The 72089-nt window shown below is 40.4% G+C and overlaps 2 protein-coding genes across 4 annotated transcripts; one reads left to right on the top strand and one right to left on the bottom strand.

The window, feature by feature from the left end:
- The first annotated feature begins 28119 nt into the window (after window positions 1-28119).
- LOC140772854 (uncharacterized) lies at window positions 28120-66040 on the top strand. Its single transcript, XM_073115074.1, has 2 exons — window positions 28120-28645; window positions 63500-66040. Exon 2 carries the CDS (start codon window positions 63551-63553, stop codon window positions 65840-65842), a length of 2292 nt encoding a protein of 763 aa, XP_072971175.1. The 5' UTR covers window positions 28120-28645; window positions 63500-63550; the 3' UTR covers window positions 65843-66040.
- Window positions 39052-45293, bottom strand: LOC140773873 (uncharacterized). Of its 3 annotated transcripts, none has more exons than XM_073116648.1 (6): window positions 44852-45289; window positions 43442-43559; window positions 43132-43346; window positions 43026-43053; window positions 41936-42044; window positions 39052-39410 (listed from the first exon to the last, which is right to left on the bottom strand). In XM_073116648.1, exons 1-6 carry the CDS (start codon window positions 45137-45139, stop codon window positions 39329-39331), a joined length of 840 nt encoding a protein of 279 aa, XP_072972749.1. In that variant the 5' UTR covers window positions 45140-45289; the 3' UTR covers window positions 39052-39328. The 3 variants fall into 3 exon arrangements, with proteins under 3 accessions (XP_072972749.1, XP_072972750.1, XP_072972751.1); XM_073116649.1 differs by having other exon boundaries at window positions 43132-43343; window positions 44852-45286; XM_073116650.1 differs by lacking the exon at window positions 39052-39410 and adding an exon at window positions 40533-40783 and having other exon boundaries at window positions 44852-45293.
- Window positions 66041-72089: the final 6049 nt, after the last annotated feature.

The raw sequence follows: 72089 nt of genomic DNA, 5'->3' as shown, positions 1-72089 counted from the left end.
AGGAAGGATCGTATCAAGCTGGTATCAGAGCCACCGTTCCTCGAACAAGCGCTTCCAATGACGATCACTCGATCTAATAGGAATACGGAAGAACCTAGCGTTCTATCCATGTTGGGGTCTATTTCCAAACAGATTGCCATCAACAAGCAAATAATGATGGAGATGATGCAGGAAATACGGGCATGGACGAAACCTTTTTCAACAAGCAAGGCAATCACAAGACAGCATTGGGAACCCTCCACAACATACCCAACATCCTCCATGGCCTCCCCGTTCATCACAAAAATAGGGGAAAGTTCGGCTATCCAGCAAGAGCGAGATTCTACACCTCGACCTATGGTCAGCCGCAACGAACTGCCACCAACTACAATGAGATCCGCAACCATTGTAGCAGCCCTCGGAACCTCCACATCTTCCCATGCACTGGAGACCTTGTCGACAAATCGCGAAGTGCTGGCTACGCCACACCTGGTCGCTGGATATCCCTCATCAGGAATCCTCATCAGTGGTGAAGGAGATGATCCGAAATCGCGAATTTCGACACTTGGGCCGCCTTTCACTAGCTCCCTTTGCAACCATAGTGAGTCGGCAACTAAGAAGAAATCGCATATGGCCTCCAGCGATCTTCTACCATTCTCCTCGGTCAATCGACAGTCGACCACGACAGCTTCATCACCAGCGATGACGTTGCAGCTCCCTGCCAAGCTACCACTCAAAGGAGAAGGCCACGATCTTCCACCCATGGCAGCTGAAAGTGCAGATGTGGCTGGACATCGAGGAGAAGAAGTTGAGGAGCAACATCACGCGGAGGACACGATGGCCAAAATCTCCCTCGACGCCTATTCGGGGACAGCCGCGCCAAAGACATTGCGGGTGAACGGTGTAGTCAAGAAGACCACAGTGAGAATCTTGATTGACACCGGGTCCACCCACAACTTCATTGACATGAGGCTCCTTAGGAAGATTGGGCTCGAGTCGGAACCCACGGAAGGGTTCGATGTGACGATTGGAGATGGCACCACCTTGCGAGCAGATTCTATTTGTGGAGGTGCAGAATTGATGGTGCAAGGCCAAACTTTCACATTGGATCTTTATCCATTGGCCTTGCAAGGTGCCGATATTGTATTAGGGACCCAATGGCTTCGGAGCTTGGGGCCCGTGACCTTTGATTTTATAAGCCTCACATTGACCTTTTGGAGAGATGGTCAGAGAGTGTTGTTGGATGGAAGTAAACCGCTGCTTGAACTTTCAAAAGAAAGGGAGCTCGCTTCTTTCTCGGCACCCACTTTTCCTTTCTTTTCAGATCTACGGAGAGCCAGTGCAGAGGATAGTGATCTGGTCCGACTCATGGAGGAGTTGAGAGAGAACCCCTCAAGCAACCCCGAGCACGAGGAGCGCAATGGGTTAGTACTAGAGCACGGGCGAATCAAGGTACCCCGAAACGAAGAGCTACGGAGGCTATTGATGGCACACTTCCATGATACTCCTATAGCAGGTCATGAAGGGGTATTACGTACTTACAAGCGGCTGGCCCAAAACTGTACTTGGACTGGGATGAAGACGGACGTGAAGAAGTATGTGCGTGAATGTCAAATCTGCCAACGAGTCAAATCGGAGGCACTCAAGCCTAGCGGGCTGCTGCAACCACTACCTATACCAGAGCGTATTTGGGAGGATATCTCCATGGACTTCATTGAGGGGCTGCCGGAGGTTCGAGGACAATCGGTGGTGTTTGTTGTGGTGGATAGACTGAGCAAGTACGCACATTTCATAACATTGTCTCACCCGTTTTCAGCAAAAAGGGTTGCTGAAATTTTTGTTCGGGAAGTGGCACGCTTGCATGGGATGCCTAGGACGATCGTGTCAGACCGGGATCGCATCTTCATAAGTGAGTTTTGGTCCGAGTTCTTCAGATTGCAAGGGACTCAAATCAATCTTAGTTCAGCTTATCACCCCGAGACGGATGGCCAAACCGAGGTGGTGAATCGTGGACTAGAGCAATACTTGCGATGCTTTGTGGCGGATCGACCAAAGGATTGGGTCAAATTTCTTCCCTGGGCTGAGTGGTCATACAATACCGCTCATCACTCAAGCATTGGCATGACCCCATTTGAGGCGGTTTATGGGCGCACTCCCCCTGTCTTGCGTGCCTACGATAGACTCGCGGCGACGGATAGGACTGAGCTTGACTTGGAGCTTGCTGATCGAGATGAAACATTGAGACGGCTCAAGACTCACCTAGCCACAGCACAAAACCGCATGAAGCAAACGCATGACAAAGGCCGACGTGAGCGAGAATTTGAGGTGGATCAATTGGTGTTCGTTCGAGCTCAACCGTATCGACAATCCACATTGAGACCCATTTTGAACCAAAAGTTGGGATACAAGTACTATGGTCCGTACCGAGTGCTACAACGAATTGGTCCAGTAGCTTACCGATTGGACCTACCTGAAGGAACCAGGATACATCCCGTCTTCCATGTCTCGGCATTGAAGGCCAAGATCGGGCCTAACCATGTAGTGGGTTCGACCTTACCCGAACCAATGGAGGAAGATGGCTCCACTGAGCCGGTTCGAGTCCTAAGTCGTAGGAGAAGACGCCAAGGATCCAGATTAGAGACAGACATCATGGATCGCTTCCCAAATTTCAAACCTTGAGGACAAGGTTGCGGAAGCGTGGTGGATTGATACGATTCGGACTTCACCGACATCGTCTCGAGTTTGGATTTACCTTAGGATAAGATTGAGTTTTAGGATAAGATTGAGTTTTAGGATAAGATTGAGTTGTTGGTTAGCCTATAAAAGTATGTGTAGGGCAATCAAAATTATTATTGATTATTGAATGATTGAGAATTGAGTTTGCCTTGCCTCCTTCATCTTCTTCGCTCCCGTTCCCTCAATCTCCCCGGCGACGCCGCTTCTAATCTCCCTCGACAGGCCAATCACCCTAGTCCCTTAGGAGTGGCCCTCTTCTCCCCCTTCTTCCAATTTATCCATCACTATCCCTAACCTTTCCATCATCCATAACCCTTCCACCATCACTTTTACACCGGTGCCACCCCATCAACACCGGCCCTCCACAATCCACCATTACCTAGGATTTCGTGCCTTCATCCACGGAATCCAAAACAGAGTATCCTGACGTTCGTCCACTAAACGAACGATATTTCGAGATCCCCATCTCCGATTCGCCTGAAACTAGATCCGTTGGAAAGCTCTTTTCCGGGCCTACAACATATCAAAATTTCACAGCGATCCAACGGCGGGATATTTCGGGATCTGATCTCAAAGTTCCGTGCAAGATCGTATAAATCTTGAATCAAAGCCATAGCACCAAAAGAGGGTTCGTATCAATCTGGTATCAGAGCCTATAGCCGAGGAAGGATCGTATCAATATTCGTTGAATTTATTGTGATCCTTTTGTATGTTATCAACTCTATGCAATAATGTTTGGAACATGCCCCTTAGTTCATCCATATTCGAACCCATAGACATTGGTTGACCCGGTCCTACCATGGTCGCTCCAAAGGAATCGGCCTCACAGTTAGGATCTTCGTGCATTGAGTCCTCCCTTGTCGGTGTGCTCTCCATAGGTCTTCCTATTGATGTCATCTTCCTTATTTCAACCATTAATGGAGGTCTGAGTTTCGCCTGCTCTAATACCAATTGATAGGCTCTAGTACCAATTGATAGGCTCTGATACTAAATTGATAGACTCTGATACCAAATTGATAGGATCTAGAACCAAAAGATCGGCTACGGAATAATTCCTTAATATCTGAATTTATTTTAGGAAGTAGTCCGTGTCACTGTGGGAAAATATTCCACAGATATTCTTCGGTAGTCATAAAATTATGAAACTAATTGAGTTGGATCCGTAACTTCCAAATCTATAACTTTCGTATTTACGCCCTTCACAGATTCGAACTGTAGCAGGGATGAAAACACGGAATAATGTGGGTGATGGTAGTGGTGACGGGTGAAATGGATGTTAGGGTTATAAATGGGTATGGAGATGAGGGTGGATTGTATAAGTGATTAAGGAAAGTAGATGAGGGGAACGAAGTGATCGAGATCCCAAAGAAGAAGGGTGACTCGACAGACGAGGGAGATTAGAAGCGAGGAGAAACCTTGCCAACGGTAAAGGTGGAAGGATGGTAAAGAGAGAGGAGTCTAGACTGAAAATAGGAGGCAAGAAATCAAGAATCCAATAGCATAATGAAGTTGGTTGCCATCCACATATTTATAGAGGCTAGCCAACAAGTCCTAAAACAATATGAAATCCTAATTCCAGAGAATTCCTATCAATCAGGTTCGAACGTGCTCGATCGCATTCGAACGCACTCAAAAAGCTCCTTCTCTAGATTTGCGAACGCAACACAGGCATTGACAAGGTGTTCGAACGTGGGCATTCACATATGTCGGCGTTCACAAGGCATTCACAAACGTTCACATGGCGCTCACAAGGGCGTTCGAACGTGACTTACAGGAATTTTATTTTAATGAAACTAAATATCTAATACAATAAGAAAATATCCTAACTAAATGTATCACATCCACTTGTATCTCATCCCATAGCCCTGAAATGAATGTGCTCATCAATGTCAGTTCGGGCCAAGGTGGCTTACAACGACTATTAACTCTTTCAAATTCAGCTTGGTACTCCAATACAGTCATCTTTTGAACCATCTTGCTTAATGTGGTAGCAAAATCTTCACATGCCGCTGTCCCAAATTTGCGTGTAATCCTCTTATAAAAGTCAACCCAACCGGTAAATCCTCCAGCACGAATAATCGATCTATACCAATACAATGTTGTTCATTGGAGATGAAAGCTTGCCATCTAGACCTTTGCATCCTCCACTATCGCTTGACAATCAAAATATTGATCAACTTGAAACACCCAATCCATTGGATCATCGCCTTGGAATTTTGGAAAGTCCAAGCATGTAGTTCTCTCCCGTATAGCATTATCGGGTTCGCAAAAGGTCCTTGGTTCAGGTTTGAACCTTTGTGCATGCTGATCTCCTTCTCTAAATCCTTGAGTATGTCTATCACCATTTCCGAAGAGATCAATCTCATTCTCAAAGTGCCAATCCTCCTCATCGACGAAGCGCACTAGTGCCGCACACCTTTCGGGTTCCACTACCACCGATCTTGGGTTTTGTATCGGAGGTGGGGGAGAATGTGTAGACATAGATAAGAGGGGATCATTGATACTCACATGTCGTACCTGGACCTGTGGGGTATTGGTTCGGTGTAGTCCCACCGCTGGTCCTTCTTGAGGCATTAATCATCGTCAAGGAGATGACGATGCCAATCGGTTCATAACATATTCTTTTAAATCATTGTGATCCTTTTGCATTACGTCAATTCTATGCAGCAATATTTGGAACATGCCCCTACCTTTATCCGCCTAGCCCATATTCACACCCATTGACGTTGGTTGACTTGGTCCTACCGTGGTCGCTCCAAAAGAATCGGTCTCACTGTTAGGGTTATCATAGGTTGAGTCTTCCCTTGTCAGTGTACTCTCCATTGGTCTCCTTGTCGATGTCATCTTCCTTATTTTAACACTAATGGAGGTTTGAGGTTCGCCTAGCTCTGATACCAAATTGATGGGTTAAGGTACCAAAAGATAGGCTACGGAATGATTCCTTCAAGATCTAGATTTATTATAGGAATCAATCCGCACAACTGTGGAAAAATATTCACTAAATATTGTTTTATAGTCAGCAAATTATGAAACCAACTGGATTAGATTCCTAATTCCCTGATCTACGTTTTTTATATTTTCGCCCTTCATAGATTCGAACTGCAACTGGGACGAAAACATGAAAGAAAGCACGTGATGGTGGTGGTGACGGGTGGAGTAGATGTTAGGGTTATGGATGATAATGAAGATGAAGGTGGATGGTGAATGTGGTTAAGGGATATAGACGAAGGAGAAGAAGTAGTCGAAATCCCAAAAAAGAGGGAGGACTCGATAGATGAGGGAGATTAGAAGTTAGGAGAGAGAGAATAGAGTTGGCTGCCATCAACACCTTTATAGAGAGAAGATAGGAGGTAAGAAATCAATAATCTAATAGCATAATGAATTTGGCTGCCATCAACACCTTTATAGAGGCTAGCCAACAAGTCCTAATAGTAATAATTAACCCTAATCCTAGTGGAATCCTGTCGATTACGTTCGAATGTGCCCGATCGCGTTCGAACGCACAAAAGACATTCTCTGTATGTGCGAACATGATGTAGGCGTTCGAACGCGCCCGACCGTGTGTGAACGCAATTTTCACGTCCTCTGTATTTGCGAACCTGATGTAGGTGTTCGCAAGGGCGTTCAAACGTGACCCTCCTACGTTCGAACGTGACCTATAGGAATTTTATTTTAATATAAATAAACAACTAATGCAATAAGAAAAGATCCTAACTATATGTATCGGGGTGGTGTGGCAAATGAGAGAGATTAGGGGCTAGATGCGACCTTACTAGCAGAAGATGGTGGCTAAGTTGGAGAGGAAGAGGTGGAAGATGGGCCGGCAACCAAGACATAGAGATAAAGAGAGGTAGGGGATAGCAAAGCAATCAAATAATGAGACAATACTGAAATTAGAATTTTCTTCACATATTTATAGAGGCTAACCCTAGACCAACCTAGATAAAGATTCGATCAACTAATACAACTCGACTAGCTCGAGTTAAACTCGGGTTCCCAATACAAATCATGATTCGTCTAATACATTTAATCGACTTGACTAGACTCAATTATTCAATTAACAAGTTAAGTCCACATTTAGCAGAAACATGAGTTCATGACTTAACAAGGTAGCTACCAAAAAGAAGGTAAATAAATAACTAGATAAATAGGCTTGAGCCCAATGTGTCGTGAATGGATTACTCTGCCATGCTTCTGTTCACCTTGACCTCAAGGTGTTAAATTTGGATAGTGGTCCATAGAGTCATATTCGGGCATTCAAGTCACCTCATCCATATTGCATCCATACCACTCCACCAATACCTCAATCACTAACCTGTCCTAGACTCAAGTGTGTCGCCTAGCTAAAATCTGTTAGGTTTTTTATTTGTTGGCAATTTTGTACAAAATATTTTAAGTGTATTTTTTCATGTATATGAGCTTTACACAAGTCTAGAATATCACTGGTGTGAAGAATTGCAAGATCATTGGAGAAAAGCTGTCGCATTCTCACCACGTTCACAAACGCATTCAAACGCGAAATCTGCGTTAACACAGACAGATAGCTGCGTTCACAAGCGCGTTCGAACACGGGCACTGTGTTCACACAGACAGAGAGTCGCGTTCACAAGCGCGTTCGAACGCGGGTACTGCGTTCACACAGACCGAGAGCTGTAACGCCCCCGCCCGGCACGAGCACGTGCACGCCCATGCGCCCACACGGCACGCGTGGCGCACACGACAGGTCGGGCGGGGCCCGTCACGCACAGATACAGTCCTATGCACATACGTTCATGACATCATCAAATAACACCTGCTAACATATCCATGATCACATAATCCATCACCAAATAAATCATACTCTTAACCAAATAAAACTGTTAACATATTAATATCAAAGTCCACAATAATATACACTAGACCGCTACATAATCTGGCAGGACCCACACAGGCCACAACAAACCATCAAGATACAACTAAACAACTGATACAAGAGTACACTATGATTCGACCTGTATTATACAAATCATCGTCTGATACAATAAGGTACAAATATAACAAACAACGATACAACTCAATGCCTGGTTAAACTATCTTCTATACCGTCTCGCATCAATAGCTCACCTCATCATAACTCTAAAATATATTCTCCAGATATCTCAGGTCGCTATCACGCACCACAGATCTGAGGGGTTAGAAAAGAAATAAAGAGAGTTATGAGCAAAAGGCTCAGTGAATAGACCTTACCCCGAATCAGTGATGTCAAACAGAGAGTAAATCATGTACTAGATAATATGAATCAGAAAGAGTATTATGCCATGAACGAGTATATGAATGTATCCTCAATAATATATAAATAAAAAGTAGTTAATATGTCATACTGATAAAAGTATACAATCCTCGATAATGAATAAACACATCTCCATGTTATATGATCATCATAACTCTCTGTCAAATATGACACATGATGCATGCCGACCATGACCATGCTATGATATCAATTGCAACTATATATGATGTATATTGACTACTCAATAATCAGGTATGTCAGATAAAAATGAAATCATATGCATTTCTCAACATCACGATCATCACCGACATCTCGGTATAATATCATCATACTAGACCACCGTGCACAGTCAACACCTGGTACCCGGTCTCAATATCATGCCCGAAGGCTCAGAGTATACTCTGCCATCCGCAAGAAGTATCTCAAATATAACCATACCCTGCCATCCACTAGGGTATCAACATCCATCCAGACCGGGTACCCTTCTAGCTGATAGAAATCTCGTGAGGATAACTCGCCACATATGCCCTAGCGAACGGCATGTGTCCGAATGTCTGCTGCGCACATAGACTAACGACCTCGGACGTAAGGCCAACAGGATCGCGACCATGTCGAGCGATCAATCATCCAGCAAGCGCGTCGTAACCCTCGCGCCCACTCGAGTATCTTCACGCTTTCTATCAACTATCCTATCAATCACATTTCATGCTTTCCTTCTAAATGATAGATCATATGCATATATCCAGTACAATAACAAGTCAATACATAACAGGAATTTAGGTGGAATAGGAATCAAGCGCAAAATGATGTAATGCAAACTCCAACCATGTATCTAACACATGCATACTCATGCTAATCTATCACATCCATACTCATGATAGAAATCATCTCGACATAAAACCATAACAGCATAATCATCTCCAATCATCTCTATATATCACCAATGTACTCATATCACAGATCAGTCTAATCAAGTGCATGATAAAATATGCTCGACTGAAATCATCTCTATATAAAGTCATATAATCATGCTGGAGGCCAAAACATGCATGTACATAATATACAATATATCCTAATTTGAGAAAGGGATCTAGGGGATAAGACTACTCACCGTCTGATCAGAAGATACAAACTACGCATCTCTCACGTCCGTCAGGTAACCAAGTGACACTCATCGCTAGCAAGGTCCGCGGGGTCTCAAATAAGGGGTTCGGGATCTGAAAATGTTTAAGTAACATAAAGTTAGTTGTTTATCCCATTATAATCCGTTCGAGTAAAATATGATGATTTATTAGATTTTAGAATTTCTACTTGTTTTTATGATTGGCTAGATTTTAATTATAAATAAAATATAGATAAAAATTTAATTATAATTAAATTATATCTTGATTAATTAGGGACTATGTAGTCATTATCTTATTTGCTACAAAATAATAATGTATAATAAATTAATAGAGTTACTTAAAAATGTATATCATAAGAATATTAGAATATAAATCTAATAATTATAATTTACAAATTTATCTATTAATCTAATATACATATAAGTAAGTAAATAAATAAATATAAGTATTACCTATATTTATCCCTAATTAATCATTAATAAAAATACATTGAAGGATATATAATATTATTAAAATAGTTAATGTCTAAATAATCTATTTGCATTAATTAAGACGCAAAATACTTAAATAAATAACATAAATAAACTAATTAATTAATAATTTAATTACAACTGCCATCAGTGCTGGGCTCGGCCCAGCACTGTCTGCTACAGTGCTGGACCGAGCCCAACACTGTGCAGAAAGAGAAAAGAGGAGCTGAGGAAGAAGGAGAAAAAGAAAGAAAGAAAGAAAGAAGAAAGAAGAAGAAGAAGAAGAAGAAGAGAAGAGGAAGAGAAGAAAGAGAGGAGGTGAGGGAGGAGGTTGCGGACCCGGGCCGGCGGGGAGGGCACCGGCCGCTGCTGGCCAGCCAGCGGCCGGTCTCTCGCCGGTGGCTCGACTCCGACGAGCCCACCCTCGGGCAAGAAAGAGATAGAGAGAGAGAGAGAGAGAGAGAGAGAGAGAGAGGGAGAGAGAGAGAGAGGAGCTCACCGGCGCTCGAGGAGGTGGCGACGGCGACGACCGGCCTCGGCGAGAGAGAGAGAGAGAGAGAGAGAGATTTAAAGAGAGAGAGGGAAGGCGGTGGGAGGTTGGCGGTGGCTGCGGCGGCGCTGGGGCCCGCCGCTGCCAGATGGCCGCAGCCGGTTGGCTGCGGCGACGTGAGGGGGGGGGGTGCGTGGCACCTCCCCCACGCAGCCCCACTGCATGGGCACGAGGCCGGTCACACTGTGGCCGGCCACGTCGTGCCCATGCATTTTTTTTTTTTTTTGTTCGGGGAATTGGGTTGTTACAAGAGCAGCGTTCACAAACGCGTTCGAACGGTACTACGTTCAAACAGACCGAGAGCAGCGTTTATAAACGCGTTCGAACGCAACTTGAAGAATTTAAGCTATCGCGTTCGAACGCACTTGGGCCCGTTCGAACGCACCTGAGATTAAGTTAGGCCGTTCAAACGCACTCGGGCCGCGTTCGAACGCACCTATGAAGTTTGCAATTTATTGGATTTTTGTGAGTACGAATATGACTTGGATTTGGCTCTATCTTGGAGATCATATATAAGGATAGTGTTGCCCTAACCTAGGGCAGTTGAAGAAGATTATTCAAGGAGACTTTTTGGAGGCTACATCGGTTCTTCAACAAACAAGGCCCTTCGTATCTACAAAGCTTAATCTTTCATCTTAAGGGCTATCTAGACGAAAGATCAATCTCAAGGGCTACTGAAATTGGACTTCTAATTTTTACCTAAACGAAAGAGCGATATCATTACCTAGAGGTTAGATACATATGTGTGTCTAGGGGTTTTTTCAATTGGTATCAGAGCAGGTTCTCTCACCCTTTGAGAGAGATCAAATAGGCATGGATTTTCATAGAGATGGACCCTCATCTATTAGACCTCCTATTTTAGATAGATCAAATTATGGATATTGGAAAGCTAGGATGAGAGCTTATTTGAAGTCTATAGATGAGCTAGTATGGATGGCCATTATGAACAGTTGGAGTCCACCAATGTACATTTTGAATGATAAGTTAGTTGAGAAACCGATTGAGTCATGGGATAAAACAGATTATGAAAAAGTTGGATGGAATAGCAAAGCAATAAATACAATTTTTAGTTGTGTTTCCTCGGAAGAATTTAGAAGAATATCTACTTGTGAAATAGCAAAAGAAGCCTGGATGATCTTAGAAACAACTCATGAAGGCACTATGGCTGTAAAACTTTCGAAACTTCAGAGGTTGACTACTAATTTTGAAACCCTACGTATGGAGGAGAATGAAACATTTGATGAGTTCGATGCAAAGTTGAGTGATATAGTCAACTCCAGTTTCAACCTAGGAGAGAAAATTCCTGAAAATAGAATTGTCCGTAAGATCCTTAGGTCTCTTCCAGAAAGGTTTCAGGCGAAAGTTACAGCTATTGAGGAAAGTAAGGACATCGACTCTATGAAAGTTGAACAATTGATAAGAAATCTACAAACATTTGACTCCAGTCTTTCAAAACCGAGGAAGTCCAAAGGGATAGCTCTATCCACTGTTGAACAAAATTTAGAGGAGTCTGAAGATGAAGGTGATTTAGATGTTGAGATGTTGGCTATGTTTGTCAAAAAGTTTAATAAATTCTTTCAGAAGCCAAATAAGTTCAATGCTGAAAAATTTGAAAAAAGCAAAGCTTTTGTGAAAAAGAAGAATACTGTGACTTCGAATACAGGTGGTAACAACAACAATGTCAAACAGAAAAATAAAAATTCTGAGAATAAAGTTCAATGTTTTGAATATTCTGGTTTTGGACACATCGCACAAGAATGCCCTAATCGTCTTAAGAGAAAGGGCAAAGCTATGAAAGTTACTTGGGATGATTTAGATGAATCTAATGATGATTCTGAAAAAAGACGAAGAAAACTTTGTAGCCTTTGCCTCTTCTTTGCTTAATACTGATTCTGTTGATGATACTGATAGTACAGATGATCTTGATATGCTACCAGCTGAGGAAGATGAATCTGAAATTCAAAAGGCATATAATGACTTGTACTTGGAGTCGTTTAAACTCAAGAAAAGCAATCTTAGACTACTTCAACGACTCAAGAAAATTGAACCAGACAATGCGAAGACCTTTCTAAACAACTTGACAATGCGAAAAATAAAATGAAGGCTGATGAAATTGAACTAGAGCGATTGCATAAGGAAGTTACATTTCTAAAAAGTAAGAACAAACTGGACGAGATTCTACAAGCTCAGATCTCTGAAAAAGACAGGTATGGTGTTGGATATATAGGTAATTCAAATAATAATAAAACTGTTTTTGTTTCTGCGGGTATACAAAAGGAAGAATACCTGAAGCCATCAATCACATTTTCAAAGCAATCCTGGATGAATCCTTCAAAATTGAAGTTGAATCTACAAACTGGTGAATCTTTAACGGCACCAAAGGTAAACTTTAGTCACACTCCTCGACAAAAGGTGAGTAGAAAAGGGTTTGTTCCGACATGCTATCATTGCGGCATTTTAGGGCATATTCGACCTCATTGCAAATTTTTGCAAAAACCTAGAACTGCTTTCATTTATGGGATGAAAACAAAGGCCATATAGGTCAAGAAAAGTGATTTGAAATGTTATGTTGTGCATACAGCCTTAAAAGCTTTAAATTCTGATTTGTGGTATTTAGACAGTGGCTGTTCAAGACATATGTCGGGTGACAAGTCGTTATTTTCTAATCTTGAAAAACATGAAGGGGGAGTTGTGACATTTGGAGATGGTAATTCATCAAAGGTAATAGGTAAAGGAAAGGTAAGTACTCTAGGGATTTCTAGTCTCAAAAATGTTCTTTATGTTAAGGGCTTGAAAACAAATCTACTAAGCATCAGTCAATTTTGTGATGAAGATTTTGAGGTAAAATTCTCCAAAACTGATTTGTACTATTCTAGATCATGATGGTAATGTTATATGTTATGGATCTAGAACATCTGATAATTGCTATGTCGTTGAAACTTCACATAAACTGAAATGTAACAGTGCCTCTTTCGATATTGCAGATCTTTGGCATCAACGTCCTAGACATGTGAATCAAAAGGAATTATTTACTTTGTCCAAACTTGAAGTGGTAAGAGGAATACCTAAGATGAAAGAAATGTCAAAAAGAGTGTGTGGTTCGTGTCAAATTGGAAAACAAATTCGTATCTCACACCAGAAGGTAAATGCAGCTACCACTGACTGTGTGCTACAATTAGTTCACATGGACTTGATGGGTCCAACAAAAACGGAAAGTCTTGGAGGTAAACGCTATATATTCTTAATGGTCGATGATTACTCCAGATATACCTGGGTTGCCTTTCTACGTGAGAAGTCTGAAACCTTTGATGTTTTTAAATCACTATGCTTAAAATTGTAGAATGAAAAATCTACAACCCTAGTTAGGATTCGTTTTGATCATGGTAGAGAATTTGAAAATGAAAATTTTTCTATATTTTGCCATTCTCTTGGTATTCAACATGAGTTTTCAGCTCCTATAACTCCACAACAGAATGGGATTGTTGAAAGAAAAAATCGAGTTGTGCAAGAAATGGCTAGGGTTATGCTTCATGCTAAAAAGGTTACTCAAAGGTTTTGGGCAGAGGCGGTCAATATAGCAGTACATGTGATAAATCGTGTTTATCTAAGACTAGGTACTAATATGACTGCTTATGAAATCTGGAAAGGTAAGAAACCTAGTGTTAAATATTTTCGAGTTTTTGGTAGTAAATGTTATATCTTGCGTGATCGAGAATATTTGACTAAATTTGATCTTGAAACTTCTACTGTTATGGAATCTGCTAATGTTATGATAGATGAATCCTCGACTGACTTAACTAAAGCTACTTCTATTTCTGTTTCTGCAGATACATATTACGAAGAAATAGGAAAGGAGCTTGATCTCGAAATTGAGAATCAGGACGAGGACAAAGTTGAAATGAACAAAAATGACTGCAACGTACCGGAACCATCTGCTAGAGTGAAATCAAATCATCCACTGTCCAAAGTGAGGTATCATTTACTTGTTATACATCTTCTTTTGAACCTAAAAATGTGAAGGAAGCATTGTTAGACGATTCTTGGGTTAATGCTATGCATGAGGAATTAGAGCAATTTTCTAGGAATGATGTTTGGTATTTAGTTCCTAGACCTAAGAATATGAACGTCATTGGAACAAAATGGATTTACAAGAATAAAAGTGATGAACATGGCAATATAGTTCGAAATAAAGCCAGACTAGTAACACAGAGATACACTCAAGTTGAGGGTATAGATTTTGATGAGACATTTGCTCCTGTTGCTATATTAGAGTCTATTCGTATACTGCTTGCTATTGCTTATCATTTAAAATTTAAATTGTTTCAAATGGATGTTAAAAGTGCTTTCTTGAATGGTATCCTGAATGAAGATGTTTATGTGGAACAACCTAAGGGTTTCGAAGATCAAAAATTTCCTTCTCATGTTTTTAAATTGAAAAAGGCTCTTTACGGGCTAAAACAAGCTCCAAAAGCTTGATATGAGAAGTTGACCACCTTTTTAGTGGATGCGGGGTTCACTCGAGGGGGAGTGGACAAGACATTGTTCATTAGACGTGAAAACAAAAGTTTAGTTGTGGCATAAATATATGTGGATGACATTGCTTTCGGGGCGACAAGTCAATTATTAGCTAAGGAGTTTGCTGATCTCATGCACAGTCATTTTGAGATGAGTATGATGGGTGAGTTGAAGTTCTTTTTAGGGCTTCAAATTACTCAATTGGAGAGAGGGATTTTTATCGCTCAAACCAAGTATGCTAAGGATCTTGTGACTAAATTTGGTTTAGAAAATGCAAAATATGCTAGAACTCATATGAGTACAACTACCAAACTAGGTAAGGACATGTCAAGAAAAAGTGTTGATCAGACAGTGTATAGGAGCATGATCGGTAGCCTTTTGTACTTAACAGCTAGTAGACCTGACATTGTATTTACTGTCGGTATGTGTGCTAGATTTCAGTCTGAACCTAAGGAGTCACATTTGTACGCTGTGAAACGTATCATAAAATATGTCAGTAGCACAATTGATTTAGGTATCTAGTTTACTTATGACTCGGGTGCTATCATATCGGCATACACGGATTCTGATTGGGCAGGTTCATGTGATGATAGAAAAAATACTTCACGTGGATATTTTTATGTTGGAAACAATCTGGTTGCTTGGCACAGTAAGAAACAAAACTCGATATCTTTATCTACTGCGGAGGCCGAGTACATTGCAGCAGGAAGTTGTTGTTCTCAGTTATTATGGATGAAACAGATGGTCAAGGATTATGGCATTGAACAAGATACTATGGTGCTTTATTGTGACAACATGAGTGCTATTAATATATCGAAAAATCCTGTTCAACACTCGCGTACAAAACATATTGATATCCGACATCATTTTATACGCGAGTTAGTTGAAGACAAAACAATAGCACTAGAACATGTTGAGACGGAGAAACGGTTGGGTGACTTGTTTACAAAACCTTTGGATTTACAGAGATTTGAGTATCTTCGTACTTCTTTAGGGATTTGTGCTTTGGACTGATTTTATTGGGATTTGTGTTCTTTTTAGTTTGCGAGTTTCTTTCGTTTTGTTTTTTTTAGGATTTCTTTTACTCTGAAATTTTCTTTGGTTTTAGTTTCAGTTTTGTCGAGAGTTTTTGTCATAAAAAAAAATAAAAAATAAATAAATAAATAAAATAAATTGATGCACTCGTAGATTCAATAATATACTCTTGACGTAAAAATATGATTTTTCTTTTGATTATGAGTTATTATTGTCAATTTTGTCATCTTGTAGTATATTGTTTCAATTTTGATTTTGTCACTCCCTCGACTTCTATAATAACAAATTTTTAATGCCTCATAACGTATGTGTATTCTTGTGTGAGCATGATATCATGAATATTTTTTTTAAAATAGCTCTCTATTAACTTTGATTTGCACAGTTTGACATCATGCTTAGTTATCAAATATATTTTTATAAAAGATCAATAAAAAGGGCTACAATGAGTTAGTGTGAAAGCCGTCTTGTTTCGAGTCCAGTTTGACTTAGTACATTATTTGCAAATTTAAAAAAAAATGATATATGTGAATTTCTTCTTGCACATCGTTTGATTTGTACTACAAGAAAAGGGCTACCTACTCATGTGTGAAAGCCATCATTGCACATATATGTTTCAGTAAAAATAAAATAAAATACAGGAAAAATTCCTGTTGTGTTATGGAGAATAAGTCGAAAAGTACAAAATTTCTATACTAAGTCGGTTTGACTACTGTGTTGCATCATTGTTTATATAGTAAAGTTTGTTTAAGAAGATTGGTTCATGTTATCTATGCTCATCTTGCATATGCGTATCGTTATGATCAATCAAGATTAATGTAATTTTGAGTGATGCATTCGAATTGATTATAATATGCTTTTGATGATTTGATTGATATTGTATGACCGAGTACATTCGAATTGATTATAATAGGCTTTTGATGATTTGATTGATTATAATCTACTGCGGAGGCCGAGTACATTGCAGCAGGAAGTTGTTGTTCTCAGTTATTATGGATGAAACAGATGGTCAAGGATTATGGCATTGAACAAAATACTATGGTGCTTTATTGTGACAACATGAGTGCTATTAATATATCAAAAATTCCTGTTCAACACTCGCGTACAAAACATATTGATATCCGACATCATTTTATACACGAGTTAGTTGAAGACAAAACAATAGCACTAGAACATGTTGAGACGGAGAAACAGTTGGGTGATTTGTTTACAAAACCTTTGGATTTATAGAGATTTGAGTATCTTCGTACTTCTTTAGGGATTTGTGCTTTGGACTGATTTTATTGGGATTTGAGTTCTTTTTAGTTTGCGAGTTTCTTTCGTTTCGTTTTTTTTAGGTTTTCTTTTACTCTGAAATTTTCTTTGGTTTTAGTTTCAGATTTGTCGAGAGTTTTTGTCATAAAATAAAATTGATGCACTCCTAGATTCAATAATATACTCTTGACATAAAAATATGATTTTTCTCTTGATTATGAGTTATTATAGTCAATCTTGTCATCTTGTAGTATATTGTATCAATTTTGATTTTGTCACTCCCTCGACTTCTATAATAATAAAATTTTAATGCACTCATAACGTATGTGTATTCTTGTGTGAGCATGATATCATGAATATTTTTTTAAATAGCTCACTATTAACTTTGATTTGCACAGTTTGACCTCATGCTTAGTTATCCAATATATTGTTCATAAAAGATCAATGAAAAGGGCTACAATGAGTTAGTGTGAAAGCCGTCTTGTTTAGAGTCCAGTTTGACTCAGTACATTATTTGCAAAATTAATAAAAAAAAATAACATATGTGAAATTCTTCTTGCACATTGTTTGATTTGTATTACAAGAAAAGGGCTACCTACTCATGTGTGATAGCCATCATTGCACATATATGTTTCAGCAAAAAAAAAAAAGAAATACAGGAAAAATTCCTGTTATTTTATGGAGAATAAGACGAAAAGTGCAAAATTTCAATACTAAGTCGGTTTGACTACTGTGTTGCATCATTGTTTATATAGGAAAGTTTGTTTGAGAAGATTGGTTCATGTTATCTATGCTCATCTTGCATATGCGTATCGTTATGATCAATCAAGATTAATTTAATTTTGAGTGATGCATTAGAATTGATTATAATATGCTTTTGATGACTTGATTGATCTGTGTATGACTTATTTCATTTGATTGTCATATTCTATGTCTTGAATATATTTTGGAATTTTAGAAGTGCATCTCCAAAAATATTTTTAAGTTGTTTTTAGTTTTAAAAATAAAAAAATAATAATAATAATAATAATAAAAAGGGCGTTCGAACGAGAATTCTTTAAATATTGCGTCCGAACCCAAGGGTTTCATCTTCCATTTTCCAAACCTTAAAAACCTTTCATTTTCCCCTTCTCAAATCTTCAGGATCTTGGTGTTTTTCATCGAATTTTTCACTTCAAATCCTTTTTGGGGATAGATCTCCTCCGGATCTAGTGTCTTTCAACCAAATTTTTGAGTTTCTCCTCACATTTGCAAGGTATGATCATCCATTATTTTCCTAGTTTTTTATTCAATAAACATGCTTGATCTTGAGTGCTTTTATGCGTTCTCAACTTTTGATCACGTTAATGTTAAACTCTTGCTGGTTCTTGTGAGATTGAACGTGATATCTTAGCGTTTTTCAAGTGAAAGATGTTTTTCCTTTTGGGGCTTCATGGTTTCTACCATTTTTTTTGGAATTCTTGCTATTTTTTGGTTGCTTTGGACATGTATTGAATATTGCAACATGTTTTCTTTTCAAGAATGCCTAAAAAAACGACAGTGACCAAGAAACCAAGGCCGCCTTCGTCGCCATCCTCGGCTCCCAAGTTTTCTTCAACAACGGCTGCAGGTCGCTATAAACATAATTTTGGCACCCGTCCTGTTATCTGTGAAAGACCCGTGGTTATATCTGATTTTTCTAATTTGGGAATTGAACAGGTCTTTACTGAACGAGGGTGGTTATCAGTGTGTCGGATGAGCGGGACTGCTTATGTGGAAGTTGTTCGAGAATTTTTAGTAATGCCACGATTTTCGATCACTATATACATTCTACTGTTCGTGGTGTATCTATATACCTGGATTCCGATGTTATTCGTGCTGAACTGAGTCTGCCTGATGGTGAGTTCTAGTATCCGACGTCTGCTCCACTTCCTGATGTCAATGAATATGCCGGTACAGCCCTGATCAAAGGGGAACGTTGGAAAGGTAACATGATGCCGCATGCAAGGCTGACATCTGTGGCTCGCATGCTTCACCTCTTTTGTCTGTACAATGTTACCCCCAAGACTCGACATTCCAGTATTAGTCTGGATCGTGCATTTCTTCTTCATGCCATGTTATCGGGAGTCTCTATTGACTTAGCTGCAGTGATCTATGATTCGATTATCTTAGCTGCACAGAAAGAAGCACCTCGTGAGGGATTACCATTTGGCATTTTTCTTACAAATTTGTGCACTCAGAGTGGGGTGCGAGTAGATGCTTCGGAACCTTCTCTTACTTCGCAGAAACCATTGGATCAGATTACTCTAAAGCGGAGTCAAGCTCACAACCAGTCGTCTCCTCTCAAACCATCCTCTTCCGCCGCTGGTCGGTCATCGCACCTCGACAGTTCTAATGATAGCTCTGCCGATAACTCATCTCCCACTGAGGGGGAGTTACCACAGTACTCGGACCAGTTCGATCAACTTAGTACTCAAGTGCAGGATCTCCATTTAGCGGTGAATGATTTAAGTACTGAGCAAGTCCGTCAGGGAACTATACTTGATTCCGTGTTGATGATTTTTAATCGTTAGTTTCCTCCTAGTTCCTAGTCTTTGGCATTTGTACCAAAAAGGGGGAGAGTGTCTTAGTGTTTAGGTGTCTAGGTGTGTAGGGGGAGTATGGGCATAGGGGGAGTTTAGTGGAGTTTACTTGATGGTTGAACTTTGCTTTGTCTTAGTGTCGTTGGCATTTGAACTTAACTTGAAGTAATTGTGATAACGTGTGTTTAATCTTTGTCTGTTTAAATTTTTGCTCTTGTGATAACTTGTGTTTTGATTTTTTTTATTTCAAGTTATTTTTACTTGATCTTGGATTGGAATATGTTTCCTTGCAGAGATTGATGTGCAAAATATTCTAGACTTGTTGATTGCTCAGTTTGAAGTCATTGTAATATCTTGTAACCTAGGTGTTTTGTCACAAATTGCCAAAGGGGGAGATTGTTAGGTTTTTTATTTGTTGGTAATTTTGTACAAAATATTCTAAGTGTATTTTTTCATATATATGAGCTTTACACAAGTCTAGAATATCACTGGTGTGAAGAATTGCAAGATCATTGGAGAAAAGCCGTCGCGTTCTCACCGTGTTCACAAACGCGTTCGAACGCGAAATCTGCGTTCACAAAGACAGAGAGCCGCGTTCACAAGCGCGTTCGAACGCGGGCACTGCGTTCACACAGACAGAGAGTCGCGTTCACAAGCGCGTTCGAACGCGGGTACTGCGTTCACACAGACCGAGAGCAGCGTTCACAGACGCGTTCAAACGTAGGTACTGCGTTCACACAGACCGAGAGCAGCGTTCACAAATGCGTTCGAACGCAACCTGAAGAATTCAAGCTGTCACGTTCGAACGCACTTGGGCCCGTTCGAACGCACCTGAGATTAAGTTAGGCCGTTTGAACGCACTCGGGCCGCGTTCGAACGCACCTATGAAGTTTGCAATTTATTGGATTTTCGTGAGTATGAATATGACTTGGATTTGGCTCTATCTTGGAGATCATATATAAAGATAGTGTTGCCCTAACCTAGGGCAGTTGAAGAAGATTAATCAAGGAGACTTTTTGGAGGCTACATCGGTTCTTTAACAAACAAGGCCCTTCGCATCTACAAATCTTAATCTTTCGTCTTAAGGGCTATCTAGACGAAAAATCAATCTCGAGGGCTACTGAGATTGGACTTCAATCACAAGAAGCAGTGAATCGTGGGTTCTAGCGAGCAAGACTGAGAGGAACAAAGTCGTTTGGATCGATGGGTTGTTTTGTGAGTCAGTCTTGTAACTGCTACTATCATAGTGATTGGTTTTGATCCGAGTTTGGATCTGTGGTTTTTTTTCCCGTTTAGGTTTTCCACATTAAAATCTTGGCGTTCATCTCTACTTTCGTTTTTAATATTTCTTCTAATTTTTACCTAAACGAAAAAGCGATATCATTACCTAGAGGTTAGATACATATGTGTGTCTAGGGGTTTTTTCAAAATCGAAGATGGAATAGGGGTACTTAGTTCAGCTACTCGCTCGACTGGATCAACCCCCTAGGCTCTGGTGGAACAACACTAATTGGCTCGGCAGGAGGGGCTTGAGCTTTAAGGCTCAAGACGTGGACGATCGGATGGATCCAAGCCATCTCGTGTAGATCTAGTCAATACACCACGGCTCCATCTAGTATGGTCCAATAAACTTTGGAGCCAATTTTTCATTAAGGATGGGTCTAACCAAGCTTTGCCAATATGGTTGGAGTTTGACATAGACCTAATACCAACCACAAGTTCCCTATCTTGGTGCTTTTGATTATAAACTTGCTTCTTTCGATTTTAGGCAGCGACTAGGTGCAACTTGAGCCTCTTTAGCACTTCATCTCCATCTTACAAGACCACATCTACTTTGGTCCGGTTAGCTCAACCGGACGGCAAGTAGGTGTGCAATGTCGAGGGAGATTGACTATAGATGGTCTTAATTGGGGTCATGCCAATGGTTGAGTGGTAGGTTGTGTAGCATGACCATTTAGCCCATGGCTTATATAAGATAGCCATTGTCGTGGTCGCTCACACATAAAGCACAACAAATATTTCTCCAAGCAACGGTTCAACACTTCGGATTGGCCATCTATTTGAGGGTGATATGCTAAACTCATATGGAAGTGTGTCCCTTGGAGAGTGAAGAATTTCTATAAAAATTGGCTCACAAAAATAGGATCACAATTTGTAACAATTGATGTTGGTATATTTTGCATTTTGAACACATTGTGTACATAGATCTCTACAACCTTCTTCACCATGTAGGGGTGTGCTAATGCTGAGAAGTGTGCATACATACTAAGGTGGTCCACCACCACTATGATCATCGAATGACCTCTGACCTTGGGTAGATCGTCGATGAAGTTCATAGCTACATCCTCCCAAACTTGCTCAAGTAAGTGTGTAACACCCCTTCATGACTAGACATAGGTGTGTCATAGAAATGGCGGACCAACTCCATGCGCAAGCGACAAGGTTGGAACGACCATCTTGTTGCGGTGCAAATTGAGTCCGTCCTTCACCAAGACCTCTGACTTGTTGTTTGGATATGTATTAAGGTCATCCATCATCTTCGTGGTGTTTGAATCCTCCTTGTATGCCTCTAGCAAGTCAAGGGTCCTTCACCAAGACCCCTGTCTTGCTGTTTGGATATGTATTAAGGTCATCCATCATCTTCATGGTGTTCGAATCCTCCTTATATGCCTCTACCAAGTTAGGGGTCCTTCACTAAGACCCCTAACTTGCTGTTTGGCTATGTATTAAGGTCATCTATCATCTTCATGGTGTTCGAATCCTCCTTGTATGCCTCTCTCAACCGTCGAAGAAAAGGAAAAATTGGCGCCAAAATTGCTGCTAGCTCGGCTAAATTTGGTTGCCGCGATAATGCATCAGTGACACTATTTTTGTTCCCCTTCTTGTACACTAACTCATACTCATATCCAAGTAGCTTGGACACCCATCTTTGCTAGGCCAGTGTGTGGATGAGCTGCCTAAGAAAGTAAGGCAAACTCCGTTAGTCGATGCGAATCATGAAGCGATGCCTGATAAGATATGGCCTCCACTTGGTGACCGTATGGATTACGGCGAGCATCTCCCTTTCATAGGTGGATAGCAACTGAGAATGCTTCAAAAGGACCTTGCTCATATAGGCCACAAGTCTGTCCTATAGCATCAAAACAGCACCAATGTTAACTTCAATCACATCGCACTCGATGGTGAATGGTTTAGTGAAGTCGGCTAAAGCTAGGATTGGAGTTGAGGTCATAGCTTCAAATGTAGCCCTTGCCTTGTCTATCTATGTGAATGCACCCTTCCGCAGCAAGGCTATGAGGGGAGCTGCAATCTTGTCATGATTCACCACAAACCAATGGTAGTAGCTAATTAGGCCAAGGAAGCCGCATAGCTCCTTCGTCGTCTTGGGTAGTGATCACTCCACCATGCTTTGGATCTTCATAGGGTTAGCTTTTATATTATTGTTAGAAATAATGTGGTCTATGTAGTCAACTCTAGCTGCCCCCACAAGCACTTGGAATCCTTGGCTTTCAGGTGGTGTTGCTACAACAAACTAAGGACTGTTCAAAGATAGTGCAAGTGCTCCTCCCATGTGCAACTGTATATAAAAATATCATCAAAGAATATGATGGGCTCTGATACCAATTTGCATTACAGTACCAAATTGATGGGTTCTTGTACCAAAAGAACGGCTACGGAATAATTCCTTAAGATCTGAATTTATTGCAAGAAACAGTCCGCGGAACCGTGGGAAAATATTTTTCAGATATTCTTCGGTAGTCAGAAAATTACGAAACCAAGTGAGTTAGATCCATAACTTCCTAGTCTACAACTTTTGTATTTATGCCCTTCACAGATTCAAACAGAAACTGAGACGAGAACATGAAAGAACGTTGGTGATGGTGGTGGTGACGGGTGGAGTGGATGTTAGACTTCTCCATCCTCCCTCTTTCTTAAGATCTGAAGTTTGGATGAGGTTACAGGAAGTAGACGAAGGGAACGAAGTAGTCAAGATCCCAAAGAAGAGGGGTGACTCGATAAACGAGGGAGATTAGAAGTTAGGAGAAACCTTACGAATGGTAGAAGTGGATGAATGGTGAAGAGGGAGGATGGAGAAGCCTAGAGAGAAGATAGGAGGCAAGAAATCAATAATCCAATAGCATAATGAAGTTGGCTACCATTCACATATTTATAGAGGCTAACCAATAAGTCCTAAAACAATATGAAACCCTAACAAACCAACTAAACTAGTATTCCTTATCTTCTTCGATTACCTCTTGGATTAAGCTTTTGTTTTGTCGCAGATAAATTCTGAATCTGGATAAGTCATGAATATCAAAGTTGTAGATTTGTAGGTTGGCTACCTTATCCAAATAGTTTGAGATTATTTGGATATGTGTAGAATATTATACGAATATTTTTTTAAAACTGCACAGAGTTGGATTTAGCTAATTAAATAAAATCCTAACCTACTAAGACTCTAACTAAACCAAATAACCAAATAAAATAATTAGACTCAATCCATTGAGCCCCTAATCTCCTTTTGATGTGATCCAATTTGATCCGATTCGTATCAATCCATGACGATTCCCCCACCTTGCCCTCAAAGTGAAAAGTCAGGGAAACGCTGCAAAATATCAATCTCTAACTCCCAGGTCGCCTCATCGAATGGCTTGCCAAGACACTCAACTAGAATCTCTATCTCCAATCTGGTACCATGTCATCGTCGACGACTAGCAAGTACACGAACTGGCTCTACAATTTCTATCTCCTCTAATGGCTCCGGTAGAACTGATCCAATGACCTCATGATCACCAATGCGCTCCCTCGGTAATGAAATATGGAAGGTAGGATGCACTCTCAACCCCTCCGGCAGCTCCAAATGATATGCAACCGGACTGATACGATTCGGACTTCACCGACGTCGTCTCGAGTTTGGATTGAGTTTTAGGATAAGATTGAGTTTTAGGATAAGATTGAGTTTTAGGATAAGATTGTGTTTTAGGATAAGATTGTGTTTTAGGATAAGATTGAGTTGTTGGTTAGCCTATAAAAGTATGTGTAGGGCAACCAAAATTATTATTGATTATTGAGAATTGAGTTTGCCTTGCCTCCTTCGTCTTCTTCGCTCCCGTTCCCTCAATCTCCCCGGCGACGCCGCTTCTAATCTCCCTCGACAGGCCAATCACCCTAGTCCCTTAGGAGTGGCCCTCTTCTCCCCCTTCTTCCAATTTATCCATCGCTATCCCTAACCTTTCCATCATCCATAACCCTTCCACCATCACTTTTACACCGGTGCCACCCCATCAACACCGGCCCTCCACAATCCACCATTACCTAGGATTTCGTGCCTTCATCCACGGAATCCAAAAACAGAGTATCCTGACGTTCGTCCACTAAACGAATGATATCTCGAGATCCCCAACTCCGATTCGCCTGAAACTAGATCCGTTGGAAAGCTCTTTTCCGGGCCTACAACATATCACAATTTCACAGCGATCCAACGGCGGGATATTTCGGGATCTGATCTCAAAGTTTCGTGCAAGATCGTATTAATCTTGAATCAGAGCCATAGCACCAAAAGAGGGTTCGTATCAATCTGGTATCAGAGCCTATAGCCGAGGAAGGATCGTAACAAGCTGGTATCAGAGCCGTAGCCAAAAGGGAGGTTCGTAACAAGCTGGTATCAGAGCCACCGTTCCTCGGACAAGCGCTTCCAATGACGATCACTCGATCTAATAGGAATACGGAAGAACCTAGCGTTCTATCCATGTTGGGGTCTATTTCCAAACAGATTGCCATCAACAAGCAAATAATGATGGAGATGATGCAGGAAATACGGGCATGGACGAAACCTTTTTCAACAAGCAAGGCAATCACAAGACAGTATTGGGAACCCTCCACAACATACCCAACATCCTCCACGGCCTCCCCGTTCATCACAAAAATAGGGGAAAGTTCGGCTATCCAGCAAGAGCGAGATTCTACACCTCGACCTATGGTCAGCCGCAACGAACTGCCACCAACTACAATGAGATCTGCAACCATTGTAGCAGCCCTCGGAACCTCCACATCTTCCCATGCACCGGAGACCTTGTCGACAAATCGCGAAGTGCTGGCTATGCCACACCTGGTCGCTGGATATCCCTCATCAGGAATCCTCATCAGTGGTGAAGGAGATGATCCGAAATCGCGAATTTCGACACTTGGGCCGCCTTTCACTAGCTCCCTTTGCAACCATAGTGAGTCGGCAACTAAGAAGAAATCGCATATGGCCTCCAGCGATCTTCTACCATTCTCCTCGGTCAATCGACAGTCGACCACGACAGCTTCATCACCAGCGATGACGTTGCAGCTCCCTGCCAAGCTACCACTCAAAGGAGAAGGCCACGATCTTCCACCCATGGCAGCTGAAAGTGCAGATGTGGCTGGACATCGAGGAGAAGAAGTTGAGGAGCAACATCACGCGAAGGACACGGTGGCCAAAATCTCCCTCCACGCCTATTCGGGGACAGCTGCGCCAAAGACATTGCGGGTGAACGGTGTAGTCAAGAAGACCACAGTGAGAATCTTGATTGACACCGGGTCCACCCACAACTTCATTGACAAGAGGCTCCTTAGGAAGATTGGGCTCGAGTCGGAACCCACGGAAGGGTTCGATGTGACGATTGGAGATGGCACAACTTTGCGAGCAGATTCTATTTGTAGAGGTGCAGAATTGAAGGTGCAAGGCCAAATTTTCACATTGGATCTTTATCCATTGGCCTTGCAAGGTGCCGATATTGTTTTAGGGACCCAATGGCTTCGGAGCTTGGGGCCCGTGACCTTTGATTTTATAAGCCTCACATTGACCTTTTGGAGAGATGATCAGAGAGTGTTGTTGGATGGAAGTAAACCGCTGCTTGAACTTTCAAAAGAAAGGGAGCTCGCTTCTTTCTCGGCACCCACTTTTCCTTTCTTTTCAGATCTACGGAGAGCCAGTGCAGAGGATAGTGATCTGGTCCGACTCATGGAGGAGTTGAGAGAGAACCCCTCAAGCAACCCCGAGCACGAGGAGCGCAATGGGTTAGTACTAGAGCACGGGCGAATCAAGGTACCCCGAAACGAAGAGCTACGGAGGCTATTGATGGCACACTTCCATGATACTCCTATAGCAGGTCATGAAGGGGTATTACGTACTTACAAGCGGCTGGCCCAAAACTGTACTTGGACTGGGATGAAGACGGACGTGAAGAAGTATGTGCGTGAATGTCAAATCTGCCAACGAGTCAAATCGGAGGCACTCAAGCCTAGCGGGCTGCTGCAACCACTACCTATACCAGAGCGTATTTGGGAGGATATCTCCATGGACTTCATTGAGGGGCTGCCGGAAGTTCGAGGACAATCGGTGGTGTTTGTTGTGGTGGATAGATTGAGCAAGTATGCACATTTCATAACATTGTCTCACCCGTTTTCAGCAAAAAGGGTTGCTGAAATTTTTGTTCGGGAAGTGGCACGCTTGCATGGGATGCCTAGGACTATCGTGTCAGACCGGGATCGCATCTTCATAAGTGAGTTTTGGTCCGAGTTCTTCAGATTGCAAGGGACTCAAATCAATCTTAGTTCAGCATATCACCCCGAGACGGATGGCCAAACCGAGGTGGTGAATCGTGGACTAGAGCAATACTTGCGATGCTTTGTGGCGGATCGACCAAAGGATTGGGTCAAATTTCTTCCCTGGGCTGAGTGGTCATACAATACCGCTCATCACTCAAGCATTGGCATGACCCCATTTGAGGCGGTTTATGGGCGCACTCCCCCTGTCTTGCGTGCCTACGATAGACTCGCGGCGACGGATAGGACTGAGCTTGACTTGGAGCTTGCTGATCGAGATGAAACATTGAGACGGCTCAAGACTCACCTAGCCACAGCACAAAACCGCATGAAGCAAACGCATGACAAAGGCAGACGTGAGCGAGAATTTGAGGTGGATCAATTGGTGTTCGTTCGAGCTCAACCGTATCGACAATCCACATTGAGGCCAATTTTGAACCAAAAGTTGGGATACAAGTACTATGGTCCGTACCGAGTGCTACAACGAATCGGTCCAGTAGCTTACCGATTGGACCTACCTGAAGGAACCAGGATACATCCCGTCTTCCATGTCTCGGCATTGAAGGCCCAGATCGGGCCTAACCATGTAGTGGGTTCGACCTTACCCGAACCAATGGAGGAAGATGGCTCCAATGAGCCGGTTCGAGTCCTAAGTCGTAGGAGAAGACGCCAAGGATCCAGATTAGAGACTGAAGTGCTGATTGAGTGGTTGGGCAAACCTACTGACGAGTCTACATGGGAGCTAGAGGCAGACATCATGGATCGCTTCCCAAATTTCAAACCTTGAGGACAAGGTTGCGGAAGCGTGGTGGATTGATACGATTCGGACTTCACCGACGTCGTCTCGAGTTTGGATTGAGTTTTAGGATAAGATTGAGTTTTAGGATAAGATTGAGTTTTAGGATAAGATTGTGTTTTAGGATAAGATTGTGTTTTAGGATAAGATTGAGTTGTTGGTTAGCCTATAAAAGTATGTGTAGGGCAACCAAAATTATTATTGATTATTGAGAATTGAGTTTGCCTTGCCTCCTTCGTCTTCTTCGCTCCCGTTCCCTCAATCTCCCCGGCGACGCCGCTTCTAATCTCCCTCGACAGGCCAATCACCCTAGTCCCTTAGGAGTGGCCCTCTTCTCCCCCTTCTTCCAATTTATCCATCGCTATCCCTAACCTTTCCATCATCCATAACCCTTCCACCATCACTTTTACACCGGTGCCACCCCATCAACACCGGCCCTCCACAATCCACCATTACCTAGGATTTCGTGCCTTCATCCACGGAATCCAAAAACAGAGTATCCTGACGTTCGTCCACTAAACGAATGATATCTCGAGATCCCCAACTCCGATTCGCCTGAAACTAGATCCGTTGGAAAGCTCTTTTCCGGGCCTACAACATATCACAATTTCACAGCGATCCAACGGCGGGATATTTCGGGATCTGATCTCAAAGTTTCGTGCAAGATCGTATTAATCTTGAATCAGAGCCATAGCACCAAAAGAGGGTTCGTATCAATCTGGTATCAGAGCCTATAGCCGAGGAAGGATCGTAACAAGCTGGTATCAGAGCCGTAGCCAAAAGGGAGGTTCGTAACACGGACCAATATGATCCAACACCCAAATGCATCCGCAGTCCCATAGTAAATCGCCTCGATTCTCCAACTCTGGATGGCGCTCCGGATCACCCATCACCTCCTGCAACAATCTCAAAATATCTGGATCAGATGAACATGCATACCTTAGCTCATCAAGGAAGAAAAAGCTAAGAGAAAAATAGGCTGCAAGCTCGGCGGTATCGGGTTGGCACAATAGTACATCCACCGTTCTATTTTCCTTTCTCTTCTTGTATTGGATTTCATAATCATATCTCGGAAATTTTGTGACCCATCTCTACTATGCTAGAGTGTGTATACGCTGTCTCATAAAGTTTGAAAGGCTCCTTTGATCAGTTCAGATAATGAATCGCCTACCGATCAAATAAGGTCTCCACTTTGTCACGGCAAGCAGAATTGCCAACATCTCTATCTCATAAGTCGATAATTGCTGAGATTTTTGTGATAAAACCTAGCTAAGATAGGCAATCAGACATCCTTCTTGCATTGATAAAGTCCGGTAGCGCCAAAACGGGTGCCGTTGTCATTGCTATTTTTAATTTTTCAAAGGCTTTAGTGGCTTCATCCATCCATCTAAAAGAGTCTTTTTTCAACAAAGAAGTGAGAGGAGCAGCGATCTTGCCATATCCGGCAATAAATCGACAATAATATCCGGTCAGCCCCAAAAATCCTCTCAATCTGGTGATAATAGTAGGAATAGGCTAAGCGGTCATGCATGCAACCTTCTAAAGATCTACCGCTACACCATCCGCTGAAATGATGTGGCCTAAATACTCCACTTTTGGTACTCCCCATAGGCACTTTGACTTCTTGATCTTCAATTGGTTTTGCTTCAACAAATTTAGCACGTCCTCCAAATGCCGCCAATGCTCTAATTTAGTTCTACTATACACCAAAATATCGTCAAAAAATACCAAGACATACCTTCACAATACAGGCCAAAATATATCATTCATGAGGCATTGAAAGGTAGCTAGAGCATTGGTGAGACCAAAAGGCATCACCTGGAACTCGTAATGCCCGTCCGAAGTCTGAAATGCAGTTTTGTGCACATCCGCCGGGTGAACTCTTATTTGATGATACCCGGCCCTCATGTCAAGCTTACTAAATATAATCACCCCAGCAAGCTCGTTCAGCAACTCCTCGATAACCGAGATGGGATACCGGTCCTTGACGGTAATAGTGTTTAGTGCTCGATAATCTATGCAAAAACACCATGTCGCGTCTTTTTTTCGTACCAAAAGCACAGGGGATGAATATGAGCTATGACTTGGTTGAATGAGACATTCCTCCAATATCTCGGCTACCATATTTGAAATAACTTCTTTTTGCACATGTGGATACCGATATGGCCTCACGTTCGCCGGTGTAGCCCCGGGTACAATCTCTATGCGATGGTCCGTCGCTCTCCTTGGTGGCAACTCCTGTATCTCCTCAAACAGTCCAAAAAAGTTATCTAATAAATTAGACAATTCAATGGGAGTACGTAAACTCATTTGAGGCTCATCTCCTACTAGTCGTAACTAAAGAAGATAGGCTAAATGATACGCGCAAGGCAACCACACCATAAGCTGCATCGTAGGAATCAGAGAAGACTAAACACCATCAAGCCACACATCCTTGTTTCCTTGCTTATATTTCATCCACATGCTCCGAAAATTAAATGTGACGGGTCCCAAACTTTGTAACCACTAAGCACCAAGGACAATGTCCGCTCCTCTCATCGCCAATAGATACAAGTCTATAATGATGTCATGTCCTTGTACCTGTATACCGACCTGACGATATAAGCTCTTCGCCATAAGCTTTGTACTGTCTCCAATAGCTACGTCAAATCCTATAGTCGATTCGTCATCCAAACCTAATCTCCTTACTAACCTCTCATCTAGAAAGTTGTGTGTACTCCTAGAATCGATGAGGATGTGCACACAATGCTTTCTCAAGTCCGTCTTCCCATAACGTCCTCGGTGTGGAAGTACCCGAATATGCATGCATCGATATTTCAGCTTGGATATCTTCCTCCACGCCCTCCACAACAGCCTCTTCATGGACCTCCTCTAGACACTCCTCATCATCAACAATCTCATCATCCTCCTCAAGACCATCAATAAGCATCACACTCTCGATTGGTTTAAAACACCAATGGCCGAGGGTGAAACGCTCATCACATCGAAAGCAAAAGCCCTTCGCTCTTTGCTCCTCCACCTGGGCAAGTGTGAGAGTTCGAACGGGGGGTCTAGTGCCTCCTCTAACATTGGAAGAAGATCTCAAAGGTGGTTGTGGTCTAGTACTCGTAGCTGTTATTTTTAAAACCGCAAAATTTCCAATCGGCGTTCTAGGTGCAAACCGCCCATCTCGGTTGCCCCAATTGGTTTTCATTACCATCTTTAGAGCCCTATGTTTTTGTTCCATCCTCATGGCCTTCTTAAAGGTCTCCTCAAGAGTAGTAGAACATAGAGCACGAACATCCGCTTGTATCTTATCCCGCAGTCCTAAAATAAATGTACTCATCAGTGTCTGTTCAGGCCAAGGTGGCTCACAACGACTACTAACTCTTTCAAACTCAGTTTGGTATTCCAATACGGTCGTCCTTTGAACCATCTTGCTTAATGTGGCAGCAAAATCTTCATATGCCACTGTCCCAAATCTGTGTGTTATCCTTCTACAAAAATTAGCCCATCTAGTAAATCCACCACCACGAATAACCGATCTATACCAATGTAATGCCGTTCTTTGGAGGTGAAAGCTTGCTGTTTGGACTTTTGCATCTTCCGCTATACCTTGACAATCAAAATATTGTTCAACTTGAAACACCAAATCCATTGGATCACCGCCTTTGAATTTTGGAAAGTCCAAGCGTGCGGTTCTCCCCCGAATAGCATTGTCAGGTTCGCAAAAGATCCTTGGTTCAGGTTTAAACATTTGTGCATGTTGATCACCTTCTCTAAATCCTCGAGCACATCCCTCACCATCTTCATAGGGATCAACCTCATCCTCATAGTGCCAATCCTCCTCATCGACGAAGCGCACTGGTGCCGCACGCCTCTCGGTTTTCACCACCCCTGGTCTTGGGTTTTGTAATGAAGGTTGAGGATGATGTGTAGGCATAGGTAAGAGGGGATCATTGACACTCATATGATGCACCTGAACCTGTGGAGTGTCGATTCGATGAGGTCCCACCGCTGGTCCTTCTTGAAACTCCAATTGTCATTGAGAAGATGACGAATTCAATCAATTCACGATATATTCCTTGAATTCATTGTGATCCTTTTGCATGTTGTCAACTCTATGCAACAATATTTGGAACATGCCCCTAAGTTCATCCATATTCGAACCCATCAATGTTGGTTGATTCGGTCCTGCCGTGGTCACTCCAAAGGAATCGGCCTCACGGTTAGGGTCATCGTGGATTGAGTCCTCCCTTGTCAGTGTGCTCTCCATAGGTCTCCTTATTGATGTCATCTTTATTGTTTCAACTATTAATGGAGGTCTGAGGTTCACCTGCTCTAATACCAATTTGATGGGCTCTGATACCAATTTGATGCATTACGGTACCAAATTGATGGGCTATATACCAAATTGATAGGTTCTTGTACCAAAAGAACAGCTATGGAACAATTCCTTAAGATCTGAATTTATTGTATGAAGCAGTCCGTGCAATCGTGGAAAAATATTTTTCAAATATTCTTCAGTAGTCAGAAAATTACGAAACTAAGTGAGTTAGATCTGTAACTTCCTGATCTACAACTTTTGTATTTATGCCCTTTACATATTCAAACAGAAACTGAGACGAAAATATAAAAGAACGTGAGTGATGGTGGTGGTGACGAGTAGAGTGGATGTTAGGGTTATGGATGGGTATGATGATGAAAGTGGATTTTGGATGTGGTTACGAAAGGTAGACGAAAGGAACGAAGTGGTCGAGATCCCAAAGAAGAGGGGTGACTCGACAGACGAGAGAGATTAGAAGTTAGGAGAAACCTTACCAACGGTAGAGGTAGAAGGATGATGAAGAGGGAGGATGGAGAAGTCTAGAGAGAAGATAGGAGGTAAGAAATTAATAATTCAATAGCATAATGAAGTTGGCTGCCATCCACATATTTATAGAGGCTAGCCAACAAGTCATAAAACAATATGAAACCCTAACAAATCAACTAAACTAGTATTCCTTATCTTCTCCAATTATCTCTCGGATTAAGCTTTCGTTTTGTCACAGATAAATTCCGAATCTGGAGAAGTCATGAATATCAAAGTTATAGATCTGAAGGTTAACGACCTTATCTAATTGGTTTGATATTATTTGGATATGTGTAGAATATTATACGAATATTTTTCGGAAACTGTACGGAGTTGGATTTAGCTAATTAAATAAAATCCTAACCTACTAAGACTCTAACTAAACCAAATAAGATAATTAGACTCAATCCATTGAGCCTAATCTCCTTTTGATGTGATCCAATTCGTATCAGAATATTAGCACATATTGCCTCTAATGATGCCTAAAAATATCATTCATTAAGCTTTGAAAAGTGGCTAGAGCATTGGTAAGACCAAAGAGCATAACAAGAAATTTATAGTGCCCGTCATGAATCCAAAACGCCATCTTGTGCATATCAGACGATTCCAGTCTTATTTGAATGTATCCCGCCCTTAAGTCAAGCTTTGAAAAGTATCATGCACCCACCAATTTGTCCAACAACTCTTCAATCACCAATATGGGGCATCGGTCTTTGACGGCGATGGCGTTAAGTGCTCGAAAATCCTCACAAAATTGCCATGTCCTTCTTTCACATGAGCAATACTAGTGAAGAATATGTGCTTCAACTTGGTCTTATGACTCCACTGGACAATATCTTATGGATCATCTTCGTTATAGCCTCCTTTTGGATGAAAGGATTACGGTATAGTCAAACATTCATCAAACTTGCCCCCCGCTTGATTTTGATGTGATGGTCTTTCGTCTTAGATGGAGGCAAACCATATGGCTATTGGAATATATCTTTAAATTTTTGCAAAATAACTTTTAAGTTAGCTAGTAAAAGTAGTGGATCATCCTCATCTTTGGCCCCTGAGATGAATTGCATGATGTACTCGAGACACCTCAATCTTGGCAACCCTTCAAGTGAAGGCAAGGAGCCCTCAGCCTCATTTTTTGGTGCAGCTAGGAGCTAGACGGGTTGGCCTTCATGGCTAAGCTCTATCGCCATAGTGGTGAAGTCGAAGGCGACTGATCTGAGCACCAACTCGGCCTCTCGTATAAGGCTAATGGATAGAGATCAATCTGAAAGACATGGCCTTGGATGTATAGCCCTTCATTCTTAGCACCGTGCCATCACTAATAGTGACATCAAAGCCATTGGAAGGCTTCGACTCCAAACCCAAGTGTCTCAACATCTAAGAATCCACAAACTTGTGGATACTCCCTAAATCTATGAGAATCAGAATGGAAAGCTTGAAAGTATACCTATGACCTAAAGAGTTTTCAGAGTCATCTTGCTGACGAAAGTATAAATGGAAAGCTTGGTTTGGACATCAAGAGGGCTATCCTCCTTGATTTGGCTGACCTCCTCTTGCTGGTCCTCCAAATCATCTGTAACAACCCAATCTTAAAAAAAAAAAAAATTCTGGGCACAACGCGGCCGGCCACACTGTGGCCGGCCTCGTGCCCATGCAAGCTGCGCATGCAGCTTGCGTGGTGGGGGCGCCACGTGCCCGCTGCCGCTGCCGCAGCCAATGGGCTGCGACCAGCTGGCCGCGGCGGGCCCCGGCGCCGCCGCAAACCGCCCCCCCCCCCCCCCCTCACCGCCTTCCCTCTCTCTCTTTAAATCTCTCTCTCTCTCTCTCTCTCTCTCTCTCCCGTTTGGTCTCTCTCTAAACCTCTCTCTCTCTCTCTCTCTCTCTCGCCGAGGCCGGACTATCACCGCCGCCGCCACCTCCACGAGCGCCGGTGAGCTCTTTCTCCTCCTCTCTCTTCTTCTCTCTTCCTCTCTCTCTCTCTCTCTCTCTCTCTCTCTCTCTCTCTCTCTTTCTCTTTTTCTTACCTTGGGCTCGGGCCCGTCGGAGCCGAGCCGCCGGCGAGAGGCCGGCAGCTGGCTGGCCACCAGCTGCCGGTGCCCTCCCCGCCGACCCGGGTCCGCAACCGCCTCCCTCACGTCCCCTCTTTCTTCTCTTTCTCTTCTGTTCTTCTTCTTCTTCTTCTTCTTCTTCCTCTTCTTCTTCTTCTTCTTCTTCTTCTTTCCTTCTTTCTTTCTTTCTTTCTTTTTCTCCTTCTTCCTCAGCTCCTTCTCTTTCTTTCTGCGCAGTGTTGGGCTCGGCCCAGCACTGTCTGCTACAGTGCTGGGCCGAGCCCAGCACTGATGGCAGATGTGATTAATTTATTAATTAATTAGTTTATTTAGGTTATTTATTTAGGTATTTTTCTTCTTAATTAATGCAAATAGATTATTTAGACATGAACTATGTTAATAATATTATATATCCTTCAATATAATTTTATTAATGATAATTTTTATCATTAATGATTACTTAGGTATAAATATATGTAATACTTATATTTATTTATTTATTTACATATCTATTAGATTAATAGATAGATTTGTAAATTATAATTATTAGATTTATATTCTAATATTCTTATGATCTACATTTTAAGTAATTCTATTAATTTATTATACATTATTATTTTGTAACAAATAAGATAATGACTACATAGTCCCTAATTAATCAAGATATAATTTAGTTATAATTAGGTTTTTATCTATATTTATATTTTATTTATAATCAAAATCTAGTCAATCATAAAAATAAGTAGAAATTCTAAAATCTAATAAATCATCATATTTTACTCGAACGGATTATAATGGGATAAACAACTAACTTTATGTTACTTAAACATTTTGAGACCCCGTTGTCCTTGCTAGCGAGAAGTGTCACACGGTTGATGGGCGGATGTAAGGGATACGTGTGTTGAGTCTTCTGATAAGATGTGAGTAGTCTTATCCCCTAGATCCCTTTCTCAAATTAGGATTTATTATATATTATGTACATGCATGTTTTGGCCTCCAGCATGATTATATGACTTTATATAGAGATGATTTCAGTCGAGCATATATTTTATCATGCATTTGATTAGACTGATCTGGGATATGAGTACATTGGTGATATATAGAGATGATTGGAGATGATTATGCTATTATGGTTTTATGTCGGGATGATCTCTATCATGAGTATGCATGTGATAGATTAGCATGAGTATGCATGTGTTAGATACATGGTTGGAGTTTGCATTACATCATTTTTCTCTCGGCTTCTTTACCACCTAAATTCCTGAGTTGTATGATCTGTTGTCGTACTGGATATATGCATATGATTTATCATGTATAGGAAATCATAAAAGTACATGTGTATGTGATGTGATGTAATGTGATGTGATGGCTGGAACGGTATCTGGTCCGGACTGGTACTGGACATACTCTTAGCGTATGGCAGAGTATGGTGATGGCTGATAGTTGTACTCTTAGCGTATGACAGGGTACAACTATCATTGATATACCCTTAGCATATGGCAGGGTATGATTACTTTCTTCAGAGATACCCTTAGCGTATGGCAGGGTATGATTTATCTACAGAGATACTCTTAGCGTATGACAGGGTATGCTCTGAGCTTGTGACATGATGTGTATCGAGTTTGGGGCCGGGTACCGTAGTCCAGCATGATGGATGATATTCAGAGTTGAGACGGATGATTGTGATAGTGAGAGATATGTGAATTATATCTGGCTCTGACATATATGATTATCTAGTAGTTGGCATGCATCATGCATCATCATTGTTGTGACTAATATCATTGGATCATAATTGTTATACATGATATGGTGTTATATTCGGTGATGTTATATAATTTCGGTTGAGGATATAATATGGTCATTCATGAGAACTGATTTCATTCATATATATATGTCATTGAGGATACATATATATATATGTTCATACATGACATCATACTGCTTTCTGATTCATATTATCCAGTACATGATTTACTCTCTGTTTGGCATCACTGATTCGGGGTAAGGTCTATTCACTGAGCCTTTTGCTCATGACTCTCTTTATTTCTTTTCTAACCCCTCAGATTTGTGATACGTGATAGCGACTTGAGAAGATATTTTAGAGCGATGATGAGGTGAGCAATAGATGCGAGATGGTATAGATGATAGTTTATATAGAAATTGAGTTGTACCAATATTTGATATTTGTACTTTTTTGTATTAGATAATGATTTGTATAATACAGGTCGAATCATAGAGTAACCTTGTATTAGTTATTTTAGTTGTATCTTGATGGTTTGTTGTGGCCTGTGTGGGTCCTGCCAGATTATGTGGCGGTCTAGTGTATATTATTGTGGACTTTGATATTCATATACTAACAGGTTTATTTGGTTAAGAGTATGATTTATTTGGTGATGGATTATGTGATCATGGATATATTAGCAGGTGTTATTTGATGATGTCATGATTGTATGTGCACATGAGTGTATCCGTGCATGGCGGGCCCTGCCCGACCTGTCGCGTGCGCCGCACGTGCCGTGTGGGCGCGTGGGCGTGCACGTGCCGTGCCGGGCGGGGGCGTTACATCATCCATGGATCATCCTCGATCAACTCCTCCATGAGCATAATGGCAGCGGATTATTTTGCACATTAATGGTCTGGTACGAAGCGCTCGTTGCAATAGAAGCATAGGTCTTTTGAGTGCCAATCTTCAAGCACCACTAGTGTGAGATGTTGACCCTTTATCCGTGGCTATCCCCTAGGGTCAAGGGCTGCCCAAGGTAGGGATGGTCAGTTGGGGTTTGGCTAAGCCTATCCAGGACATGCCACACCCGAGACTGACAATCATGGGTTGGTTTGCGAGCTCATTATAGTCTAGGTTGGTTGGTGTGTCACCTTCAACTCTCTTTAAGTGGCATTTGATTGTGGAATAACTTCTAAAATAATTAAGGTATACTTATTTCTTAAACATGCATAACATCAAGGCTTATATCTAGGGGCGATAAAAAGTGACCCAACATGATAACTCGATATGGAAACCCGACTTTTAAACTGGTTTGAGTTTAGCCTAATTGGCTTTGGGCCATGCTTGTGTTTATTATCTCAATTTGATTTGTTTACGAGTCAATCTATTTATGATACAATAAATCGTCTATAACCCGATTAACCAATTTATAACATGAAAAAAAAACTTGAAACTTATTTACAACCTGAAGAAACCATTTTATAACCTGAATAATGTATAAAAACTTGAATAATTTGTATTACCCGATAACTCATGTATGCGTAACTCATTTAATGAACAGTCGTGTTCATGTTTTCATTATAATGACTTGACCCAAAGCCAACCGACCTTAAACCCGGCTAACTCGATTCGTGTATGGGCTATTATGGAGTTATGTTATAAACCATTACTGTAGTGTAATTATTATAATTAATGTGACATGAAAAGTATATAAATTTTGATAAATGATTGAAATACTCTTTACAGTAATGGATAAGGAGAGGAGAGAGAAGAAAGAAGAGAGAAAGAGGAAAGAGAGGGAGAGAATAATTGAAACAATATTTTGTAAGGATAAAATAGTAATGAAAAATATATAATATTTGATAGAAGAGGAGAGGAGATAAAAAAAGTAACTATTAATAAACTAGTTTTGAGATAAGTTGTTAGTTAGTATATGAGTAGAATAAACTAATGCTTATTCCACAAGGCCTCAGATTTTAAGTGCTCAACCATCCAAATGATCATCCTTTTATTGGAGGCACCCACCAAAACAAAATGTTATCTCCTACAGTGCATGTTAGCAGTCTTCTCGGAAAACAACCGATCCGTATCCAATATTCACAGATAAGTCCAAATAAGCTGCTATCAGTATCTTGTATTTGTGGAAAAGAGAGATTTTTTTCTATGCTGAATAATAAACAAAATGTTCTCTCCTACAGTGCATGTTAGCTTATCAGTATCTTGTATTTGTGGAACAGAGATTTTTTTTCTTTGATGAATAATTTACCCACATGGTGACAATACCAGTATCCTCTGTTCTCATAATGTTGCACCGCCGATTGCCAATCTGCACATTCTTCTATAATTAACAGCACACAAATCCTGATGTGGATCTGCAGTATTTCGGTATCTTCGTTCGCTCCATCTTTAGTGAATCTAAGCAATTATGTCCTCGTAGGCCATCTGAGTCTTTTTCATTTCACCTTTTCAAACTTATTCACGCAAGTCCTAGAAAAGAATGATTCTTTCTGTATAATTCAACAGAAGCTTAAGATAATCTATAGATGATAGGTTGTTTTGCAGATAAAAAAAGCACAAGAAATAGCCTCCTATTAGAAGCCAATTAAGTAGCATTCTGCACTGTTATCAACACACGCTAATATTTACAATGAATTAAGAAGATAGCAGGTATATGTAGGTGTCCATTGTCCTTACAATCTGGAAACACCATCTTTTCCATCGGAAGAACATTCCCATCAGTTCACAACACCCACTATCATTCTTTGATAACAAAGCAGAATTAAATTTGCTAAACAGAAAGATCCATGAATGTAAGACATCCAACAATCACAAATTTATTGATGTCATGTACAGATTAACGTAACTCCTTTACAGCACCTTCATGACAAGTTTACTGGATGCGCTAACCCCCTTTGCTGCAGCTTTCAGGATGGTCCGATTCCCATACAACCTGCAAATATATTAAATATACTGAGGACCCAAGGACAATCTCTTTTAATCATATGTTTTCTACATCACCAACTTCATTTTAATCTAAGTGCCTAGATAATTAAAACTCTATGCATAATTCATTGTGTAAAATTACTGCTGCAGCATTACTAAAACAAAAGATCTTAGCCTTTATTTTATATTTACTGCAGCACTGGAGCAAGGCTCATACAGTTCTGACCTTAAAAAAAGAGATGAGGCTGGGCAAGTATCTCGAATAACCATAAAGGAACCACACTAATGGTCAGAACTCTGGATATCCATAAAAGTAATCTGCCGACATGGCATTTTGTTTCATCTACTGGTGGCAGCAGAAATTAGAATATTTAGTTGAACTATATCATGAATCAAATGCCTCCCAAGCCTCCTGCATAAATAACTCTTTCCTATTGGTATTACCTACTACACATAAGTTAGGGCTGTCAAAATAATCATGCTTGACACAATGATGCCATAGAAACTAATTCCAGGATGAGTATAATCAGTCCTTGGCTTGATCAAGCTAGAAGAATGGAACATATATAATGTATATAAAGATGGAGTCCATATATATTACAAATATTTTATATTTCTCAGAATAGTCTTGAAGTAATTGCTAAACTTTGAATAGAAATATATCCACATATAGGTGATACTTTTTTAATGGTAGAATATATGCCCATCTGGTATGTTGTGCTTATACCCGGTTCCTATAATTTATGAGATATTCTACATTTATATTTTACACTGCTCAGTAAAATTTGACTATGAGTTTATATATTAGTTACCATTTGTTAGTAAATACTGTATAAACATGTGTTTCATCTTTTTACAAGAAAATTAATGCATTGACATATTTATTACATCACTAAATAAGTTTGTTTTAAGGTAAGGTTGTTAGGATTTGATTGCTTTTTAAGTTAAAAGAGTCAAATTTAGTTATATATTAGATTTGGAAAGAATTGAATAAGATCAATTATAATTTGATGTAATCTCATCATCGCTATATATATAAAGGTGCTGGGAATTCCGAAAAAAGAAGAAAAAAGAATTATGAAAATTTGAGAAATAATCTTTTGTGGATAATTCAACATTTATTCCCATCCCTCTTCTCCCTCTCCCTTCTCTCTTTTGTGCTGGACTCAATTCTTCGTTTGTCCCTCACAATTTATATGGGTTTAATTTTCTTTCTCCTACGACAAGTTATTTTCTATCTTTTCTATCTATCTAGCCATTCTAGTATAAAAATGATACTTAGAGACAGATAAAGAGATTTATAGAGGCCTTATCTTTTCTCCTTAGGGGTGAATCTAGGTACCTCTGTATCTTTTTTCGTATCGGCATGTTTCTTCATCCCTAGGTCACATCAAATGTAGAAACTGTTTAAGGATTGTGTTTGGCTCAAAAAAGAGTTGAACAAGAACAACTTGAAACTAAACGAGCTAAGTGTGCTTGTACCTAGGCTCAAAAATATCCTACATATAAGTAGCTCCAATCAACTGTTTGTCTCAGTCCACATAAGTCATAAACACATGTATGGATGCAGATTATAATACAAGCATGACTAATTGATATCCATGTGTAAACTGAATGAATTGATCAGCATTAGAACTTATACCATAGCATATATACTGCAAATATGATTCCCACAACTCACACAGGGACAAGATAACACAAGATATTACATAGCACTGAAGATTGTAACATATATATTGTATGCCATGTAGTACATACTCTAAACCCTTCTTGTTATCATATTATAAAATTTTCAGATGGTTCTCCATGATGCTTGTCTAGCAAACATGTTTTTTTTATATAACCCTCAGTGCAAACCTTAGTCAAACTGTATGAGATAATTATTTTTCTACTCTATAGTAGTATGTTGACAGCATTGAAAGGAAGAGAAAAGCAAACAAAATAAGGTAGTGATTATTCCAGTAAACAATGAAACAAGCCAACCACCAGTTTTTGGAACCAAATGAAATAAGCAATGAGATTAAAAAAACAGAATAATGAAGTACCACTGCAAGTACATCCCTCAAACTTTGTACTATCCATAAGGCAGAAGCTTTTTCTTAGATTTGACAATATCATAGGATAAAATGATGGTCCAGTGATACAGGAGTAATATCATAGTGTTCAACATGCAACTTTCAGCACCAAGTCAAAGCACATAGAACTCCTTATTTTGTAGCCAATATTAGAGCAAAACTGATGGCTCCACAATGCAAAATTACATGATGATAATGTACAACATGGATTTTTCAGCATTAAGCCAAGAAAATGTACTTCTTCATTTTGTAAGATCAAAAGACATCCCTATTGCCAGATGACAATACTTAACAAAAACTAATTATATAAATGCTAAAAACACTGCTTGAGCCTAGGTTCTGGCAAACCATTCATAAGTGTGTCCTATGGAACATAGAACTATGCAATATAACAAATGCAGAAATGCAGAGAAGCATCCACAAATATCTAATAATAGGAAATATGGTTAAAACTCACCCAGCAAATGCAATACCCCAAGTTGACATGGTGTAGATAATTTTTCCAGCTTCCCAAACACTTCTCCATTTTTTCTTCTCTTTGATTCCACCCAAGGCCCTCATAACAGCTATATCGCAACATGACATGTAAAAGAGGAAAACATAAAATTGACAAAAGAAGTATTACTTATTTTCATTTACTTATTTCAATCAAATCAACTTACAGAAGTAGATAATATAATTAAGTAACTTCAGAGTTCCTATTTTCCAGATCTTTTTCAGCAAAAAAAAATAGCGAAGCTCTAAAGAAATAAGTAATAAATGACTCTCCTATATAACTCAAATGCAAAAAATAAGGTGCTTATAGCACAATGAATTCTCCTGGCATCTAACCTTGCAAAAATCAATATATATGATAAGATAATGTGTTGATAACATTATTTCAAATAAACCAACAGATAAATAACAATATATCACAGTATTATCAACCTAGAATACATGGATGATCGAGGGAAGAGCTTTATCATAATATACAAGGAGAGAAAACCATGGGGATAAAGATATACAAAACAGCCAAGTCATGCCTGAGGCCCTTAGCCATATTATTCAAGCCAATGCAGATTTTATGAGGGTATACAGAGTAAGTGCCTTATAATGATCATAGCTTATCAATGTCAAATCATGTTGCAATAAGTTTCTCAATATAATGCTTGAATTGTCTTGCTCTAAATATAATAAATCAACAGAGGCACGGAGCTTACTGTACCAACTAATCAACTTCTAGTTTATCACTCCATGGTATAGACTATAGAGAATTTTCTAAATTCCAAACATTAGTTCATACAAACAACATTATATAAGACGGTGGGTGTCACTTGGTCCAAGGGTAATGATTTGGGTCAGTGACCTTGCATCCAAACATCAAGGGTTCAAGTTGTGTAAACAACCTCCTCAAAAATAAAAGTAAGACTGTGTACACTTCCTCCTTAGACTCCACAATACAAATTAGTCTCTAGCTAGTTTTACAAATGAAAAAATGTGAAAGAAAATAGTGAAAGAAAATAGTCTAACAAATACAGTTAGATTATAACAAGTGAAGCTTATCTTACCATTTTGCAGATCCTTTGCTGATAGTATCTGTCATAAGATGGTAATAAACTGTTAGAATATTATGATAGGAAATCAATCAATGCCAAGAGTCCGTCCTCAGAGTACCTTAGAGTTTGGGTTTTCGAGAATGCATCTGGCGATGAAGTTCGCAATACCATCAATAACATTTTCTTCGCTAATGATGACATAATTTTCATTATCAATCCCACTCACTTCCTCCAAGCTATTTGGAGAAATATCATGACTGACCCAAACCCACCAACTAGGCTCCCCTTCATCAACAATAATTGGAATATCCACAGCTTCTAAACCTAGTCCTGCTTGATAGAGATTGGACAGAGGAAGTATGAACTAAAGGATGTCATATCAAAAGTTAGTATATGTATCAATTAGACTTGAGTCCTGTAGGAGGTACCAGTAATGTCATCAGATAACAATCTGCCACTGGGTATGGCATTTGACACTTGATTAAGTGACTCGAGTTTATTAAGAAAGTTTGAGCTATCCACTGCAGCCACCAAGCGTGTATATAGCTGTATATAAAATATTGTGTGAAAATCATATTATCAATATTAGAACCGAATATCATTTCTTCATAACCAATAGCAAACAAGAGATTACTACTAGTCATTTGTATATCCTGTCATATTCAGTCAAGATCTTTCATAGAAAATAGATAGTAAAGCACAAGCGTTCAAATTCAAAATAAAAAGAACCCCGTTTGATTGAAATCAAATTATATATATGACTAGTTATTTAATCTGTTCCCATATTCAAACTTCACATCTTTCCTATGGGTCAAAACTGAAACCCTTAATTGAAACTTCAAACTATTATTTAAAAAAGAAATACTAATTAGAAGATGTTGAACAACTTTTTGATCCCTATAAAATTGCAATTTGGCCAAGGGGCCTAAAATTGCAGATATAGACCTTAAAGATATCTGGCAAGCGGATACAAGATCAGAAGGATCTAACACTTACATGAAAATTATGTCCATTTTGGTTGAAGCATTTTTCAACCTTTGAATTTAATAGATCTCTGGTTCCATCTACATCAAGAATATCCACATATTAGGTGCCACACATACTCACTAGGTAACTAGTTAAACTGTTGAGAACAGAAGCTAATGCTCTTAAATTTCTTCTTGAGTCACACCTGGAAGAGAAGAACCTATTTAAAACTAACTGGAACCAGTGGGAAGCATTGCAAGATCAACAACATCGACTACTGTAACTCACATTTGAAGTAACATCTAGAAATCATTGACATTTGGCACAAAAAAATAAAAACACTCCAAACAATATCTTTCAATTCTAAATTTCTAATATAACATGATTGGTAGTTGTAATAGGCATTAAGATAGGAAAATAAAAAAACTTACACCTTTATTAATCAAAATCCAATCAAATTCATTCAAAGACGCCAAAGAGTTAGGATCTCTTGGACAATCTACAACTAAACCCAATCCAAATTTCCGGGCTCTCAGATAATATTACTCAATTTAAGTTGTCTACCCTGTCAAATCGTCTTCACCAATATGCACAAGTCAATTCTCCTTATTTGCCACGATTTCCCTGACTTCTAATAAACTCCGAATGAGGATAAAAACATGGACAAATTTATAAAGAAAGAAGAGCAACAAAGAAGAGAAACGTGAGATAATTCCAGGTACAACTAAAAGGATTATTTTTCTCTAATTCCTTTTGTTCAGAATATCGACTATCCTATCTAATACATATCAAATCAAACGAATAAAATACTCCAGAATGAAGAAAAAGAGAGGGAAATTTTAGAAATTTAGGTAAACCAGAAGGGGACTCACATCGGGAGGGCAATCTTTTGAGATGGGCTCTTTATAGAGGCCCTGAAGGAGGGCAAGGTTTTCGGAGAGCTGGTTTCGGAGGCGAACGTTCTCCAACCGCAGTTGGGCTATCTCGTCCACCTCCTCCCCCGACAGAGGCAGCTGCGCCGGCGGAGGCGACACGTCATCCCCCTCCGCCGCCCCTTTCCGGCCGGGGCGGTGCTCCAGGGCGTACCAGGCGACGTCGGCCATCTCGATCATCGTGCCCACCACCTCCAGTGGGATGCCATGGGCCCCGTGCCCCACCATATCCTCTCTCCCTCTACCCTGTAGTCGCTAGATCGATCGACGGCAAGAGGAAGAAGGAAACCCACCAGTCCGACCCTTTTTGTATAATCCTATTGGGTGATGAAGGGGAAGAGGGAAACGTGCAACTCGAGGGAACACGGTCTCCAGACTCTCCACGAAACCTGAAATTATTTAACACGTTGTAACACGAATTCGTAGGTAATTTAAAGAAATCTTTGAATAACACCCTACATTTTTATCGTTCTCTGTTTAGCACCTTTTTTATGGATTTTGTAAATCAGATATCTTTTTCTTTTATATATATTATATTCATATACCACCCTACTATTTCTTTATTAATCATAGAATACCATTTATATGACTCTGCTAATTAAATTACTAAAGTACTCTTAAAAATTTTCTAGCCTAAACTGATACTAACTAAAGTGCTTTTAATTCATATCTCATCCTAGCCTATTTTATCTTATCAAAAATATCTTCTTAGATCTAATCACCATATCTTATTTCATTCAGAGTAGAATAGATATTTTAGAAATTACTTTTAATATTCTAATAGAATATTTCTTGGTGAGTACCTTTTTTATTTGAAAATTGTTGCTTTAGTTAACCCAGGACATATTACAAACCGGCCTAATCCGATCCGCGACATTTCTGCACTTGATAAATCTCGTAACTTCCGAAGGGATCTGCGAACAATTTAACCGACGGGTCCTCTTGAATTTTGGATATGTTGTGGCTCTTGGAGATAGCTTTCCAACAAATCAAAGACATGGGATTTGGACAGTTAAATCTTAAGATATTGGCTAAATAATGGTTGAAGGTCAATTAGATCCTAGCTTGATAGCCCTCTAATGGCTAGATAGATGCTAGATTTACTCCTCGGTGTGAATAAGGAGAAGTTGTTGTAGAAGAAAAGACTTGAGTGGTGGAAGAAAGGAGGAGGGAGAAGGCGCCAATGGGTAGAGACAAGTTGAGAAGGAGATAAAAGCCAAAGCTAATTCAATTATTCAAAATAAACTCAAATTTGGATTTTCTCCACACATTTATAGAGGTTCTCCCTAGGGACTCATCAACTAAGTTAAATAACTTCAACAAACTAATGGGATCTGGAACCAAAAGATCGGCTACGGAACAATTCCTTAAGATCTGAATTTATTGTAGGAAGCAGTCCGTACAATCTTAGAAAAATATTCGTCAAATATTCTCTGGTAATCTTAAAATTACGAAACCAATTGGGTTGGATCTATAACTTCCTAATCTGCAACTTTCGTATTTATGCTCTTTACAGATTCAAATTGTAGCGGAGACCAAAATACGGAATAACGTGGGTGATGGTGGTGGTAACGGATGAAGTGGATGTTAGAGCTATGAATGGGTATGGAGATGAAGGTGGATTGTGGATGTGATTAAAAAAAATAGACGAAGGGAACAAAGGGAACGAAGTGGTCGAGATCCCAAAGAAGATGGGTGGCTCGACAATCGAAGGAGATTAGAAATTAGGAGAAACTTTGCCAATAGTAGAGATGGAAAGATGGTAAAGAGGGAGGAGAGGTGTAACGCCCCCGCCCGGCACGGCACGTGCACGCCCATGTGCCCACACGGCACGTGCGGCGCACGCGACAGGTCGGGCGGGGCCCGCCACGCACGGATACACTCCTGTGCACATACAATCATGACATCATCAAATAACACCTGCTAACATATCCATGATCACATAATCCATCACCAAATAAATCATACTCTTAACCAAATAAACCTGTTAACATATGAATATCAAAATACACAATAATACACACTAGACCGCTACATAATCTAGCAGGACCCACACAGGCCACAACAAACCATCAAGATACAACTAAACAACTGATACAAGAGTACACTATGATTCGACCTGTATTATACAAATCATCGTCTAATACAATAAGGTACAAATATAATAAACAACGATACAACTCAATGCCTGGTTAAACTATCTTCTATACCGTCTCGCATCAATAGCTCACCTCATCATAACTCTAAAATATATTCTCCAGATATCTCAGGTCGCTATCACGCACCACAGATCTGAGGGGTTAGAAAAGAAATAAAGAGAGTCATGAGCAAAAGGCTCAGTGAATAGACCTTACCCCGAATCAGTGATGTCAAACAGAGAGTAAATCATGTACTGGATAATATGAATCAGAAAGAGTATCATGTCATGAATGAGTATATGAATGTATCCTCAATAATATATAAATGAAAAGTAGATAACACGTCATAACTGATAAAAGTATATAATCCTCAACCATGAGTACCCCGAATCAGTGATGTCAAACAGAGAGTAAATCATGTACTGGATAATATGAATCAGAAAGAGTATCATGTCATGAATGAGTATATGAATGTATCCTCAATAATATATAAATGAAAAGTAGATAACACGTCATAACTGATAAAAGTATATAATCCTCGACCATGAGTAAACAAATCTCCATGTCATCTATCATCATAACTCTCTCTCAAATATGACACATGATGCATGCCGATCATGACTATGCTATGATATCAAATGCAACCATATATGATGCATATTGACCACTCGATAATCAGGTAACCGAATGATAATGAAATCATATGCATTTCTCAACATCACGATCATCACCGATATCTCGGTATAATATCATCATACTAGACCACTGTGCACAATCAACACCCGGTACCCGATCTTAACATCATGCCCAAAGGCTCCGAGCATACTCTGCCATCCGCAAGGAGTATCTCAAATATAACCATACCCTGCCATCCGCTAAGGGTATCAACATCCATCCAGACCGGGCACCCCACATAGTTGATAGAAACCTCGTGAGGATAACTCGCCACATATGCCCTGGCGAACGGCATGTGTCCGATTGTCTGTGCGCACAGATTCAACTGACCTCGGACATGGGCCACGAGATATCGCATATCAGCGACCATAATCATCAATCCAGGCACCCCTAACCCTGGCGCCTACTCGGGTATCCCCACGCTTTCTATCAACTATCCTATCAATCATATTTCATGCTTTCTTTTTAAATGACAGATCATATGCATATATCCAGTACAATAACGAGTCAATGCATAATAGGAATTTAGGTGGAACAGGAATCAAGAGAAAAATGCTGCAATGTAGTCTCCAACCATGTATCTAACATATGCATACTCTCGCTAGTCTATCACATGCACACTCATACTAGAAATCATCTCGACATAAAATCATAACAGTATAATCATCTCCAATCATCTCTATATATCACCAATGTACTCATATCCCAGATCAGTCTAATCAAATGCATGATAAAATATATGCTCGACTGAAATCATCTCTATATAAAGTCATATAATCATGCTGGAGGCCAAAACATGCATGTACATAATATATAATAAATCCTAATTTGAGAAAGGGATCTAGGGGATAAGACTACTCACCCTGATCAGAAGCTATAAACCACGCATCTCTCACGTCCGTTCGGTAACCGAGTGACACTCATCGCTAGCAAGGTCCACGGGGTCTCAAATAAGGGGGTTCGGGATTTGAAAATGTTTAACATAAAGTTAGTTGTTTATCCCATTATAATCCGTTCGAGTAAAATATGATGATTTATTAGATTTTAGAATTTCTACTTGTTTTTATGATTGGCTAGATTTTAATTATAAATAAAATATAGATAAAAATCTAATTATAATTAAATTATATCTTGATTAATTAGGGACTATGTAGTCATTATCTTATTTGCTACAAAATAATAATGTATAATAAATTAATAGAGTTACTTAAAAATGTATATCATAAGAATATTAGAATATAAATCTAATAATTATAATTTACAAATTTATCTATTAATCTAATATACATATAAGTAAGTAAATAAATAAATATAAGTATTACCTATATTTATGCCTAATTAATCATTAATTATAAAATTATCATTAATAAAAATACATTGAAGGATATATATAATATTATTAAAATAGTTAATGTCTAAATAATCTATTTGCATTAATTAAGAAGCAAAATACTTAAATAAATAACATAAATAAACTAATTAATTAATAAATTAATTACAACTGCCATCAGTGCTGGGCTCGGCCCAGCACTGTCTGCTACAGTGCTGGGCCGAGCCCAACACTGTGCAGAAAGAGAAAAGAGGAGTTGAGGAAGAAGGAGAAAAAGAAAGAAAGAAAGAAGGAAAGAAAGAAGAAGAAGAAGAAGAAGAAGAAGAAGAAGAAGAAGAAGAAGAAGAACAGAAGAGAAAGAGAAGAAAGGAGGTGAGGGAGGTGTGGACCCGGGCCGGCGGGGAGGGCACCGGCAGCTGGTGGCCAGCCAGCTGCCGGCCTCTCGCCGGCGGCTCAGCTGCGACGGGCCCGAGCCCAAGGTAAGAAAAAGAGAAAGAGAGAGAGAGATATAGAGAGAGAGAGAGAGAGAAGAGAGAGAGAAGAAGAGAGAGGAGGAGAAAGAGCTCACCGGCGCTCGTGGAGGTGGCGGCGGTGGCGATAGTCCGGCCTCGGCGAGAGAGAGAGAGAGAGAGAGAGAGAGGAGGTTTAGAGAGAGACCAACCGGGAGAGAGAGAGAGAGATTTAAAGAGAGAGAGGGAAGGCGGTGAGGGGGGGCGGTTTGCGGCGGCGCCGGGGCCCGCCGCGGCCAGCTGGTCACAGCCCATTGGCTGCGGCAGCGGCAGCGGGCACGTGGCGCCCCCACCACGCAAGCTGCATACGCAGCTTGCATGGGCACGAGGCCGGCCATAGTGTGGACGGTCGCGTCGTGCCCAGAATTTTTTTTTTTTTTTTTTTTTTTTTTTTTAAGATTGGGTTGTTACAAGAGGGAAGTCTAGAAAAAAGTTTGGGACCCGTCATATTTGATTTCCGGAGATTGTAGATGAAATATAAACAAGAAAACAAAGATGTGCGACTTGATGGTGTTTGATCTTCGTTGATTCCTACGATGAAGCCTATGCCTTGTGCATATGATTTGCCCTATCTTTTTCAATTAGAACCAGCAGGAGATGAGCCTTAAACAAGTTTAAGTATTACCATTGAATTATCTAATTTATTAGATAACTTTTCTGGACTGTTTGAGGAGCCACAGGAATTGCCACCGAGGAGAGCGGTGGACCATCGCATAGGGATTGTACCTAGGGCTGCACCGATGAACATAAGGCTATATCGGTATCCACATGTGCAAAAAGAAGTTATCTCAAAGATGGTAGCCGAGATGTTGGAGCAATGCCTCATATAACCAAGTCATAGCTCATATTCATCCCCCGTGCTTTTGGTGCGAAAAAAGGACAAGACATGGCTTTTTGTGTCGACTATCGAACGCTAAACACTATTACCGTCAAGGATCGGTATCCCATTTCGGTTATCGAGGAGTTGCTGGACGAGTTTGCAGGGATGACTATATTTAGTAAGCTTGACTTGAGGGCCGGGTATCATCAAATTAAAGTTTACCCGGCAGATGTTCACAAAACTACATTTTAGACTTCGAACGGACATTATGAGTTCCAAATGATGCCTTTTGGTCTCACCAATGCTCCAGCTACCTTTCAAGGCCTCATGAATGATATATTTTAGCCTCTCTTGTAAAGGTATGTCTTGGTATTTTTTGACGATATTTTGGTGTATAGCAGGAGTGAATTGAAGCATTGGCGGCATTTGGTGGACGTGCTGAATTTGTTGAAGCAAAACCAATTGAAGATCAAGAAGTCTAAATGCCTATAGGGAGTACCAAAGGTGGAGTATTTATGCCACATCATTTCAACGGATGGTGTAGCGGCGGATCCATAAAAGGTTGCATGTATGACCGCTTAGCCTATTCCTACTACTACTACCGGATTGAGAGGATTTTTAGGGCTGACCAGATATTATCGACGCTTCATCGCCGAATATGGCAAGATCGCTGCTCCTCTCACTTCTTTATTGAAGAATGACTATTTTAGATGGACGGATGAAGCCACTTCAGCTTTTGAAAAATTAAAAACAGCAATGACAACGGCACCCATTCTAGCGCTACTAGACTTCACCAAAGAATTCATTGTGGAATGTGATGCGTCGGATGTTGGCATAGGAGCTGTACTAATGCAAGAAGAACGTCCTATTGTCTATCTTAGCAAGGCTTTATCATAAAAATCTTAGCAATTCTGCATGCAATGACCAAGTGAAGACCTTATTTGATCGGTAGGCGATTCATTACCCGAGCCAATCAAAGGAGCCTTCCATACTTTTTGGGACAGCACATACACACTCCGGCACAGCTGCGATGGGTCACAAAATTGCTGGGGTATGATTATAAAATTCAATACAAGAAGGGAACGAAAATTAGAGCGGCAGATGCACTATCGCGTCAACCCGATACCGCCGAGCTTGCAGCCTATTCGTCTCCTACCTTTCCCTTCCTTGATGAGGTGAGGTATGCATGTACATCTGACCCAGATATTTTGAGATTATTGCAAGAGGTGATGGATGATCCGGAGCGCCATCCCAAGTTAGAGAATCAAGGCAGTTTGTTGCTAGACCGTGGATGCATTCGGGTCGGGTGCCTGCAAATGATAGATTGCGGTAGAAATTGTTGGAGCACTTCCATCGCACTCTAGAGACTGGTCATGAGGGTGTCTTGAGGACTTATAGGAGGATATCTCAGAGTTGTACGTGGCCAGGATTGAGGCGGGATGTGAGGAGTTTTGTCCGTGCTTACGAAGTTTATCAAAAGGCTAAAGTAACCACATTGAAATCGGCCAGATTACTACAGCCTTTACCTATACCGGACCGTGTTTGAGAGGACATTTGTAACAACCCAATCCCAAAAAAAACTAATTACATCGCACGACGTGGCCGGCCACAATGTAGTTGGCCTCGCGCCATGCAGTGGTAGGAGGGGAGCGTGCCACGCACCCCCTCGCGTCGTCGCAGCCAACCAGCTACAGCTAGCTGGCCGCGACGGACTCCAGCGCCGCCGCAGCCATCGCCTTCCCTCTTTCTCTAAATCTCTCTCTCTATCTCTCTTTCGATCACTCTCTCACTCTACTCTCTCTTGCACTCCTTCCTCTCCTCGTTGCCGATGTCGGCCTGCCGCCACCTTCCCGAAGCCACCGCTGTCGGTGAGAAGCTCTTCCTCTCTCTCCCTCTCTCTCTCTCTCTCTCTCTCTCTCTCTCTCTCTCTTGCCCGAGCTCGGGCTCATCGGAGCCAAGCCGTCGATGAGAGGTCGGCCGCTGGCTGGCCAGCAGCGGCGGGTGCCCTCCCTGCTGGCCCGAGTCCGCAACCTCCTCCCTCACCTCCTCTCTTTCTTCTCTTCCTCTTCTCCTCTTCTTCTTCTTCTTTCTTTCTTTCTTTCTTTCTTTCTTTCTTTCTTTTTCTCCTTCCTCAGCTCCTCCTCTTTCTTTCTGCACAGTGTAGGGCTCGGCCCAACACTGATGGTAGATTTAATTCATTTATTAATTAATTATTTTATTTATGTTATTTATTTAGGTATTTTTCTTCTTAATTAATGCAAATAGATTATTTAGACATTAACTATTTTAATAATATTATATATTCTTCAATATAATTATTATTAATTATAAGTTGTATAACTAATGATTAATTAGGTATAAATATAGGTAATACTTATATTTATTTATTTATATCTCTATTAGATTAATATATAGATTTGTGAACTATAATTATCAAATTTATATACTAATATTTTTATGAGATACATTTTAAATAATTCTAATAATTTATTATACATCATTATTTTGTAACAAATAAAATAATCGGCTTATGCATTTATTTATTATTTCATAAAGTAATGACTACATAGTCCCTAATTAATCAAGATATAATTTAATTATAATTAGGTTTTTATCTATATTTATATTTTTATTTATTATTTCATAAAGTAATGACTACATATTTAATTATAATTAAAAATCTAGCTAGTTATAAAAATAAGTAGAAACTCTAAAATCTAATAAATCATCATATTTTACACGAATGGATTATAATGGGATAAACAAACTAACTTTATATTACTTGAACATTTTCAAATTCCAAACCCCTTATTTAAGACCCCGTGGACCTCGCTAGCGATAAGTTATCACTCGGTTGATTGGCGGACGTGAGAGATACGTGGTTTGCGTCTTCTGATCAAGTGTGAGTAGTCTTATCCCCTAGACTCCTTTCTCAAATTAGGATATATTATATATTATGTACATGCATGTTTTGACCTCCAACATGATTATATGACTTTATCTAGAGATTATTTCAGTCAAGCATATTTTATCATGCATTTGGTTAGATTGATCTGGGATATGAATACATTGGTGATATATAGAGATGATTAGAGATGATTATACTGTTATGATCTTATACCGAGATAATCTCTAGCATGAGTGTGTATGTGATAGACTAGCAGGAGTATGCAAATGTCAGATACATAGTTGGAGACTACATTGCATCATTTTTTTCTCTTGATTCCTATTCCACCTAAATTTTTGTTATGCATTGACTTGTTATCGTACTAGATATATGCATATGATCTGTCATTTAGAAGGAAAGCATGAAATGTGATTGATAGGATAGTTGATAGAAAGCGTGAGGATACCCGAGTGGGCGCGAGGGTTAGAACGCGCTTGGTGGATGATTGATTGCTTGACATAGTCGCGATCCTGTTGGCCTTACGTCCGAGGTCGTTAGTCTGTGTGCGCAACAGACATTCGGACACATGCAGTTCGCCAGGGCATATGTGGTGAGTTATTCTCACGAGATTTCTATCAGCTAGAAGGGTGCCCAGTCTAGATGGATGTTGATACCCTTAGCGGATGGCAGGGTATGGTTATATTTGAGATACTCCTTGCGGATGGCAGAGTATGCTCTGAGCCTTCAGGCATGATGTTGAGACCGAGTACCAGGTGTTGACTATGTATAGTGGTCTAGTATGATGATATTATACCGAGATGTCGGTGATGATTGTGATGTTGAGAAATGCATATGATTTCATTATCATTTGGTTACCTGATTATCTAGTGATCAATATGCATCATATATGGTTACATTTGATATCATAGCATGGTCATAGTCGGCATGCATCATGTGTCATATTTAAGAGAGAGTTATAATGATGGTATGACATGAAGATTTGTTTATACATTGTCGAGGATTATATATTTTATCATTTATGACATGACATGTTATCTATTTTTCACTTATGTATTATTGAGGAACATTCATATACTTATTTATGACATGATGCTCTTTCTGATTCATATTATCCAGTACATGATTTACTCTCTTTTTGGCATCACTGATTCGAGGTCAGGTCTATTCACTGAGCCTTTTGCTCATGACTCTCTTTATTTCTTTTCTAACCTTCTCAGATATATGGTACGTGATAGCGATTTGAGAGATCCGAGAAGATATTTTAGATTGTTGAGGTGGGCTATAGGTGCAAGATGGTATAGGTGATAGTTTATATAGAAATTGAGTTGTACTAGTATTTGATATTCTACTCTTTTGTATTAGACGATGATTTATATAATACAAGTCGAATCATAGCATACTCTTGTATTAGTTGTTTTAGTTGTATCCTGATGGTTTGTTGTGGCCTGTGTGGGTCCTGCCAGATTAGGTAGTAGTCTAGTGTATATTATTGTGCATTTGGATATTCATATTTTAACAGATTTGTTTGGTTGATAATATGATATATTTGGTGTTGGATTGTGTGAGTATGAATGTGTTAGCAGGTATTATTTGATGATGTCATGATTGTATGTGCACAGGAGTTTATCTGTGCGTGACGGGCCCCGCCCGTCCTATCGCGTCCGCTACGCGTGCCGTGTGGGCGCATGGGCATACACGTGCCCATGTCGGGCGGGGGCGTTACAACATTTCTATGGATTTCATAGAGGGTCTTCTGCTGGTATGTAATTATTCTGTTATCTTTATTGTGGATGACATATTGAGCAAGTATGCACACTTTTCAGCATTGTCACATCTATTTTCAGCCAAGTCGGTGGCTGAAAGTTTTGTTAAAGATATTGCTCGGTTACATGGCATGCCACGTACGATTGTCTCGGATCGTGATTGTGTATTTATGAGAGACTTTTGAACTAAGTTTTTCAGATTGTAGGGGACTCGATTTAACTTCAGTTTGGCCTACCATCCACAAACGGACGGCCAAACCAAGGTGGTTAATCGAGGCATTGAGCAATATTTGAGGTCCTTTTTTGAAAAGATGCCTAGACGATGGTTGGAATTCTTACCGTGGGCGGAGTGGTCTTATAAGACCGCCTACCATAGCAACATTGGCATGACTCCATTTGAGGTGGTGTATGGACGCACCGCTTCGACGTTACGCGCTTATGATCCAGTGGCATCTGCAGATAAGACGGAGGTGGACTTAGCATTGATGGATAGAGATGCCACATTGAGGAGGTTGCATGCTCATCTTAAACTTGCTCAAAATTACATGAAGCAAGTTTATGATCGTAGGCATAAGGAGCAGGAGTTCGACATCAACAGTTGGGTGTTTGTGAGGGTGCAACCGTATTGACAGGTGACCTTACATCCGATGCGAAACCAAAAGCTAGTACATCGCTATTTTGGTCTATTTCAGGTGTTGGAGCATATTGATTCGATTGCATATCGTTTGGAGCCGTCAGAGGAGTCAAGAGTGCATCCTGTCTTTCATGTTTCATTGTTGAGAGAGCGCATTGGAGATCATGAGATTATTGGATCTGTTCTACCGGAGCCATTAGAGGAGATAGAGATCGTAGAGCCAGTTCGAGTACTTGCTAGACGCCGACGATGACATGGTACCAGATTGGAGATGGAGATTCTAGTTAAGTGGCATGGCAAGCCATCTGACGAGGCGACATGGGAGTTGGAGAATGATATCTTAGAGCGTTTCCCTAACTTTTCACCTTAAGGGCAGGGTGGGGGAAGCGTGGTGGGCTGATACACTTAGTTAGGATCTTTTTTTATTGCATTAGGTGTTTATTTTTATTAAAATAAAATTTATTGAATTCCTACAGCTGTTCTTGCATGTCAGCGGGTACTTCCCTCGATGGTGGATATTCTAGTTCAGCAGCAACCATTTGTAAGTGTAGAGCTCTGTCCCCTGCACATGGATGTCCTAATAGTGGTTGCAACGTCGGCTCTTGCCGTGGTTGGTTCTCATCCAGCAGCACTCTTTGACCATTCCTCCGAAATGTAAGTGTGAGATTTGAAAAATCAAATGTTACGGGCTCCAAGCTTTGAAGCTATTGGGTCCCCAAGACAATGTCGGCACCTAGCAAGGCCAATGGATAAAAATCCAATGTGAAAGTTTGGCGTTGCACCTTCAATTCCACAACTCCACAAATAAAATCTGCCCGCAATGTGGTGCCATATCCAATCATCACATCGAACCCTTTCGTGGGTTCTAACTTGAGCCTAATCTTCCTAAAGAGCCTCTTGTCAATGAAGTTGTGGGTGGACCCGATGTCGATCAAGATTCTCACTGTGGTTTTCTTGACTACACCATTCACCCGCAAAGTCTTTTAGTGCAGCGGTCCCTGAATAGGCGTGGAGGGAGATTTCGACTATCATGTCCTCCACGGGTTGCTCCTCAGCTACTCCTCCTTGCTGTCCAGCCACCCCTTCATCTTCAGATGCCAACTCATCCTCCATATCCTCCAATCAATCTATTAGCATCACCGATCCCATCAGTTTAGCGCAGTGTTGTCTGGGCACAAACTTCTCATCACAACGAAAGCATAGGCCTTTGGCTCTTCATTCCTCCACTTGAGCAGGTGTGAGTGCTCGTCCCGGACCTCTAGGCACGTACTTCACATCTTGGGAGGGCTTCAGGGGTGTTCGAGAAGGCACTATTGCAGCAACGGTTCTTGGTATGCCGGTAACATTTCCTATCGCTATGGTTGGTTGAACCGGATTGCGGCTTCCTTGGCTCATCCAATTCCATTTCAGGTGTAACTTCATGGCTCGATGTTTGTCTTCCATGAGCACCGCATCTTCGAAGGCCTCCTTTAAGGTTCTAGGCCTTAAAGCCCTAACGTCGGCTTGTATGTCTCCCCGCAGCATGAAGATGAAGGTGCTGCGAAGTGATATACTTAGTTAGGATATTTTCTTATTACACTAGGTGTGTATTTTCATTAAAATAAAATTTCTGTAAGTCGCATTCGAACGCAAAAGGGGTCGCGTTCGAACGCAAGAGGGGTCGCGTTCGAACGCCCTTGTGAATGCCTACATCATGTTCGCAAATACAGAGAACGCATATTGTTTGTTCGAACGTGGTTGGGCGAGTTCGAACGCCTGCACTCGAATGCCTGTATCGCGTTCGCACTTCCAGAGATAGAGTTTTTTGAGTACGTTCGAATGCGATCGGGCACATTCGAACGCGATCGACGGGAATCCTCTAGAATTAGGGTTTCATATTATATTAGGACTTGTTGGCTAGCCTCTCTAAATTTGTGAAAGGCAGCCAACTTCATTATGCTATTAGATTATTGATTTTTTGCCTTCTATCTTCTCTCTAGACTTCTCCCTCCTCACTCTTTACTATCCTTCCACCTCTACAGTTGGCAAGGTTTCTTCTAACTTCTAATCTCCCTCGTCTGTCAAGCCACCTCTCTTCTTTGGGATCTCGACCACTTCGTTCCCTTCGTTTACTTCCCTTAATCACTACTTCCATAGTCCACCCTCATCTTCATACCCATCCATAACCCTAACATCCACTTCACCCATCACCACCACCATCACTCACGTTATTCTATATTTTCGTCCCTACTACAGTTCGAATCTATAAAGGGAGTAAATACGAAAGTTGTAGATCAGGAAGTTTCGGATCCAACCCAATTGGTTTTGTAATTTTTGGACTATTAGAGAATATGTGATGAATATTTTTCCATGGTTACATGGACTAATTCGTATAATACATTCAGATCTTGAAGGAATTGTTCCGTAGCCGATCTTTTGGTACAAGTACCCATCAATTGGTATCAGAACCTATCATTGGTATCAGAGCATATCAAGTGGTATCAGAGCTTATCATTGGCATCAGAGCTCATCAAATTGGTATCAGAGCGCATCCATTTGGTATCAGAGCCTATCAATTTGGTATCGGAGCATATCAATTTGGTATTAGAGCCTATCAATTTGGTATTAGAGCAGGCGAACCTCAAACCTCCATTAATGGTTGAAACAAGGAAGATGACATCAACAAGGAGACCTATGGAGAGCACACCGACAAGGGAGGACTCAATGCATGATGATCCTAATCGTGTGGCCGATTCTTTTAGAGCGACCATGGCAAGTCCGAGTCAACTAACGTCCATGGGTTTGAATATGGAGGAACTTAGGGGCATGTTCCGAACATTGTTGCATAGAGTTGACAATATGCAAATGGATCACAATGAATTTAAGGAAAAGTCGGCCCAAGTTTCAATAGCCCGACGCTCCAAATCGCCTCGTGATATTTGCGCAAAAGTCGACCCAAGTTTCAATAGCCTCATGGGCATTGGCTGCTCGAAACCAATGAAGCCCTCCATCTTCGAGGTGGAAGCTCGCAAGCGTCACCATATATTCTTTTGCTGTACCCTGGTATGCGAAGAATTGCTCCGCCCTATATAATCAATCGATCGAATCGCCACATTTGCAACTCTAACTCAGCCGTTTGCAGGTGCGCAACACCCCTTCATGTCCAGCCATGGGGAAGTCATGGAAGTGGCGCATAAACTCCAAGCGCAAGTGATGGTTAGCTAGAACAATGATCTTGCCCTTGTCCACCAAGAGTCCGTCCTGCACCACTATGAAACACTTAGTTAGGATTTTATCTAATTAGCTAAATCCAACTCTGCGCAGTTTCAAAAAAATATTTGTAAAATATTTGACACATATAAAAATAATATCAAACTAGTTGGATAAGGTCGACAACCTCTAGATCTACAACTTTGATATTCATGACTTCTCCAGATTCGGAATATATCTATGACAAAATGAAAGCTTAATTCAAAAGGTATTCGAAGAAGATAAGGCATACTGGTTTAGTTGGTTTGTTAGGGTTTCATATTGTTTTAGGACTTGTTGGCTAGCCTCTATAAATATGTGGATGGCACCCAACTTTAAATTTCTATTGGATTCTTTATTTTTTACCTTTTATCTTCTCTCTAGACTCCTCCCTCCTCCCTCCTCCCTCCTCACTCTTCACCATCCTTCCACATCTACCGTTGGCAAGGTTTCTCCTTGCTTCTAATCTCCCTCGACTGTCGAGCCACCCCTCTTCTTTGGGATCTTGACCACTTCATTCCCTTCGTCTACTTCCCTTAATCACTTCCATAATCCACCCTCATCTCCATAACCCTAACATCCACTCCACCCGTCACCACCACCATCACCCACGTTATTCCGTATTTTCGTCCCTGCTATAATTCTAATCTGCAAAGGGCGTAAATACGGAATTGTTTTGTCCTCCAGCATGATCCAACCCAATTAGTTTTATAATTTTCTAACTATCAAAAAATATCTAACAAATATTTTCCCACAGTTATGCGGACTGCTTCGTGCAATAAATTCAGATCTTAAGGAATTGTTCCATAGTCGATCTTTTGGTTCTAGATCCCATCAATTTGGTATCCGAGCTTTAACAAACTAGTATCAGAGGCTATAAATTGGTATTAGAGCATAACAATTGGTATTAGAGCATAACAATTGGTATCAGAGCCTATCACACCACTCCTTCCATACAGCTGGGATCTGCAGCAAGGTCGTCCATCATTTTCATGGTGTTCAAATCATTCTTGTAGGCCTCCCATAGCTGTTCGAAAAAAGAAAAACCTGGCATTGAAATTGCCACTAACTCGGCTGGATTCGAGCACCTAGATAAGGCATCAACGATATGATACGATTCAGACTTCACTGATGTTATCTCGAGCATGGATACACTTTAGGGTTGTCTTTTATTCTTGTTTTAGTATTTATTTTAGGAAGGAAAAGAAGTTTTCTAGGGTTTGAACGCGAGTGGGGTGCATTTGAATGCGTTTGTGAATAGTTGCATCAGGTTCGCAAATACAGAGAACGCAAAATGTGCATTCGAAGGTTGGCAAAAATCCACTCTTTCTAGGGTTAATAATTGCCATTTTTGAATTGCTTGGTTAGCCTCTAAAAGTGTGGATGGCAACCAATGAGTCATTATTAAATGAATTGAGTTTTTCCCTAGTCTTCTTCTTCTTGTTCTCTCTCGTTCTCTTGTTCCCCGGCGTTGCTTCTTCTAGCCTCCCTCAACCGATCACTCACCCTAGTCCCTTAGGGGCGGCCCAATCCTCCTCCTTCTTCCAATCTCTCTATTACCTTGCCCTAACCCCTTTTATCATCCATAATCCTTCCACCACCACTTACTCACTAGTGCCACCCTATTACTGTCAGTCTACCACCATCCATCATCACCTAGAATCTCATGCCTTTATCCACAGATCCATAGATGGACTCCTTGATGTTCATCTACTTCTCGGGCGATATCTTGAGATCTTACCATTCGATTTTCCTAAAATTAGAGTTGTTGGAAAGATCTTTTTCACCATGAACCCCCAACGCGAGTCTATCACCATGAACCCGCCGCCATCAGTTCAGAATCTGCACCAGCAAGAACCCCTATTGCCACAACCCTATGGGTAGAGCCAAGCAAGGATGATTCCACTAGGGCAAGTTGCGAGTGAGCCCGTCCGATGAGCAAACATAAATGGAGATCATCTTAAAGATCTAGATCCTTGGGCGGGGCAATACGAACCGGAACCTCGTCAAGTTAACTAAAACCAAAGGAGGGATCATCAACGATTCATGGTGCATCCTCCTCAAGTTAGACAAGGACTTGGATATGATTTGGATCGAGACAATGGTATCCGGCAAATCGTGCGTCTCGAATTTCCCAAGTTCAAAGATGATGACTCGATTGATTGGTTATATAGGGTGGAATAATTCTTCACGTACCAGGGTACAATGGAAGAATATAAGGTGACGCTTGCGAGCTTCCACCTTGAAGATGCGGCACTTCATTGGTTTCGAGCAGCCAATGCTCATGACACGATTAAAATTTGGGCCGATTTCTGCACCGATATCATGCGACGATTTGGAGCGTCGGGGTATGAAGACTTCGATGCTCTCCTCTCAAAGATAGCACAAAGGACCACGGTCGGGGCATACTAGAAAGAATTTGAGAGGATAAGTGTAACAACCTAACCTTAAAAAAAACACACAAAAAAGGGGCATGATTGTGGCCGGCCTTGTGCCCATGCGGCTAGCTGCATAAGGTAGCTTGTGTGATGAGGCGCCACGCACCCATCCCACTGCCACATCCAATCAGCTACGGCCAGCTAGCCGCGACGGGCCCCAGCGCCACCGCCCTTTCTCTCTCTATATCTCTCTTTCTCAGTCTCTCTCTCTCTCTCTCTCTCTCTCTCGGTCTCTCTCTCTCTCTATTTCTCTTCGAGGCCAGCCTACCACCGCCGCCACCTTCACAAGCATCGATGAGCTCCTTTCCCGCTCTCTCTCTCTCTCTCTCTCTCTCTTTCTCTCTCTCGCTCACAACCTAGCTCGAGCTCGTCGAAGCCGAGCAGCCGGCGAGAGGCTGGCCGCTGGCTGGCCAGCAGTGGCCGGTGCCCTCCCCGCCGGCCCAAGTCTGCACTTTCCCTCCCCTCCTCTTTCTTTTCTCTTCTCTTCTTCTTCTTCTTCTTCCTTCTTTTCTTTCTTTCTTTCTTTCTTTTCTTCTTCCTTTCTTCTTTTTCTCCATTCTCGTCCCTCCTCTTACTACAACAGTGCTAGGCTCGGCCTAGCACTATTGTAAAGAGAATTACTTTTTTTAATATATAATTATTTCCTAATATTAGGTAAATTTGTCTATTTAAATAATTAATTATTTTGATAATTTACACTCACTAATATAATTTTACTAAGTATTTTTAGTATAATAATTTATTAATTTTAATTATAAATATTGCCTATAAATTTATTTATAGTTTAGTTATTATTTATTAGATTAATATATGTAGTCTCATTCATAATAATCTTATATTTATATTTATATTTTATATAACTATTTTTAGTATATTATTATTGTCTAATAGTTTGTATAAAATGCAATGCTAGACCTGCATATTATTTTTTTATAATAGGATAATGACTATTTGCGTATAATTTATGATTAATTAAATAAAAGTAGGTATTACAAAATAAGTATTAATAATATTATCTTTTATAATTATATATTTTATTAAATCATATATATATAAAGTCGTCTTTGGTTTTTTACGAAAAGGAGATAAATTACTATTTACTTATTACTTATTCTATAATTAACAAACTAGGATTTTCAGTAAATAAATATAAATTATGGTAATAGCATATGAATATTATCACAATTAAACTTATCCTATGAATCTAATCAATTTTAAACCTAATAAAATATTATATTTTATTAGAATGGATTATAATCAGATAAACAGCTAACTTTATGTTACTTAAACATTTTCAGACTCAGAACCCCCTTATTTGAGACCCCGTGGACCTTGCTAGTGATGTGTGATGGTTGATTGATGGACGTGAGGGATACGTGATTGACCGACATCGTCTCAAGTTTGGATTTACCTTAGGATAAGATTGAGTTTTAGGATAAGATTGAGTTTTAGGATAAGATTGAGTTTTAGGATAAGATTGAGTTTTAGGATAAGATTGTGTTTTAGGATAAGATTGAGTTTTAGGATAAGATTGTGTCTTAGGATAAGATTGAGTTGTTGGTTAGCCTATAAAAGTATGTGTAGGGCAACCAAAATTAGGATTGAATATTGAGAATTGAGTTTGCCTTGCCTCCTTCATCTTCTTCGCTCTCGTTCCCTCAATCTCCCCGGCGACGCCGCTTCTAATCTCCCTCGACAGGCCAATCACCCTAGTCCCTTAGGAGTGGCCCTCTTCTCCCCCTTCTTCCAATTTATCCATCGCTATCCCTAACCTTTCCATCATCCATAACCCTTCCACCATCACTTTTACACCGGTGCCACCCCATCAACACCGGCCCTCCACAATCCACCATTACCTAGGATTTCGTGCCTTCATCCACGGAATCCAAAACAGAGTATCCTGACGTTCGTCCACTAAACGAACGATATTTCGAGATCCCCATCTCCGATTCGCCTGAAACTAGATCCGTTGGAAAGCTCTTTTCCGGGCCTACAACATATCAAAATTTCACAGCGATCCAACGGCGGGATATTTCGGGATCTGATCTCAAAGTTCCGTGCAAGATCGTATTAATCTTGAATCAGAGCCATAGCACCAAAAGAGGGTTCGTATCAATCTGGTATCAGAGCCTATAGCCGAGGAAGGATCGTAACAAGCTGGTATCAGAGCCACCATTCCTCGGACAAGCGCTTCCAATGACGACCACTAGATCCATGGCTGCACGGCGTGATGATGAAGAAGAGATTCTCCCAATAGAGGAGGAAGAGACGATTGCGGGGACTTCCACCCGCGGAACCATCCGATCTAATCGGAATACGGAAGAGCCTAGCGTTCTATCCATGTTGGGGTCTATTTCAGAGCAGATTGCCATCAACAACCAGATGATGATGGAGATGATGCGGGAACTACGGGCGTCAAGGGAAGCAATGTCTAACGGGAAGGCACCATCGACCCCACGACGCGAGTCCACCCCCTTGAATCAATCCTCACCGGTTCAGCCTTTGCAACCACAAGAGCCGCTGCTACCACCACCCTATGGGCAGAGGCAAGCAAGGATGGTTACACCAGGTCCAGTTGCAGGTGAACCCATCCGACGAGCGAATCACCATGGAGACCACAATGGAGATCAAGATCCATGGGCGGGCCGATACGATCCGGAACCACGGCGAGTTGATCTAAACCGAAGGAGGGATCATCAACCCTTCATGGTGCATCCTCCGCCGGTTAGACAAGGAGTTGGGCATGATCTGGAACGAGACAACGGCATTCGTGGACAAGTCGTGCGTCTCGAATTCCCCAAGTTCAAAGGTGGCGATCCAATTGATTGGTTGTATAGGGCGGAGCAATTCTTTGCATACCAAGGTACGGCGGAAGAATACAAGGTGACGCTTGCAAGCTTCCACCTTGAGGATGCGGCGCTTCATTGGTTTCAATCAGCCAATGCCATTGAGGCCATCGAAACTTGGGCTGAATTTTGCGCCGATATCACACGGCGATTTGGAGCATCGAGCTATGAAGACTTTGATGCTCTCCTCTCAAAGACTGTTCAGAAGACCACGGTTGGGTCATACCAAGAAGAATTTGAGAGGATTAGTAGCCGATGTCATCCACCATGGACGGATCAGCAACTTCGCAGCACCTTCATCTCCGGGCTGCGGGGTGACATACAAGCCGATGTGAGGGCTTTAAGGCCTAGAACCTTAAAGGAGGCCTTCCAAGATGCGGTGCTTATGGAAGACAAGCATAGAGCCATGAAGATACACTGGAAGCAGAGTTGGACAAGCCAAGGAAGCCGCAATCAAGCTCTACCAAACATAGCGGCAGGAAACACTAGCGGAGTACCAAGAGCTGCTACTGCATTGATACCTCCTCGAGCACCCTTGAAGCCATCCCAAGATGTGAAGTACGCACCTAGAGGTCCGGGGCGAGCACTCACACCTGCCCAAGTAGAAGAAAGAAGAGCCAAGGGCTTATGCTTCCGTTGTGATGAGAAGTTTGTACCAGGGCATCGTTGTGCTAAACCGATGGGATCGGTGATGCTCATCGATGGATTGGAGGAAGAGGAGGATGAGCTTGCAGCTGAAAGCGCAGATGTGGCTGGACATCGAGGAGAAGAAGTTGAGGAGCAAAACGTGGAGGACGTGATAGCTGAAATCTCCCTCCACGCCTATTCGGGGACGGCGGCGCCAAAGACATTGCGGGTGAACGGAGTAGTTAAGAAGACCACAGTGAGAATCTTGATTGACACCGGGTCCACCCACAACTTCATTGACAAGAGGCTCCTTAGGAAGATTGGGCTCGAGTCGGAACCCACGGAAGGGTTCGATGTGACGATTGGAGATGGCACCACCTTGCGAGCAGATTTTATTTGTGGAGGTGTGGTATTGAAGGTGCAAGGCCAAAGTTTCACATTGGATCTTTATCCATTGGCCTTGCGAGGAGCTGATATTGTTTTGGGAACTCAATGGCTTCAAAGCTTGGGGCCCGTAACATTTGATTTCTCAAACCTCACACTGACCTTTCGGAGGAATGGAAGAAAGGTACTGCTGGATGGAAATCAACCGCGGCAAGGACCAACATTGCAACCACTTGTAGGCTTTCCTAGTGCAGGGGACCGAGCTCTACTATTGCAAATGGCTGTTGCTGAACCAGAACATCCCTCACCAAGGAGAATAGCCGCTGACTTGCAAGAGCTGCTGCATGAGTTCCAGGATCTCTTCGAGGAACCCCGAGGACTGCCGCCGAACCGTCGCCATGACCATCGCACCCAGATCGGGCCTAACCATGTAGTGGGTTCGACCTTACCCGAACCAATGGAGGAAGATGGCTCCACTGAGCCGGTTCGAGTCCTAAGTCGTAGGAGAAGACGCCAAGGATCCAGATTAGAGACTGAAGTGCTGATTGAGTGGCTGGGCAAACCTACTGACGAGTCTACATGGGAGCTAGAGGCAGACATCATGGATCGCTTCCCAAATTTCAAACCTTGAGGACAAGGTTGCGGAAGCGTGGTGGATTGATACGATTCGGACTTCACCGACATCGTCTCAAGTTTGGATTTACCTTAGGATAAGATTGAGTTTTAGGATAAGATTGAGTTTTAGGATAAGATTGAGTTTTAGGATAAGATTGAGTTTTAGGATAAGATTGTGTTTTAGGATAAGATTGAGTTTTAGGATAAGATTGTGTCTTAGGATAAGATTGAGTTGTTGGTTAGCCTATAAAAGTATGTGTAGGGCAACCAAAATTAGGATTGAATATTGAGAATTGAGTTTGCCTTGCCTCCTTCATCTTCTTCGCTCTCGTTCCCTCAATCTCCCCGGCGACGCCGCTTCTAATCTCCCTCGACAGGCCAATCACCCTAGTCCCTTAGGAGTGGCCCTCTTCTCCCCCTTCTTCCAATTTATCCATCGCTATCCCTAACCTTTCCATCATCCATAACCCTTCCACCATCACTTTTACACCGGTGCCACCCCATCAACACCGGCCCTCCACAATCCACCATTACCTAGGATTTCGTGCCTTCATCCACGGAATCCAAAACAGAGTATCCTGACGTTCGTCCACTAAACGAACGATATTTCGAGATCCCCATCTCCGATTCGCCTGAAACTAGATCCGTTGGAAAGCTCTTTTCCGGGCCTACAACATATCAAAATTTCACAGCGATCCAACGGCGGGATATTTCGGGATCTGATCTCAAAGTTCCGTGCAAGATCGTATTAATCTTGAATCAGAGCCATAGCACCAAAAGAGGGTTCGTATCAATCTGGTATCAGAGCCTATAGCCGAGGAAGGATCGTAACAATACGTGTGTTGGGTATTTTGATCAAAGGTGAGTAGTCTTATCCCCTAGACGCTTTTATCAAACTAGGATATATTATATAATTATATATATCCATGTTTTGGCTTCCAGTATTATTATATGACCTTATCTAGAAATAATTTCAGTTGATCATATTTTGTCATGCATTTGATTAAGCTGATCTGGGATATAAACATGTTGATGACATATAGAGATGATTGGAGATTAAGTATGCTAATAACATATAGAGATGATTGGAGATAATTATACTGTTATGACTTTATGTCGAGATGATCCTTAGTATGAGTATGCATGTGATAAACGAGCAGGAGTATGCATGTGTTAGATATATGGTTGAAGACTACATTGTATCATTTTTCTCTTGATTCTTATTCCACCTAAATTTCTATTATGCATTGACTTGTTATTGTACTGGGTATATGCATATAATGTGTCATTTAGAAGGAAAACATAAAATATGATTAATAGATTAGTTGATAGGAAGAGTGAGGATACCCGAGTAGGCACGAGGGTTAAGACGCGTTTGGTAGATGATTGATCGCTCGACATAGTCGCGATCCCATTGGCCTTATGTCCGAGATCATTAGTCTGTGTGCGCAACATATATTTAGACATATGTCGTTTACCAAGGCATATGTGGCGAGTTATCCTCATGAGATTTCTATTAGCTAAAAGAGTGCCCGGTCTGGATGGATGTTGATACCCTTAGCGGATGGTAGGGTATGGTTATATTTGAGATACTCCTTGCAGATGGTAGAATATGCTCTAAGCCTTCGGGCATGCTGTTGAGACTAATTACCGGGTGTTAACTGTGCATAGTGGTCTAATATAATGATTACATATAGAGCACATATTGATGGCTGAAATATTGAGAAATGCATATGATTTCATTATAATTTGATTACCTGATTATCGAGTAGTCAATATACATCATATATGGTTGCATTTGATATCATAGCATGGTCATGATCGGCATGCATCATGTGTCATATTTAAGAGAGAGTTATAATGATAGTATGACATGGACATTTGTTTATTTATTGTTGAGGATTATATACTATTATCAGTTATAACATGTTATCTACTTTTTATTTATATATTATTAGGAATACATTCATATACTCATTCATGACATGATGCTCTTTCTGATTCATATTATCCAGTACATGATTTACTCTCTGTTTGACATTATTGATTTGAGGTAAGGTCTATTCATTGAGTCTTTTGCTCATGACTCTTTTTATTTCTTTTTTAAACCCCTCAGATATGTGGTACATAATAGCAACTTGAGATATCTTGAGAATTTTTTAGAGCGATGATGAGGTAAGCTGTAGATGCGAGATAGTATATATGATAATTTATATAGAAATTGATTTGTACCAATATTTGATATGGGGTGAAAATGGGTCGGATTAACTTCGACCCAACCCGCTATCCGACCCGACTCGGATCGGATTCGGATAAAAAATTTCTATCCGATTCGGATTTGGATTCGGATACGGATAGAATTTTTGAAAAAAGTTTGGATACGGGTTAGATATATTTTTCAGATTCGGATACGGATATCGGATATCCGTTTACCCGCATATTTTTTAAATGATTTACAATTTTTAGTTTGCTTATTTAAATAGTAAATATTAATATTATTACTAATAATACGTTATATATTATTTATAGAGATTAATTTCTCTAATTTTATATATTTGACATATAAAACTCTTAATAATTTTGTGTTAATTATATTTAAATAAAAATATTATAATTATTTTAAATTTAATCAATATCCGTTTAAGATCCGATCCTTTATCCGTATCCATTTAGTTAGGATATAGTTTTAAATTTTGCTATCTATCCAATATTCGTATCCGAATCCGTATCCGAACTAAAAATACAGATTCGGATATGGGTTGAGCACTATCCGATCCGTATCCGATCCGTTTTCACCCCTATTGATATTTGTACTCCTTTGTATTAGATAATGATTTGTATAATACAGGTTGAGTCATAGTGTACTCTTGTATTAGTTGTTTTAGTTGTATCTTGATGGTTTGTTGTGGCCTATGTAGGTCCTGCCAGATTATGTAGTGGTTTAGTGTATATTATTGTGAACCTGAACATTCATATGCTAACAGGTTTATTTGGTTAATATTATAATTTATTTGGTGATACATTATGTGAGCATGGATATGTTAACAGGTTTTATTTGATGATGTCATGATTATATATACATAGGAGTGTATCTGTGCATGACGGGCCACGCCCGTTCTGTCGCGTGAGCTGCATGTGCCGTGTGGGCGAATGTGCGTGCACATGTCCGTGCCGGGTTGGGGCATTACAATTCAAGTGGTATCAAAGCTTAGGTTTAAGGATGATACTCGGTTATCCTCTTTCCTTCTTTTTATTAAAGCGAGGTTATGGGGCAAACCATCAAGTATAGTAGTTGTTGGTTTATTTTAGGATTACACTAGTAATCAATCTTCATGAGTGAAATATTAATTGGCTGAGATAGAGATCTAGGTTGTGATGTCGAGATTATTAAGTTTTGATACTTGATGATATTGATAGAAATAATTTGTGATATTCGTATATTGAGAATTTATTTGAGCGACTAATGAATAGGAAGAGATATTACTAAATCATGCATTGATGTTATCGATGTCGAGGTGTTATAGTTTGTGGAGCATAATATTGGAGATGACGACATGTTAATATGATGTGATGAAGTGTAGAAATTCCTAAACATGTGGAGATATTTACTTATGCAGAAGAATTATTATTAGTAGATTTGAGGTTATTTTGAATAGATATAGCAAATTTTTGAATTTTTGATCTTTTTATGGGTACACTTGAGATTAGAAGATTGATGTAAAATGATATATGTGCAGAGAGACTATTCTGATTTTTATGAAGGTTATAATTATTGGTTGTGGATGGATGAGTAAGACATATAATTATTTTGTATAGTAGAAAAGATATTAGGTGATGTGATATAGATGGTTGTAGATTATATATAGAAAAGTAGTTCTGGGATGACTAGTACGATAAATTATATTTACAAGATACTTATATTAGTAGGTATGAAATTTTGATTGTACCGACATGATACAGTTATTAGATTATAAATAATTTCAATAGTTGAAACGTAATGTATATAGTTTTGGATAACATGATAGTAGGTTTGGTTTAGAAATTGCTAATTATATGAATATGATTAGATGGAAAGAATGATAATGAAAGAAATTATATAGAGTGATGATAGCTATTAAGTTGATAGTCTCATGACATCATGACATATATGATAGTGAAAATATATTTTGATTATTAGTTTAGTTTTGGGCATTGATTTAGAGGATAAGAATATTATAGCATGACGATCGTATGTTTGGGTGATGAATTTTAATTACAAATATTCAGACTTATTTTTTTTATGATTATCAGGTGATATTAATGATGTTATAGAAAGATTTTTGATGATGCTATAAGATTAAATTGTTTAGTATATGCGGTGAACTTTGTATAGAAGATGTGATAGAATATTAAGTTGAGACTTTTGATGAAAAATGAGGTTTAAGTGATTTAATTAGAAATGAGATATGTTGGTTTTTAATCATAGATGTTAAATTGAGATATTATGTGTTTTGATAGGTTAGTTGTTTTGATGATACTAATTGGAGAGATAATTTGATAGAGTTATTCATAGAGCTTATAGATATGATTATTTATTATAACTAATAGATGCTTTGGAAGTTGAACTAATTGCTTTATAGGACGGTAATGAAAGGAATACAGAGGACTATGATATTTCATATATAGTGTATCGATGGATGTTTATTATACTACTAGATGATAAACCGATAATGAGGTATAGAAAAGTGATTATATTAGCATTTGTTTAATCGTTGGCTTACATGTTCGATTATTACTAGAGGTTATTGAGCGAGTCTTTTAGAATGATGAGATTGATTTTAATAATTGTAAAGACTTACAAGTTTGCATTTGAGTCTTAAGATAAAGACATTTAATTGGGAGATAATGATTTCATGATTGGTCCTATTATAATTTGTGAAAATTTGACCTTTTAATGAATTGCAAAATTAAGGTTGCGAGTTGATCTAAAGTAAAATGGAAGATATACTAGTAAGGTTGTAAGTTAGAATTTTTTAGATGTCTTCTGATCTATATGAATCAGTTAGTGTCAATTATTTTATTAGCAGATTATAATAGCATGACCAATTCAGGAGATTAATCTTAGTAGCTTTAGTTCACGTACAATATTTTTGTGAATTTATCTAAGGCATGGTTATGTATTCTTAAAGATCAAGTATGATGGATTAGTAAATAGTTGTGTGGCAATGGATTAATATTATGAATTGAATATTATATTTGTAGAGATATTGAAGAGATTATTGGATTACTTAGTAGAACTCAATAGAAAATTTTTGGATTTGAATATCGTTATCATTAAGTGATATTTTGGTGGATATACTAGTAGTGATAGTAATTAAATGGATAATGATCAAACTAAAATTATGTGAATTGAGGAATAAATAGTTTGGATATAGAAAATAATTGATAGAAAGATCATTATAAAGTTTATTGATACGATTCGGACTTCACCGATGTCGACTCGAGCATGGATACACTTTAGGAGTGTCTTTGTTTCTTGTTTTAATATTTAATTTCTAAGAAAATAAGTTTTCTATAAGTTGCATTCGAAGGCGGGTGGAGTGCGTTCGAACGCAGTTGTGAACGCGGTTGTGAACGCGGTTGTGAATGGGTTGTGAGAGTGTGCACTATGAAAGCCTGCATCGCATTCGCAAATCCAAAGAAGTGGGAAATAGGCGCGTTCGATCGCGCGTTTAAACGCCTGCATCGGGTTCGCAAATCCAGAGAAGAGCGAACTCGATGCGTTCGAACGCGGTCGATGAAATTGTATTGTTTAGGGTTAATTTTGAGTTGTTTGGTTAGTCTCTAAAAGGGATGTGGATGGCAACCAGAGGTCATTATTAAAAAATTGAGTTTTGCCTTGCCTCCTTCATCTTCTTCGCTCTTGTTCTCTCAATCCCCGACGACGCCGCTTCTAACCTCCCTCGATCGGCCAATCACCCTAGACCCTTAGGGGCGGCCCATTCCTTCCCCTTCTTCCAATCTATCTAACACGTGCCCTAACTCTTCCATCAACCATAACCTTTCCAGCACCACTTTTCACCGGTGCCACCCCACAAACGCCGGTCCGCCTCCGACCACCATCACCTAGGATCTTGTGCCTCCATCCACGAATCCTAAAGAGACCACCCTGATGTTTGTCCACTAATCGGATGATATCTCAAGATCCCCATATCCGATTTGCCTGAAACTTAATATGTTGGAAAGCTCTTTTCTAGGGCTACACCATATACAAATTGCACATC

Source organism: Typha angustifolia, chromosome 13 (genome assembly GCF_048772165.1).
Source record: "Typha angustifolia cultivar Huaian chromosome 13, ASM4877216v1, whole genome shotgun sequence".
NCBI lineage: Eukaryota > Viridiplantae > Streptophyta > Magnoliopsida > Poales > Typhaceae > Typha > Typha angustifolia.
The sequence above is the reverse complement of the archived record's forward strand: the minus strand, read 5'-3'. Positions and strand labels throughout refer to the sequence as shown.

Excerpts from the sequence above, each read along its gene's own strand:
- LOC140772854 (XM_073115074.1), top strand. The coding sequence starts at position 63,551 with ATGACGACCACTAGATCCATGGCTGCACGGCGTGATGATGAAGAAGAG.
- LOC140773873 (XM_073116648.1), bottom strand. The coding sequence starts at position 45,139 with ATGGTGGGGCACGGGGCCCATGGCATCCCACTGGAGGTGGTGGGCACG. Across the intron at positions 43,347-43,441 it reads GTTATCTGATGACATTACTG|CAGGACTAGGTTTAGAAGCT; the intron begins GTACCTCCTACA and ends ATCTCTATCAAG. Across the intron at positions 42,045-43,025 it reads AGCAAAGGATCTGCAAAATG|CTGTTATGAGGGCCTTGGGT; the intron begins GTAAGATAAGCT and ends GTTGCGATATAG.